We start from the raw sequence: 72,089 nt of genomic DNA on the forward strand, positions 1-72,089 counted from the left end.
TCCGTCCCCTATGGTATGCATGCGTGTAAGCGGTCTAGCAGGCGATGCCCAGGAGCCGTCTGCGAGAGCCGCGTATATTGTTTCACTAGGTGGGCTCCCCGCAAATCCTGATAGGAGTTAGCACTCCGAAGGCCTTCAGTTTGGCGTTGGAGGTAGCCAGCGGGAGGTCCAGTGCTCGCTTTGCCGCCTTCCTGATGATGATGTCAATGCGCTCGTCTTCCTGTTTGGTGGTGCGAAGGTACGGCACAGCTTTCAGGATCCGGCTGGTCAAGAATGCATGGGCGAGCCGTAGCGCGTCCCTGCACCGCCGACCACCCCGCTTGTCGGAAACGCGGTGGATCATGCGCCCTAGATGTTCGGCTATACTCTAAGTTTCGATATAGTAGAGTCCGGCCTAAGCCTGTTATTGATGAACAGACCCAGGATCCGGAGCTCTGCCATTTCTCTGATAGGACCACACGACAGAGATCTGCAGACACGTGCTGTCCTTGTGATTTGCCCTGACATGAAGAAGCTCTGATTTTGCGGGAGCACATTCGAGACCACAGTCGGCAGCATACGCATCGACTATGGACTCGGCGTGCTGAAGGCGGTACTCAATCTCCCCAAGGCTCTCTTCGGTGGTCCAGATTGTAATATCGTCTGCATAGAGCGCGTGTGTTATGCCCTCCACATGAGCCAGTTAGCCAGGGTGGTGCATCATGTCGATGTTGAAATTGAGCGGCGATAACGCCGTCCTCTGTGGTGTGCCCCGTCTCCTCATAGTGTACGGGCCGTTTTCCTCGTCCTCGATCTGGAGGAGTGCCTGACGCGCAGAGAGAAAGTCTCTGACATAGCCGATGACCTTCGCCCCACAGTTGGTGGCGTTCATGTTAGACACTATGCTACTGTGTTTAACATTCTCGCAGCCCCCCTTAATATCGAGGGCGAGGATAGCCTTGTGATTTTGTTGCACGGATGTGGGTCGTATTATGTCCCTGTGTAGCTGGAGGAGCACATCCTGTGCAGACATGTGCAGGCGGAACCCGAACATAGTGTCTGGAAAGAGGCCCTTACCCTCTATGTATGGAGAGAGCAATCCCGTACCATCGTCTCCATGATAATTCCCACGCGCGAGGTCAGTCAGATGGGTATCATGTTATCCGTATTCACGGAAATGAAGTTCAATAAAACATTTTGCTGGGCGAGTTGGTTCATTTTGCTCGAGGGGATGCTTGCAGCGCGACAAAAAACACAAGGGACAGAGACGAACAGGACAAGCGCCACTCTCAACTGGTTTTATTCAAAAAAACGATCGCAACATTTATACATTTCCCCTTCTTCTTCAAGAACATAATCACCCGATCCCACATGCGAATGACACGCAAATATCACGCTTGAATCAAATCAGTTTATCTAAAAACCTGTAGTCGTTAGAAAACATCGTCACCGAAGGGCTGCTGACGCATTCCCACCCTTTCTTTTTGATATGGAACGCCTCAATTAGTTCACGCGTCAGCGCATCTTTGCTTCTGCCAATGACCTCTGTTCTGTTTAAAAATGGTGAGCATTTGCATGACTTGCAGTGAGCTACCATATTTGTTCCGCTCCCATTTTCGAGGCATTTTTCATGCTCGCGCAGGCGCTTGTTCAGGCATCGTCCGGACTGGCCAATATACACTTTGCCACATGAAAGTGGAATCTGATAGACAATTCCCACCTTGCAATCACCATATCGGTGTTTAGCCTCGTTTCGCAATCCTTTTTTGTTTTTTCCTCATTCACCTTAGGACAAAGGCTTTTGAGCTTGCAGGGCGCTGAAAAAACCACAGGAATTTTGTATTTATTCGCCACTTTTTTCATGTTGTGGGCCACGCGATGCAAATACGGAATCACCTGTGGCCTACCGTTATTCACCTTTTCTCTTCTAACTTTCTTGTTCTTTTGCAGCAATGTTTCTGCGACCATAGCCAACAGGGACAAAGGAAAGCCTGCCGAAAGCAGCCTAGAAACTTGGTCATCAAAACTTTCCTGGACAGCATGAATACAAGATTTGTTGATGGCTTCTTGAATGCACATGGCTGCAACGGCTCTTTTTACTGTCTTGGACTGGGCTAAGTCAAACGGCATTATTTCCTTGAGGGCACGAGGCTTATAGCCCCAGCAAGCATGCACATCATTCACAGAAATCTGTAGATCTAAAAACTGCAACTTGTTGTCTATGGCAACCTCATGAGTGAAGTTAAGCCCCCTTCCAAACTTTCTAAAAACAGATAAAATTTCCACCACTGTCTCGTGGTAGGTCACAGTTTCTAGTTTTTCTAAAAACACTAAAAAATCGTCAACGTACCTAAAAATTTTAATTACTTTTTTCTTGTCTAAAACTTGGTCTAAATCGCGGTCAATGGAAGAGAGAAAAATCTTGCACAACACAGGCGCCACACATGAACCAATACATATGCCACTCTTTTGCACATACGCTCTGCCTTCGAAATTAACCACCGTTGCACCCAGATAAAATTCAAGAAGTGACATGAAGTTTCCAACATTTATGCCAGCTGAATTTTGAAATGCTATCACACTATTTTCTTCAATGCAGTTCTGAACGGAGGTAAACAATTCTTCGTGGGGAACAGAATAATAAAGGTCTTCAACGTCTATGGAGAACATGCTGCCAATTGAACGGTTGTCTTGTAGAAAACTAGCTATGACATGCGAATTCCTGGTCTCAAAAGGATCTTTGACACAGAGAGGGTTCAAGTTTCTGAGGAGGTACTGGCTCAGCATTTGCTGCCAAGTGTGTCGTTCACTCACGATACTCCTGAAAGGTATTCCCGGTTTATGGTCTGAGTTGTGGAGACAGGTGAGGCTGTACTACGACCTTCTACGCGTTGCCTGCTACTCCAGGTTCCCGGAAAATATGGCTGAAGCCAAGCTACGTTCATCTAGGAAGCTTGCCGGCCAGGCGACGGAATTCTGGTGGAGGTGCATTTTGTTGCACCTAACCAAGTTACCCAAGAATCCTGTGGAGAAGGCAGGACTGAGGACACTTGACGGAGTACACCTCACGGACCAGGTGAAAAGTTTAATCGAAAAGGGACCCAAGTACAGTAAAGAACCAAGAACCAGCGCCCCTGAGCTCCTGTCGTTAAACAGGCGCTTAGCTTCCAGAGCAGAATCCGAGGACCAAGAACGATGCCTTCTCGACGGTGTGGACAGCCTCTCTAGAACTGTTTCAAAGAACGCGGTGCGGCGTAAGGACTCGGTGCGCGATGTTGTGGCCTATTTCAAAGACAATTCCCTTCGAATCCTGCAGAGTGACAAGGAAGGAGGTTTCGTAGTGCTCACAGCGGGGATGTACAACGAAAAAGCCATGTGTGCCGTCAAGAAGAACTTCATTGCCACGAAACGTAAGCCTGCTAAGGGAAAGACCGCAGCTGTTTCTCTGTGCACCAAATTTGAGCTGAATAAGCTTGCAAAAAGCATAGCAGATTGCAATGAGAATAGCCTAAAAATTTTTTTCACTGCTAAGACTCATAAACCGGGAATACCTTTCAGGAGTATCGTGAGTGAACGACGCACTTGGCAGCAAATGCTGAGCCAGTACCTCCTCAGAAACTTGAACCCTCTCTGTGTCAAAGATCCTTTTGAGACCAGGAATTCGCATGTCATAGCTAGTTTTCTACAAGACAACCGTTCAATTGGCAGCATGTTCTCCATAGACGTTGAAGACCTTTATTATTCTGTTCCCCAAGAGGAATTGTTTACCTCCGTTCAGAACTGCATTGAAGAAAATGGTGTGATAGCATTTCAAAATTCAGCTGGCATAAATGTTGGAAACTTCATGTCACTTCTTGAATTTTATCTGGGTGCAACAGTGGTTAATTTCGAAGGCAGAGCGTATGTGCAAAAGAGTGTCATATGTATTGGTTCATGTGTGGCGCCTGTGTTGTGCAAGATTTTTCTCTCTTCCATTGACCGCGATTTAGACCAAGTTTTAGACAAGAAAAAAGTAATTAAAGTTTTTAGGTACGTTGACGATTTTTTAGTGTTTTTAGAAAAACTAGAAACTGTGACCTACCACGAGACTGTGGTGGAAATTTTATCTGTTTATAGAAAGTTTGGAAGGGGGCTTAACTTCACTCATGAGGTTGCCATAGACAACAAGTTGCAGTTTTTAGATCTACAGATTTCTGTGAATGATGTGCATGCTTGCTGGGGCTATAAGCCTCGTGCCCTCAAGGAAATAATGCCGTTTGACTCAGCCCAGTCCAAGACAGTAAAAAGAGCCGTTGCAGCCATGTGCATTCAAGAAGCCATCAACAAATCTTGTATTCATGCTGTCCAGGAAAGTTTTGATGACCAAGTTTCTAGGCTGCTTTCGGCAGGCTTTCCTTTGTCCCTATTGGCTATGGTCGCAGAAACATTGCTGCAAAAGAACAAGAAAGTTAGAAGAGAAAAGGTGAATAACGGTAGGCCACAGGTGATTCCGTATTTGCATCGCGTGGCCCACAACATGAAAAAAGTGGCGAATAAATACAAAATTCCTGTGGTTTTTTCAGCGCCCTGCAAGCTCAAAAGCCGTTGTCCTAAGGTGAATGAGGAAAAAACAAAAAAGGATTGCGAAACGAGGCTAAACACCGATATGGTGATTGCAAGGTGGGAATTGTCTATCAGATTCCACTTTCATGTGGCAAAGTGTATATTGGCCAGTCCGGACGATGCCTGAACAAGCGCCTGCGCGAGCATGAAAAATGCCTCGAAAATGGGAGCGGAACAAATATGGTAGTTCACTGCAAGTCATGCAAATGCTCACCATTTTTAAACAGAACAGAGGTCATTGGCAGATGCAAAGATGCGCTGACGCGTGAACTAATTGATGCGTTCCATATCAAAAAGAAAGGGTGGGAATGCGTCAGCAGCCCTTCGGTGACGATGTTTTCTAACGAGTACAGGTTTTTAGATAAACTGATTTGATTCAATCGTGATATTTGCGTGCCATTCGCATGTGGGAACGGGTGATTATGCTCTTGAAGAAGAAGGGGAAATGTATAAATGTTGCGATCGTTTTTTTGAATAAAACCAGTTGAGAGTGGCGCTTGTCCTGTTCGTCTCTGTCCCTTGTGTTTTTTGTCGCGCTGCAAGCATCCCCTCGAGCCGTATTCACGGCTTTACCTCTTTTGGAGATGAAAGTTTCAAGCGAACTTTTCCATTCGGAAGGGAGTGGACGCCCATCCCCGACCTCATTTATGTATTGTAGCAAACGGAGGAAGGCCGAGCCCCTGAGGTTCACCAACCGTTTCACTGTTGCATGATCCCGACCCGGTGCCGTACCTGGGCGCATTTTCTCCAGTGCCGCCTTAAGGTCATGCAACGCAAAAAGGGGTGTCGAAATGTTCATTTGCCTTGCCGGAGTGCGCGCACTCGGGCCCAGCCGGGTCATCTGTGCGGCAGAGATGCCTGTCGCACAAAGTGTTCGCAAGTTGCGCCGTCCTTCCTTGGTACCCATGCAGAGTCCGCCGGAGTTGTTTTGGCGTATCCACTTTCGTTTGGGCAGGGTCAATGAGGCTGCGAAAGAGATGCCAAGTCTGAGCTCATCTGGTGCACTGCAGCGTTCTTCAAATTGGAGTCTGCGAGCTGTGCGCCATATGCCGAAGCCTGGTCCGTAGGTTGTGCAATGCGAGCTGTAAGCTTGCGACTCGTCTCTTGCTTCTTCCACTCTCTTGCTAAGCTCCGGCGTGCCTCCCGCAGATGCAAGAGGTGACTGCCCACTGCAGGGATCTCGTCGGTGGTGTGCAGTATTTGCGTGTGTTGTTTCTGTAGGTTGGTGACCTGTGTTGCCCGCTGCCCATAGACATCGGAGAGATGTCATGAGTTCGAAACTGCTGCCAACTGGGCAATTTGGCCTCTCTCCTATGTTTGAGGGATGCCTTTCACAAAAGCGTGACGCGGAGAAGGCAGTGGTCACAGCCCGGAAATCCCCCGGGCTCTCCCAGGTAGCCTCTCTAGCGTTCCTAACAAGAGATAAGACACGTCTCGCGGGTCACCGAGTTGCCCACACGTATGGGACAAGCCGGATCCGTGAGCAACGTAAGACGAAGGGTGGAGATGAGCTCCGCCAGCTTACGTCCCCTGACTTTATCGAAGTGACAGCGCTAGTGAAGGCTGAGGGCGTTTAAATCCCCAACGATCACCAGGGGTTTCTTGTCTGCCAGTTTGAGTGCGCGATAGCAAATTTCGCTGGTAGTAACGCGCAGCTTATGCGGGGGCAGTATACGCTGAGTACATGTATTGGCGGGTCGCGGTGCCTGAGAAGCAGAACCCTGATCATCGTGTATTCCTGCTCAGTTTCTAGGTGAAAATCGACCTGGATCGTGGTGTACGTATTATGCACCATGAAACAGATTGAGGGCCCGCCCGAAACGAGCTATACCCTGGTAATTCAGCATCATTATCGGGCCCCTGCAGAGCGAGAAGCGCCGGCATGTCACCGAGGGACTGCAGATAGGGCTGGCAATGTGACCGCTTCGTCCAGGCTCTGAAGCTCCTGCAGTTGCACTGAATGATCTCGAATTGCCCTAATTTTTTAGCTTCCTTTGAAGGTCGGCTAGCCATATTGACGTTTTTCGTTTTGTTTTGCTTTTATTTTGTCTTTAGGGTGCTGGGCACCCACTGGGGCGCAGCCCCAGTCATGGGCTGGACTAACGCCGCGCCAGCAGGCCGGAACCGCTTTCTTCCGCTGCCTGGCGGGAAGCTGTTTTAGGCTTTAGCTGCGAAGGCTCGCAGCAGACAGTATTCTTGATAGGGAGCTGACCCAGGGCTGCACTGCCTTAAGGACAGAGTCAGTCATCTCGGACGGAATGTCGGAAAGCATTTCCGCAAATGCGGATCTGAACATATCCTGAAATGATCCGGAGTACCCAGGTTCGAACCAGACCGCGGCGGCTGTCTTTCGATGGAGACGAAACGCTAAGGCGTCCGTGTGCTGTGCGATGTCAGTGCACGTGAAAGATCCCCAGGTGGTCGAAATTATTGCGGTGCTCTCCACTACGGCCCCTCTTTCTTCCTTTATTCTTTCACTCCCTCCTTTAAGCCTTCCCTTACGGCGCGGTTCAGATGTTCGCCGATATGTGAGACAGATACTGCGCCATTTCCTTTCCAATACAGCCAGTTCAATTCAACATATCCTGATAGGATTCGTGGACAGCAGTTACGATTTGGTTTGGGAAGGCTGCCACTCGCTCTTCCAACTGGTCGGCTCTAAGCTCCAGGGCCTTGAAGCGGCCGGCGTCAACGGAGGCCCAATCAACCGCCATGTCCGCGGTCAGCGAGACGCTAGTGAGGCAAGACGATACGGAGGAATCGTCATCGCTATCACTGGATCAGTGTTCTGCATGACCTCTGACGGCCTGGCCTGCTTGGCTTCTAGTTGCTGAATTTTATGAGCAAGAATTTTCTTTTGGCGCCTGAGCTCTTCTGACTGCCGTTGTAGGGCGGATTCGGTGGGGGAGGGAAGGGCTACCCAGAGGCTACCCCACTCCTACTGCTCACCTGAGTTTGACCTTGTGCCAGGGATGGGAAATCCCCGGCTTTGAAGACCGGCGGCTTCGACGGGTTCCCGGACTTTACAGACTTGGGCGGCCCGGAATGAGCCTCCTTGGGTGCGGGCTTAGGTGCAGGAGCCTGCTTGGATCCAGCCTTGGGTGTATGCGCCTGCTTGGTTCCCGGCGTCTGCTTCAGCTTTTGTGTGAGTAGAGGTCCCGGCTTGATGTCCATGCGGTACTTGCCCGCGCATTCAGCAGCGCCAGTGGAATGACTGCCTCCGCAGACGAGGCAGCGCCGGGAGCACTGTTCAGCTGCGCCGCCGTCAGGAGCAGCAGCAGCCTGAGCCCCGCAGCGTTCACAGCATCCAGGCTGCGGCCGCGGACCGGCGTCAGCCCGATGCCCCACCGTGCCACAGCGGGGGCAGGCAGGGATCTCCTTCTTGTACAAGCGGACGGAGAGTCGCTCGTAGCTAAAGAGCACTGCCCGCGGCTCCCTTGTTCCCACAAAGGTGATCACGGTAATGGGGGTTTTCCCCACTTGTCGAACAGGCACCACGTTGGGGTCCTCGTTGAGTTTGCGCTTCACAGTTTCAGACGTATCGTCCGGGAGACGGTAATGACGCCCTTGCAGAAGTCTCCGGAGAATCGCAGCGTTGGCGGTAACGCGTTACAAGTAACAGCGTTACCGGTAATGCGTTACCTTTTCCGGTAACTTAGTAACGTACTGGTTACCATTTTGAAACTTCAACGAGTAAAGTACTTACGTTAACATTTTTCTGTAACGTGAGGTGTCATGTTTCTAGTTACGCATTATTACAATTGTTCCCCCTCCGCCCCCTTTTCCAGAAAAAAAAGCGCAGAGCACCTAAAGTGATGTTACAAAAGAACCGACAACTGAGCGAGTTGGTGCATCATGGACGTGGTAGAAAACAGCACAGCGACGACAGAAACGTACGAAGAAAGAAGACGAACAAGCGCTGACCAACAACAGAGGTTTATTGGAAAAAACACGGATATTAAACACTCCAAGAAAACAACCAGGATACATGCTTCTACGAAAACACTTCTAATCATGGCAATTGAGATACTTAATCTCACAATCATGAAGAAGCACCGAAGTTGTGCTTACGCATGTTTCACCACCCACGTGGATGTGATATGCCTGACATCGTTCCTTACGCCTGCAAATAACTTTTGTCTCATCGAAAGAGGAGTGCACATTTTCTTATCGGGGGAATCCGGAATATTATTCAGTGGGCAATCTCTGAAATGTAATGCAATTTTGGACGATGGGGGGCCTTTAAACGAGGTATTATGCTGACGTAGACGGGTGTTCACAGTTTCCAGTTTGGCCGATGTATTTCTTGCCACGAGAGAACTCAATGTTATAGACTACCCTTTCAGCACATGGCGGGAACTTCTTTTGATGGTTTATCTTGCAGGCTCTACTACCGGTTGTTTTGTTTTTTTAGCCTTTGCTTACGTATCTACAAAGGCAAATATTTTTCCAAGTTTTTTCGGGGCTTAGAACAGCACTTGAATGCCATATCTGGCGCCTACATTTTTTAATTTATGTGAGAAACGATGAACGTATGGTATAACCGCATGCCTCTTCATGTCAGACGGCTCTGATGGATGGCAATTCTTGAAAGATTTTAATTTCCACTAGATTTTATGGCATGCAAGCAAGATTAACTGTTCCGGGAAAGCTGCCGTTTTAATCTACTAACCTGCTGACTAAAAATATTTACCATTCTATGCACAAAAGATTTTGAAAGTGCTGATAATAAATATGCAACGGCTATACCACATTTAACTAACTTAGAATGTGCTGAGCGATAAGTAAGCAAGGGTTTCTCTGAGCGCTGTTGAAAAGACCAGCAGACGTGATCACGGCTCAGGGCCAATCTGAAGTCTAAAAACTGTAGCTCGTTGTACTCCGGGAGTTCGAAGGTAAACTTTGAACCTTGTCTGCAACTATCAAAGACCATTAGTATTTCTTCTACGTGGCCCTTGAAATTTGTAGGCTCAACAAAAATTAAATAATCATCAACGTACCTAAACACCTGTTTTACTCAATCTCCGAACTTAATTTTATCGCCCTGTCAACATGACACAGAAAAATATTACTGAGCACTTGTGCTACTTTCCAACCTATGCACACTCCAACTTTTTGAGCAAACACTTTACCTTCCACTCAACAAAAGTCGATTGGAGGTAAAACGTCAAAAGTTCCAAAACGACTCCACAGATACCACACAATTCGAAATAAAGCTCTCTTCATTTTCAATAGTTATGCTTTTGTTAACACACTGCAGGAGCTTATCTTCAGGTAGGGAATAAAACAAATCCTCCACATTGATTCTGAACATGCCACTTGAACCCGGGTTACAGTGTTGCAACTACTCAACAGTGGCGACAGAATTTGAAACAAGAAACGGATCACCAATCACAAGACTGCTAAGGTGTATTTGAAAAAAGCTTGATATCGAATGTTCCTAGGTGTTACGCTCCATAACTATATATCGGGAAGGAATTTCGGGTTTATGCGTTCTCGCAGAGAAGAAAATATCTAGAAATTTTTCTGCGAACTACTAACAGAGCGCTGAAGCCCTACCAAATTCATTTCCACCAGTAACCGCATTGCTTCAGTCTTTGGTCTAATGACGTTAATACGAACTTGCTTGAAGTTTTTTGAGACAGAGTTCCCGGCTCTTTCCTTCAACAGATTTTCTGGGACAACAACAAAATGCCCTTCTTTACACGATACCAGCAACCGTAAATCGTCTGATGAGAGAAAGTTCACCAGGGGAGCAAAACTCAACTCCTTCACGAACCCTCCAACTGTCCCCTTCAAAGCCTCAACACATTCCACCACGCACCTCGGTTGTTCCTCCTTCCGGGTTTGGCGAGAAACACTCCTTCCAAGGCACAACATTTCTTCTTTTCTTAGAGATGGCTGGACACAAAATTTCGGGCCTTGCTTGAGAACCTTTTGCAACCCTTCCGGCATCTGCTTGTCACCCAGAACCAGTAAATTGCCCTTAGAACACGGAGGCTTCGTATTCGCAAGTAGCCAAGGGCGTGAAGAATTCCAGAGGAATTCCGTGTGTTGCTTCGCTAGGTCACACCACTCACGAAAATGCCGCACTCGATGCTTGTCCCATGCACGTGCCGCCTAAAGACAGTCCTGTAGAACCGGTGCTGGTGCCACCACTCCGATGCTATTATGCAGCACATTCGGCGACTGTGTTCTTTCGATGGAAGCAGGGCTCCGCACAACATCAGCGCCTCAACTGGGCAAATGGCACGTCTTGTATGCCAAGAAGCCATGCGAGCTTTTAAAGCAGTAACTGCGATTAGAGAAACCGAAGCAGCCTGGTTGTCAAGAGGAGCGGTGTTAGGACAAAAACAGAGCTCAGAGTACCACAAATGAACTGCAGAAGAACCGACAACTAAGCGAGTTGGTGCATCGTGGACGTGGTAAAAAACAGCGCAGCGGCGACGGACACGTACGAAGAAAGGAGACGGAAGTTCCTCAGAAACCAATTTTCAAACGCAAAAGGCGCACGCGTGTTGTCAGTGCACATTAAAGGTCCTCAGGTGTTCTACCCAGGGTCGAAATCATTATGGAGCCCTCTATTACGGCACCTTTTTCTCCTTTCACAGCCTTCTCCCTCCCTTCCCTCACGGCGTGGATGAGGTACCCATCGATATGAAGACAGTTTCTGCGCCATTTCCTTTCCACAGAACCACTAATATTATTAGTTTATGTAAACACTGCAGACGAACTTGTTCACACTGCGGCTGTCGGCAGGCCCGAGCACTTCGCCTTCTTTCTTAACGTACAAATATTAACGTTTCTGTTCCTCGCATTGCCTGTTTCACATTGCCCGTTTCCACCATTCCAGCAAAGTAAACACAACATAGTGAAGCGTACAGGAATAACAAACGCAAGCGCTGTTTAAACGGTTATAAGGCATCGTCCAGAAGCGTGCAGCCTTCGTCCTGAATGCAGTTCCATGCCCTTTCTAAGGTCTCGTTTGTATCGCCAGGCCGTGCGAGAAGAGTAGAAGCCGCCCTTTGCGATCAGTGGATGTTCGCCGCTGGTGCCCAGGGCCTTCCTTATCGCCTGCACAATCGGCGGGTGTTTGCTAGGCCGAGTGCTGTATACGTTCAGAACAAAGAGGCTGGCCGCCGCGCCGTCTCCGTTGTGCGTCGGCATGATTTCCAACAAGAGGGACTGTACGCTCATTGCCTTAAATTCGTTCTCGACGGCCGTTAAACCCGAGGATAGAAAAGGACATCTACGAGGCGGAAGTCAGAGCAGCGATTCCACACTCCGCGGCACCCCTAGCGGACGGCATAACAAATAAGACGCTGAGGAACCTAGACGACGACTCGGTTCGTCACCATAGTATTTTAACTATAGTATTGGCAGAAAGCGGAGCTCCCTAAGCTATGGAAACACGCCAAAGTCACCATGATCCCAAAACCAGGCAAAGCCCTGCACCTAAACAACCTGAGACCGATTTCCCTCACGTCCTGTGTAGGAAAACTGTTTGAACACGTGATACTGAACAGGCTACAGATACACATGAACGAGCACAAGCTCTACTCGGACACGATGGTAAGTTTTCGGCCGCACCTCTCGACGCAGGACGTCCTGTTCCAGCTGTCGGAAGATGGGAGAAATTCGACCTGCAGCACGGGTACCAGAGTGATTCGGGACCTAATCTCTCCAAAGCGTTTTTATGGACAAGGCATTCGGTAACATAGAACAGGAAGCAAATAGAGGCGCTGCAAACGCTGGGCGCAAGTGAAAGAAACTACACAGATACATCTCCGCCTTCCTAACGAGAACGACGGCGGAATTTCACGTCGGGACGCTAAACTCGCACGTCGTCGAGCTGGGAGGCAGAGGTACACCGCAGGCGTCGGGACTCCCGTCTTTCCTCTTTAATAACACGCACATAAATACAGCGAAGGTACCAAGATAGCCACTCTGTCTCACTCCCTATACGCGGACATCACTCTGTGGGCGACGCGAGGTAGCGATGGGGAGATTGAGGAGATCCTACAGGAAAGCGCGGACGCCGTCGCGGAAGGGGTCGAAGCCGTAGGCTTGGCTTGCTTCCTGGCGAAGTCTGAGCTACTCGTAATAAGACATCTGATACGGAAAAACGAGCCGCCGATCGAACTATACGTAAACGATATGAAGATACCGGTGGTGATGGACGTAAGAGTCCTGGTCTTAAGGCGCGCTCACACTAGCGGGAAGCTTCCCGCACCGGCACAGCGTCAACGTCGACGCTGCCTCGCAGCTCCTCAGAATGACGCTCACACTGCGCGCGTTTTCTCGCTGCCGTTGTCTTGGAATGTGGAGAGAGGAGGCACTGAGGGAGGACCCGAACGAGCAGAAAGAGAAGTGGATAGTCACGTGACACTAGAGAAGACTGGAAAGCGCACCCTTTTCTCGCGTCGTCGTCTTGATCGTCTGCTAGCTCCCCTCCCGTCGCCCTTTTTGTCTCGAGGATGGCTGGTTCGAGCGATACGCTGTTGGCTACGGTAAACGTACTTATACTTGTTTGTTCGCTGCTTCTGCACCGTCGCTTGTGCACCGTCTCAAGTCGCATGTTCATGCTGGCAAAGAAGCCGCCGAGTGCCCGGCCGGCCGGACGCGCGCAGCCTCCGCCTCCGCCGACGGCGTCACTGAACTGGGACCGACGTCACGGTTCACGGTCGGCGCCCATTGGCTGTTCTCGTCAGCGGCACGGGAAAAATCGGACCCATCGCTCTGCGGGACGGCACAGCAGGCTGTCTGCGGGAAAAAAACTGGCTTGCGCGGGAAGCGGCACGCGGAAAACGTCCTGCGTTGCGCGCTTTCCCGCTAATGTGAGCGCGCCTTTACACATCTAAAACTATAGCAAAAACAACGCGGCCATCAATAGGGCGGTCGCTTGCACGGGCCAGACTGATCACAAGGATAGGCATTAAACACAAGGGGATGAAAGAAGCGTAAATGACGACGTTGGCGCAGGCCTTTGCCTTCAGCCGTATAGTGCACGTGGCACCCTACCTGAAATTCAACAGATCCGAGACGAACAGCATAAACGAGCTCATTAGGCAGGCGTACAAGACTGCGCTGCACATGCCCGCATCCACGCCCACGGACACTCTTGGGCTTGGGCCTACATGACACAGTAGAAGAGCTAGCCTTACCGGTCGTTTTCGTCATGGTTGCCACTGAACTGTTTTTTCATGCTTCATCTTCACTTTATGATTGTTTGCCAGATTACACGCGCGATTGATCCCTATATGCTCTCCTGTTTTTTTTAAAATAAATGTTCAGTTGTCAGTACAGCCCTGTGTTGTCGCCTCCCTCAGTCCCGTCTTGTTTTGCGGTTTTGCTCCTCACGATGTGCTCAATGCTGGCCTGTTTTGTTCTGCCCATTAGTTCATTTGCTATGTCCCATGTCCTTTCTCCCGTCGTGCTTGCAAACTGCGAACTGGTGTAATTAGTATCGCCTTTTAGCCTGTCATATTTTTGCCGTGAAAATATTTTGTAATATACGAAACTCTCGTCTTTTTTCATCATCACCTGGTTGTTTTCTGCATCTCTGACAAGCCTGCTCTTTTAAGTAGCAGAGATTCATTATTTCATGAGTCAATAATTTATGGTGCTGATTTCTTTGCCGCAGGGTGACACAAATAGACGCACGATGATAAATACCTTGAAATATGTCACTAGCTGCTTTTATGCATTTAAATGGTCAAGAGCTAACAGGGATCCCCTATTAGTATTCTTTATTATTTCATCAGCTTTTTTATTATCTAAAAGAGTGTTTTGCGCAGCTGTTCTCACCATCGTTCATATTTCTTCTGAGACTATCACGGCTGCTATAAAACAATGGTCAGCTAATCTGAGATTGATCACGCCTGACCTATATGATTTTTTTGCCCACCTAAACGTGATGTTGTCAATGTATGATCTCGTCATTCTCTGTCCTAGGTACTCTTACATTTATAAGTCCATATTCCGCTAATAAATTCAGGTAATCAGCTGCTGCTGTTAAAGATTCTTGTAGAGTGTCAATACTGAAGTCCCGAACCAAAACAAGTCCTTTTTTCATTCATATGCTTTTGAAGAAAAGGGTTCACTTCATAGATTGAACCCTTGCCGGATGGCCTGTATATGCCACAGAGTGTGTCTGTAAATTCTCTTTTGTTAATAGATTGCGCTAATAACTTCTGCGTGGTGAAAGTTCACATCAATCCTAGAACACATCGACGTGTCCTTCACGAAGATGAACACTCCTCCGCTGCTTCTGTTTTCTCGGCAAAGCAAGAACTTTCGATAACCATCCAAGTCATAGCAAGTCTGTCGTGTGGCGTTCAAATTTACTTCGCTCAAGGCGATCACTTCAGTAGCCTCCTTGCTCGACAAGTAAGCCGATAGCTGATCGCAGGGCTTTATTATGCCTAATAATGTTTATGTGTAGTATGCTTATTTCTTGACTTAAACCGTCTTCAGTGATCGCACTCTGCACGTTTTTATACCATTCAGCGAATTATTCAAAAGAAGTCGATAGATTAACCTGGCCAAGTCATTCTCTGTTTCAACTTTAATCAGTGTAGCATCTTCAATTTTCCTAACGATGATTTTACCATTCCGCACCCAGACAAACTTGTAGTCCTTCCGGCCTGCGATGTTTCGGCATTGCAAAAACAACTTTTTTTTATTTCGCGTCAAGGTTTCATTTATGAAGATCTTTTCACTCCAGAGGGTGTTTTTCTTTGACAGACACACGTCTCGCGTGGCTTTGTCGGTGAACCTTACAATGATTGGTGGAATTTTATCATTTCCTGCTTTGATTCTGTGACTGTTTTTCTGGCGCCTCTATTTCTAGCTTACTGCCCAAGCCAGATAGAACTTGGTGCAGATCTTCTTCTGGGCGCTGTTGTATTCCACGTATTTCGATGTTTTTACGCCTCGAGTATCGTTCGGTGTTATCTACATTTTCTTTTAGCTACACGATTTCCTCGTTCTTCGCAGACAGGTTTTAGCCAGTTATTCTGTTGCTTCTTTTAACTTTCCAATTTGCATTTCCTGGTTTTCAACCCGAGCAAGGGCAACCTGGGTTGCAAGCGAGTGGTAGGAAGACTCCCAGGGATATATGCATGCAGATAATGACCAATTCCGCATACATGAACGTTAACCTATCCACACTAACCTGGGCAGGTGAGCAGCCTGCCACAAAACGCTTCAGGCAAACAGACAAACAAAAACACAAACAGAAAAACACAAAAAGTCTAAATGCCGGGAATTGACAGTATAAATACTGACGCAATCAAAATTAAAATGTACTGCCGCATTTCTACCCACAATACTTCACCCATCCATTTGTAGAAATTTAGACACCGCACTTAATTTCAATTCCTGGGGAAAGCCCTGAGGCCATGTAAAACTGAGATAGTTACTGCGTGTTTCCTTTGCTCAAAACGAATTTCGCATACAATTTCTACACCAGTAGGCGTCAGCAAAGTACAGACGCTGTATTGTCTTACTTTCGCCTGTGATTTCCACACTGTAACCGGAGTCCCATGCATCGTATCACAAACGGGCACGTGGCGCCATCTCCATTGCAGAAAAAAAAGCCAGTCCGCACCGCTAGAAACGCGGGAAACTTCGGAACACCTGCGGCCGAGTGCTCTTTACGCCGTGTCTCCTAAAGTGAAGGTGTCGGATTTGATTGTGCCAATTTGAATTTTAGCCGTTCTATCGGAGAGAAAGTCCTTGATGTAGTTAAACGTTCTTTTGCCTACATTCAATGGTGAAAGAGAATCTAGGATTGCTTTGTGTTTGACGTTATCAAATGCTTTGGTTAAATCTAGAGCTAGGATTGCCCTTGTGCTTCTTTCTTGCTCCTGAGATAGGACCTCGTTTGCTAGTCTGAGCATCGTATCCTGTGTTGATAAATATGGTCTAAACCCGGCCATGGTGTTTGGATATAAATTCTCTTTGTGCATGTGGGACTGCAGTCTGTCGAGTATGACGTGCTCAATCATTTTTCCTAAGCAAGAAGTAAGCGAAATAGGTCTGAGATTTTCGAGCGCGAGCTTTTTGCCCGGTTTTGAAATGAATTTAACGATGGCGTGTTTCCAAGATGCTGGGAGATTTCCTTCCCTCCAACATCCGTTCGCAAAGTCCGTGAGGGCTGTGATGGATGCGTCGTCTAGGTTTCTGAGTGTCTTATTGTTAATGCAGTCCTCTCCCGGAGCGGACGTCGTGCGTATCTTAAGGAGGGCTGCTCTTATTTCCGCCAACGTTATCTCAGCGTCCAAGATGGGTTAGGTTGTTTTTTATAATCGGGTAGGGACTGCGTCTCTCGGGTTGTGCAGAAGTATTTCTGCTGGAGCGTGCTTATATCTTGATCCGTGCCTGGGTCTGTATTTAGAATTTTGGTGATCTCTTTTTGAGTCGTAGCTTTGTTCGATTCTGGATCAAGGAGATATGCCGCAGAAGATTCCACGTCTCTCTCGTGCCTAGATTGCCATTTATATTTTCGCAGATATGGTTCCACTGCTGTCTCGCGAGTTCTGCGGAGTGGTGTTGAATTTCTTCCGTGAGTGTGACTATCCTATTTCTAAGCTTTTTGTTGTATTTTTGCTTAAGCCATCTTTTTTCTAGGCTTTGCCTTGCCTTCCACATGTGTGTGAGGCGGCTGTCAATCTTACTTACGCCTAGGTCATGCACTACGTCTTTAGTGGCCTTTCCCACGTCTGATAGGAGGGTTTGTGTCCACTGTGCTAGGTCTGCGATCGGTTCCTGATTTTGGTCACGCATCGTCCTAAATTTGTCCCAGTCAGTGATTCTGTTTTTTCTTGGTTGGGGTTTGAGATTGCCAATGACGATTTTTGACATTATGATATAATGGTCACTTCCCAGATTTTGTCTGGTGTTGCTCCAGCTTAAGTCTAGGAGATTTTTGCCCATCGTGAGGTCCGGGCACGTGTCCCTGTTCACGCTGTTGCCTATCCTGGTACGCTGCATGGGGTCCGTATATTGGGTTAGCCCTCTTTGCTGGATAAAATCCATTAGGGCCGTGCCTTTTCTGGATATTGTTGCGTGTCCCCATTGCACGTGATGAGCGCTGAAGTCGCCCACAATTAGTATTGGGTTTTGGCCTGCAATTTGTAGGGCTTTGAGTATAGCGGCTTTCGCTGGTCCAGCCGGTGCCCTGGGGTGGCTGTATGCGTTAAGTATGAACAGAGAATAGGAGTTTCTTTTGCTACGTAGAATTTCGATGAATATACAATCGAGCTCTACGTCTTCAATCTCGTGGTTAACCACGGTAAGGTTTCTATGTACCATTGTAGTAGTTAATGGCTGTTCTGCGATGTGACATGGCAGAACTGCCCGGTACCCTGGCAGTTTTAGTCGAGACATTCTGGGTTCTTGGATAATAATAATAATAATAATAATAATAATAATAATAATAATAATAATAATAAAATTAATAATAATAATAATAATAATATAATAATAATAATAATAATAATAATAATAATAATAATAAAAATTGGTTTTGGGGAAAGGAAATGGCGCAGAATCTGTCTCATATATCGTTGGACACCTGAACCGCGCCGTAAAGGAAGGAATAAAGGAGGGAGTGAAAGAAGAAATGAAGAAGAGGTGCCGTAGTGGAGGGCTCCGGAATAATTTCGACCCCCTGGGGATCTTTAACGTGCACTGACATCGCACAGCACACGGGCGCCTTAGCATTTTTCCTCCATAAAAACGCAGCCGCCGCGGTCGGGTTTGAACCCGGGAACTCCGGATCAGTAGTCGAGCACCCTAACCACTGAGCCACCGCAGCGGGTTGGATCGCAATTACGTCAAGTTTTTCGGATTGCGATTGAATGTGTAACTGCAGATGCGCTTTTTGGTTTCGCATAGACCTGCAGTTCCACTGCCAAATTGTTATGGTTTTAGGATTGGCCATTTTGCTGCGATTGATCGATTGGCGCCCCTTGAGCTAACGGGGGAAGGCGACGTAAAATTTCCTGTAAAACGGTGTCGAGTACTCCAAACTTGTGATTTACATCCTGTGTGCGTTGTTCGAGGCTTTGTGTTAAATTGTCAACTCTTTGGGTTAGATTATCGAATTTCTGGCTGTGTTCTCCAACTTTTTGTTCGAGTTTTGGGGCTCTATCTTCCAGTGAGGTATTTCTTACGTCAGCTACTGCCCGTTTTTTGCGAGGTGTTTCTTCCTTGCTTACTACGCTTACTGGTGTTTCGACTGATGCGGCCACAGTAGTTTCCATTTCTATGACCTCCGCATTGGGAGTGGTTTTGGAAGAGGGTCCTTAGATTTTGCAGGGGCTTTTAGTTTACTATTTTCCTGTTCCGAGTGTTTAATGTGGTCCGTGAGCATTTGAATGGGGTGGAGTGCCTGATCAAGTTTTTGACTGTAATGACTGCAGCTCCGTCCCCTTTCCGTGAGAGGCCACTCCCACCCAGCTCACCTGTTTCGGTCCGGGACTCTGAGTCCGGCTGCTGGTGCCGTTGCCACCTCCGCTGCGACTGCTGCTGCGTCCGCTGCGGCTGCTACTGCGTCCGCTGTCCAAGGACTGGAAGGAGCTCGAGCGGTCCTTCCTTCAGGTGGATGGTGGGTCGTCGCAGGTCCGGGATTTGGATCTTGACTGGTGCTCCGATGCTTTCGTTTGGGGTCGTTGAAATCGTTTCTTGCAACTCTTATCGCCTGTGCGGTGCCCTCCTCCGCAGACAATGCAAACTGGGTTGCAGATGTCTTCCTTTAGGTGCTGGTTGCCGCATTACGGGCACCGTTGTTGCGGTGGCTCCGGACATACGTCTCTTCTGTTTCCGACTCTTCTGCAGTTCGTGCACGCCTCTACTTTCGGAATGAAGGGGTAGACTGGGTGCAGGACTCCGAAGTAGACGATGCTATCTGGTAGTTCGTCCGCGTCGAAGTGGAGCAGAAGGGACTTCGATGTTCTTCCCATGGTTCGTGCTTGTACGATGTCAGGGTGTCTTTTGCGGAATTCTGTCATCATTTCTTGGGGAGTTTCGCCATCGTAAGCCCGATAGATGATGCCTTGCAGGGCCCTGTCCGGAGGGGCGATGTACGACGTCATGACGACGTCTTTGCCTTCTAACTTGATTTGCTTGACTGCGACGTAGTGTAGTGCGTTTGCCTGCACCAGCGTCGATATGGTGAAAACAGTTTTTGCAGAATTTGTGCGAGATTGGTCTTTATCAGCCTCGGTCGCGGTGATGCCGCTCGCTGTCGCGATCGCGTGCCTGATAGACTTCTTGGTGTAGCGCGTGAAGTCGACGCCACCCGTTGGTCTGTAGATGATTTTATAGTCCTCCTCCGGGAGTCGGGGAAGCGGTTTCTTAGGATGCAGTGGAGGGAGAGGTTGCGCCTGCGGCTTCTCGGTCTGCTTATTTGGCTTCTGAGCTGTTGATGACTCAGCTCTGGGGTTCTTATTGCGGTAGGAAACAGTAGTTTTCCAATCGGTCGTATTGAATTCGACTGTGGAGGCGTTAGTCCCAACTACGGCGTACTCCATGACTGCCGCCGAGGCGTTCGCGCCGCGCAAGGCCTGGCGTTCGGGTAAGTTAGGGCGCCGGGGCGACGCTGGCTTGAGACCGTCGGAGCTCGGTCGCCCGAGCTCCGATTTGCTTAAAAGAGGTCTTGAAAGGTGCCTTATACACTCACGCTCCTTGTCCGTGTGTCGGCGTCGGCGTATCCTGGTGTTTTCCTTTGCAGCAGGTGCTCGAACACGGAGCCCAAACGAAGCACATGCGTCGCCGTTGGCCCCCTAGCGGGCAATCCCTGAGATAAAAAAAAAAGCGCCTGAGATCAAAATATACGCGGAAGGGGCAGCCATCCCAGAAGTGGAAACACTAAGAATCTTGGGAATGCTAATACAGTCAAACCGAAAAAACGACACACTAATTAAGAAGCTGAGAAACACCGTCAACCAAATCTCCTTCCTCATCAGACGCATCGCGAATAGGCGAGGAGTTAAAGAAGCTGAGACCAGGAAACTAATCCAGGCCTTCGTTCTTAGCAGAGTCATCTACTCCACACCATACGTCACCCTCACTGTCAGAGAAAGGGACGAAGTGGATTCTCTAATTTGACAATCCTACAAAATTGCGCTGAGTCTCCCTCGTCATACCCCAAATGAAAAACTAATACAGTTAGGAATTCATAACACCTTAGCGGAAATGATGGAAACACACCTCACCGCACAATACGAAAGGCTATCAGGCACTGAAACGGGACGTTTCATCCTAAAAAAGGCAGGAATACAATATGAAGGAATCCGTGCACACACCTTGCCAATTCCAAGACTCGTGCACGAACACTTAATAGTCCATCCTCTGCCCAAAAACATGCATCCACACTATGGTACAGACAGAAGAAAGGCTAGGGCACAAAAACTTCACGAAAAATTTTCAGTTCAGAAAGACACGGCGCATGTGGACGTGGCAGAACATGCGGACAGAGACGCCTTTTCCCTGGCAGTTGTCGATCATCGATGTTCTCCCGTCGTATCGGCGACAATCGATAAAACAAAGTTTCCGGAGGAGGCCGAAGAAGCTGCCATAGCTTTAGCGATTACCTCCACCACTGCCAAATACATCATCAGCGACTCTAAAACCGCAATTCGAAATTTTTGCAGAGGAAGGGCCCACTCAGCAGCCATCAATATATTACAAAAAATCTCCAATACCCGCCAGATCACATTGATCTGGGTCCCCGCCCATTCGGGCCATCCTGAAACGAGGCGGCGCACCAATTTCCCCGAGGATTCGTAGTTAACCGGGAGGTGCGTTACCCCGAGCTCAGGTCGGCCAAGGAGCGAATGACGACCTACAAAGAAATTACTACCCACTTCAAGAAAGAAAGACAAATCTTCCCAGACCCCCATAGATCTCTAAGTAAAACACAACAAGTCAGTTGGCGGCAGCTCCAAACAGACACTTTCTTTAATCCGTACATGTACTCCATATGAATTCCAGAGCAGTTCGGCCCCATCTGTTTTCTCTGTGGACACCAAAAGGCAAACGCACCACACATCCTATACTCATGTAATCAAGACAAGCCGTCGAACAGTCTGCAGCTCTCTACCCAATCGCAGTGGGAGGCCGCGCTGCTAAGCTCGGACCCGGAGGTTCAACTCCGAGTCACGGAGCGGGCCGAAGAGGTCGCCGAGCGACATCGTCGGTCGGCCACCTGGCGTCCGGCCTAGAAGAGGTGCCCACCGCGGGGAGGGGAACGTCACCCTAACCCGCGCCAAAGACCTTTTCTTTAATAAAGTTTACCTCCTCCTCCTCCTTACGCCGTGTCATCTATATTAGAGAACTAAATAAATAGCTTACTGTACACAAGACGTGAATTATCCGTGAAGTTCCCTGCGTTATTCTTTTGTCTGTGACGAAATCGTACGTGCGTGTAATTCCAGTCGTGCTTGTGTTCATTGGTTCAGTCAAGCGTCTAACGCGGTATTACGGTGCTCGCCTCAAGTTTTTTCATGAGCCTTGCTTGTGTCTCCTTTAGAGCCAGTCTTGCTAATGCAAAGTCTATGGAAAGTATTAGTGTGAAGTCAGCATTTTTATGGGGTCATGACGGAAAAGAAAAGACAGTTTCGCAACAGCGCAACCTCTCCTATGCAGAACTAAAACTTCTTTTGTGCAAAAACAGTACTAAATTTCGCTCGCTATGAGAAGAAAAAAAATTTGCAGCGCTCGCCCATCGAAGCGGTAACTGTCAGAGGTAGATGGTGTGTAAAGTGCGCAACAGAAATCTAATTCATGTTGGTCTCACATTATTAAAATGCAATTATGGCTGCTACGTGGTTAAAAATGCGTGTGAATAGTCACGGTGCTATTCACACTGCGCCGCCAACTCGAAATTACCTTCAAAAGAAGGGTTACGGGACACGGCCTTCATGATTTTGAGGATGTCTGCGTGCGAAGCATTAGTAGACATGTACCTGCAGCAGTGAGACCGGTTCCGCTCCCGAATTTTGCTTCGCACACGTCTGTGCCTCTTCGAGGCTTTGAGTATGGTGCACAACAAGACCGTGGGCAGAATTGAGCAGGAATTTTTTCGTGGCGACGAAATAATCCTCGGTGTGACTTTCCGTGTTTAGGGTGGGTCTTTAACACCTGAGAAAGGCAAAGCGCAGGGGTTTTCTTCGCGACGTTGCCCTGGATGGGTCCTTTCTTTCTGTCGATAAGGGCCTGACGTTGAGTACCGTGATACGAGGCGGCCAGAGGTTCCATGCAGGCTTCAATTCAAGCTCATAGTTTTCCAGCGCAACGGCACACAGGCTTTCACTCGTATTTTCTCTGGGTGAGCAGAAGACGAAGAGGAGTTCTGGTGACGTAATTCGGGCACGCCGATGCCTGGCTACTTACAGAATTGCGAAACTGCTATTGTATTGCAAAGCATTCCCGCTGTTTTTCCGTTGGTGCACATGGCACCGAAGGGTGCAGCGAAGCCAGCATAAAGGCTAGCAGCCATGCGACGAGACCTGAGTGTCAAAGCTGCGGTATTCGACAGCTGTATGGAAACAGCAAAACGCTTTAAGGTTTTTCGCATAAATCATCAAAATAGCCGCAGTTTCTTTATTCAGGTCTCACGACCTCTCAACTTAGAAGAACTCTGAGCGCGTCATGCAGTGCGCCATTGTCATGGCCTCCCCCATCAAGGTATACTCGATACTTTCTTTGCAATTTCAAACCCCCTACATTTCAGCTTCGTTTCTATGCATCGCTGACGGCTCAACGTAATCGTCCCTGTGCTTCAGTGGCTGCATCATAAATGCTACAAGTATGGACGGATAGCATTTGCACAAGAGGTGAAAAATTCTGCAAAAGAATAACTCAACAAAAATTAATCCTACCTAAGCCGCGAAACAGCTGCCGTAGAGCTGACAAGACGCTGCACAAAGGCGCCGTCTTGTTTTGTAAACAACGGTCAGCTTTGCCCGCTACCAGCCAGTCGTCATGCTTGCGAATCACTCGCCGATATAAGAATTTAATCGAATATCCCAGCCTTCCGAATATTCTAACGGCATACATTACTGAGCATTCGAATCTAATACGAATATTTATTCTGCTATGTTGAATTCGTGTTCGAAATATTCGAATATAAGCTAAGGAGTTTCAATGAATAATTAATAAATCTTCTCCACTTATTCGCTGGCGACAGTGCAAAGCACCGACGCCACCAATCGTTGCGTGTGTTATCGAGAGCAAGCCGAATAAGGCGGGTCTTGGCAACAAAGGAATACCACGCTGTGCTGAAACGAAAAGGGCTGCAACAAAAATAACGTCGTCTAGCAATAAAATGTGCTAAGGAATCGAGGTCGTCCGACTCACCAGCATGGTTACGAGCAAATGTTCGCCCGCGCTAGGGAAAGGGAGATGATTCAAGTCCATTGGGGACGAGCGCTCGGGATACGTTCTCGCAAGGCCTCGTCCCGCTGGCGGAGAGCGGAGCCGCGCTGGAACGTCCGAACGCGACGAGTTCTCCAGGTAGAATAGCGAGAAACTTGTTTCCTTAGCGGCTGCAACATCCACGCCTTCCGTGGCGGTAGTCTTTTCTAAGGCGCAGACACCCTACCTTGATTGTTAGGCAAATTGACGCGCCAACTAGGAGAGTCCCCATATAGCACACACCTGCATGACACCCTTGATTGATTTCACGCATGCCAGTTTGAAAGGATTGACTGGGATTTATTTTCTTGCTCGAGGGGATCAATGGCGGGTTGGAGGAACGATTGCAGGAGTCTTTTTATCATCTGGAGCAGTATTTAAGATATGGTGTTCGCGCGACTGCTTGCATGCACTAAGGCACAGGCGGCGGCGGTGACGCATGTTTAAAGTGGAGGCTGAGAGGTCTAAGGCCGAAGACAATTTGAGACAGACGGGCCTGGCCGTACCACTCTGATTTCTTCAAGCATATTCGGCCATGACTGTCATAGAGCGCGTGCTTTGGAAAGAGGGCTATCACTTCCGGTTCACTTTTATAATCACATACGATTATCGGCTTCTGAAAATGACGGTTTCAGATATTTTGGGACTCCCTGTTTCGATGGCGACTAATAAATAAACCAATGCTATTGAGGGAATATTGTTCTGTGAAGAGAACGATCAACATTCTTTACATCGAATGGCATCGAATTTAACAATAGCTCTTGCAGGAATCACGTGTTCCACGACTCTCTCCAATACTAAAATACACGCCTTACCTTTAGCCTGCAGTCAGTGCGTAAAAAGAGCGATCCATGCAAAGTAATCTTGGACATTGCCTAGTCGAAGCTGACACCCGTGTGGCTAAATATGTCAGTTATACCTGCAACGCATGGACAGGAATAATAGACATTTTCAACCTGGCGGCGACTGGATATGCCACTGGTTGCCGCTGCACGAAAAACACCTGGTCAGAATGGTTAGGCGTTGATAATCGCATGAGTTCCGAAGCCCATTCCCATTGTTTTGGGATTGAAGTTTGCTTAAACTTTCTAGTCACGGAATGCGTTCGACTGTCGAGGAAAATCTTAGAATCTGTGTGTAAATTTAGGATGCCCTCACTCAAAAACGCATTTAAGCACAGATACTATCTTTTCTTACCGTTCGAAGCTCTTTCCGATACTACACTCAGGCTACACTGTTCTACTGCACACCATTTCACCGCGTCAGATAACACACAGCAACAAATAGTACCGCGTTAGCGCGGCATGGAATTTCGTGACAGCCATCTTTATTAAGAGCGTTAGCTCTTACTCATCGCGTTTAGAGATTTCGTGGGGTCTGCTGCCACTGTTGATTACAGCGCCATCTTTGGCAGCAACTACTCATCACGTTTCGATATTTCGTGATGTCTCCTACCACCCTGAGATCAAAGCACCATCTGTGGCTGCAACTAGAAAACAGCGCATCTCGCATTGAGACTTGTATCGTCATCTACAAAAGCACTGTAGAAACAACCACCTGCCGCGTGCCAATGATGACGTCACGGTCCAATATGGTGGATAGAGGTGGAACTATGTGAGTATGACGTCAGGAGACGAAATGGCGGCTTGGTTTCGGTTTCTCGAATCAAAGTTGGCGACCAATAAAATTGGCTGCGCCCTCTCATTTCTTTCCCATCCAGTCACCAAAAAATATCCTACCGGGTAGGAAAACTGTCCCGTTACGACACCGCTATGCATGTATGCATTCGTTCCTCAACATATACTCCGACAACAACGGGCACCCATCCGGGGACAGTTGTATACCGAATGTGCTAGGAAAATAAAACCGTATGGGTTGTGGTATAGAATTCGAACCAAAATTACATAATAGGCAAACATTTAATACATGCAATTAACTAATTTAAGCGTTACAATATCGCACTGCAAGCCGAATTCTAGGCCCACCTTGACCCTCCAAGCGAAGCAAATTCCGTTTGGGACGTACCTTGAGGAGGTACAACTCGACAACGGGTAGACGTGCATCGTAATTCCTCCAATAGATGACGCTATGCGGCGTGTGTGAACGCGTAGCCGAGCATGGTGGAAATCCACCCCGTTTCAAAGGGTTTTATTACATTCGGTTTCTCGAGACGAGCGGCGCGTTCTTCTTCGCTTTCTTCAGCTAGTAAACTAAATAGATAACGTTCGTTACTTCAACCTCTTCCAGACGGCGGCGGCCTTTTTTCTTGCCTTGGAAAAGCGATTCTTCGTTGAGGACTTGTAATGGCTGTGCCATTCTGTCCAGTAGGAATTCCAAATGTAGCCAGATGTAGGTTTCACAGATTTCATGAAAACAGCGCTAGGCGCTTAGAAAAAAAGTTGCAAAGTCGCGTGCACAATCGTAGACGACCTGCCGAAAATTGGGACCTCACGTGGGTGGTTTAGTTACACGAATCAGACAAAATATTAATCAACACTAGGCAAAACATATTCGGGAGTTACCTGCCGCGGAGGATCAAGTGCTTTGGCGTTCGGCTGCTGGTCGCAGTGTTCCGGGTTCGATCCTTGCCCGCGCCGGTCGTATTTTGATGGAAACGAAATCTAAACCGCCCATCTGCTGTGCGCTCTGAGTGAACGTTAAAGAACCCCTGTCGACTTTGATTAATCCGGAACCCTCCACTACGGCGTCTCTCATAGCTCATGTGTCTCTCCGGGACATCGCGGTGGGTCCTGCGTGTAAAAAAGAAATTCAAATACAGGACCCGAGCGGTTATTTTTTTCTTTTTTAGAGATTGTCGCGTTTTGCAGAAGAAAGCCCAGTGACATTTGTGTGCGCAATACGTGAAGGTTTAGTTGTCATCCACGACCTCGTGGTGTGCTGCCAATGTGCCACGATCATCACTAATATTCTCATGTGGCAATAATAACAAGAAGCAGTCTGCAGCCAGATAAACAAACCTTGAGTTGAGTAGTCGATCACAGGATACGTGATTTGGTAACAAGTTCTTTTGTGTCAAGTTATTTTCTTCTGTTTTGTAATAAGGGAGTCCTTACGCATTGCATCAACCCAAGCGCAGCCATACGGGGACAAAGGAAATATATTGTAAGCTAGCTTGGGCAGAAACTTCGCAGTTGAGGAAAAATTCATCCCGGTCCGGGGTTCGCACCCAGGACCACCGTCTCACTGGGGCAGTCGCTCTATTTTTCTTTCATTACGTTGAAATTAACCGTCATGGGCGCATACTAACGATGCTCACAACTTACATATAGCGGCGGTCGAAAACGACACGAGTAGTGTTTGAAATACATGTGATTTTGTTTTTTGCGCGTTGGTATTTAAGCAGTGAATCTTTAGCAATTTGCCAGATTTTACCCGATTAGGCTTTCTTCCTAAGGAAGGTCGAAACCGGAGGGCGGTTTTGAAGAAGGGGGTAGTGTGACCGCTTTCCTTGAGGGAAAAATTAAAAATCACTTGAGTTCTTTTATCAATGCTCAAGTTCTAGAAACTCATACCTCATCACAAAGCAGTGCAAACATCATTAAACCGTCCAGGTAGTATGATCTTATAAGAGTTCACAGCAGCAAAGTTGCAGTGGGAAACAAAGTGTGTGCAGAGCAGAAAAACGACTGTTTTTGAGTGTTTCATTGTCGGAAAGATGGCTGTACTCAGTGTTCTTTTTGTTCCTCTGCAAAATGCAACTTTTCCGCGCGCACTGAAAGAACGCTGATCATACGAGTAGCTTGATTTTTGAAAAGAGGGAGAAAACTAAACATTTCGACAGAATTTCCTCTCTTGCTGGGTTTGGTAGCTTATAATAAACTCTGACACGTCTCCAACCAAAACGTTTCCTTGGAGACGTGTCAGAATTTATTATGTGAGCAAAGGCCGCACAGATTTTGAGGACTCTATGCATATGCTGGTTTAATTTGGTTTGGTTTATGGGGGTTTAACGTCCCAAAGCGACTCAGGCTATGAGTGACGCCGTAGTGAAGGGCTCCGGAAATTTCGACCACCTGAGGTTCTTTAACGGGCACTGACATCGCACAGTACACGGGCCTCTATGCATCTGCACACCATGCTAAATCCCCTGAGATAATCTAAACAGGTCCAAAACACGAGTGTAATCGAATGTCGATGGCCCTGTGAGCTGCATCAGCGGACTGTAACGAATTTTCTTTGGTTGTATACGAACATACCAAAAACAAGAAATGTGATGAAAACACAATGAGGCAGAGCTCCTTTGTTACGAAGCTGGCTGCATAGACCGCAGTCGGTACTCTGTCTCGTGAGTGCCTTTGTTTGAAAGCACGTACCGCTTCATAAGTTTAAGAGACGCGACTGTGACCATGGCAGCCAACGGTTTATAGCAATAGCTCCATCTGGCCCCTTCTGAAATGATTGGTTACTAGCATATGAACTGCGCGGTGACTGCCACACTTCTAGGTGGACACCTCAACCACACAGTGAGGAAAGGGAGGAAGGGGGAGTGAAAAGAGAAAAGAGAGAGAGTTGCCGTAGTGCAGGGCTCCGGAATAGTTTCGAGTACCTGGAATTCTTTAACGTGCACTGACATCAAGCACCACACGGGCGCCTTTGGCGTTTCGCCTCCATCCAAACGCGGCTGCACTGGCTGGGTTCGAACCCGGGAACTCCGGATCAGTAGACGAGCGCCCTAACCACTGAGCCACGGCAGCGGCTCTGAAGGAATGCGTGCTCGCGCGTGCCGCTTAACATAATGCCGAAGGTAGGCCAGGTTAGAGTGAGAAGGGGGGGGGGGGGGGAGGAACGCAGCTAATTTTAGCAAGAGAGAGGGAGTTCCATAGGCGAAAGTAGAGTTGTGAGGAAGTTTGAAGTACATCCAGGGGTATAAAGGGAGCGGAGTGCGCGGCCACGCTCCCGTGACCTGCACCACCTTCGCTGTCTTATGGTTGGCGCACACTCACCCGCCATCAGATGACCTCCCCGTGCTCGAAGCCCGTGCCTCAGGTGGGGCGTGCTGTCGTAATACGAATCCAAACGCTTCAATACGCCTGTAGGGTGATCGAAGTACGCGGCAGGCCAGAGCCTGCAAACATGTTCGGCAGGTTGCACACAGGGAGCACGCTCTCGGGCAGCTGCCCAATAACATCCGCAAAACTGCGCCACCTTATAGGCATAAATTAACGTTTACACTATCATAAGTAAGGCGGGAAAACCAGCAATAGCAGCCATGGCCAGGATTCCGAAACATCTGATGGTCGTGCTACCTGGCGGTGGTCAGGAGCGCTGTCGTCAAGCAGGCTAGTCCTGTTAACTTTATAGTATTGCGGCAAAGATAGCTTTAGAGACACCAATTTGCAGGCAGTGCGTAGAAGGCCACCTTGAGAATACAAAGGCTGAAGCGTTGCTTTGTGTTCTGCAGCGAAGTTCATGGCTTGTCTGGAACAGCAAAACGCGGGCTTATACGTACTAGTTTTTTGTTATTTTTGAAGCGAAAGCTTTACTGGCCGCGAACTTGTGATTTCGCCGCCATAGCTGGGCGGACGCCGCGCGCTCGCCGCGCTATTGGCATGACATCACACCACGCACCTCGCCGCCGTTTGGTAGGACGTGACACTGCGTTCCTCGTGGTTGCGCTGGCCTCCGCTCGGTTTTTCAGCTGCGTCGCATGTCTGATAAGATGTCACAGGATTGAAAAGGAGGGCTCGCGTTCGCCGCAGCCACAGTTGAGGCGGCAGTATGGATGGCGACAAATCTGCTGAGCAGAAGGCCTGGAATCGAAATCGGAACGAGATGAAGAGGAAACGAATCACCCAGGAAGCAAGAAAAACAGAGCGCGGAACGACTGTCTAAACGCCGTGAATATGCCACCGCGAGACGGGCACGTTATGTGTCGTCTTTAACGCAACAACATAGCTAGACAGCCAGACTAACCTGGACTTGCAATCCAGCCAAGCTATGCCTTAGCTTTCGCTACGTATATCCTGGCATAGCCGAGTTTAGCGACTGCCAATTTTTTCTCTTGTCTTCGAACTTTCCTCAGGACTCTGATCTTCTACTTCCTCTTTGTGGGTAGCCGAGAATGTCATCAAATGGTGACCAACTCAACCGCTTTTCAACAACGTCCGTCCTTTATCCCCCGGCATTTTTTTATGCCTGAAATGTTTTTGTCTTCTTCTAGACATCATAAGGAAGCATCGTCATTTCAATTTTCGTCTTTGTATGAGCTAGGATGACGAAACCGCCATCGTAGCGCCATCAATGACGAAACTTGAAAGGCAACTTATCGATACTAAGAGATTAGGAAGGCCGGAAACAAAATTGTGTCAGTACTGATTTCGCTCATCTTTTGGATGGCGAATCTGAATGGGTGGAGATGTGGGGATCACAGGAGGAAGGTGCATCGTTGTTATTTTCTATGAAGCGTTTTTGGATCGTCTTGTAATCTTATATTTCACTATCAAATTCATTTGTCTTCCTAAAGCCGAGCCCTTTTCCGAGCAATGGAATCAGTTCTGAGTGCGCTCTTCGTCTGTCTAATCTTTCCTTCGTGTGTGCTTTTGTCTCATGGTAACTAGTTTAACGCCATGCCCTGCGCAATGAATACCAACCAACTGTTTACCTGTGTTAGGTAGGTTTCGTAGAATACCGAATCTTCAAGTTGTGTCCGAGGCTCTTTCTAGGTTGAAGACGATCGCGAGACATTGCTTATGTATAAACACCTGCAGCAATATTTTCAAGGTGCACAAGGTGGTTGATGTGCAACACCTTGTGTTAAACAACAAGTAGCGTATGTTAATTTTACTGCTTCGACCGATTTTTCGCATAGAATTATGACAAAGGAAGTTATGAAATTCCTTCTATCTTTCCCCGATATGCTGCGCCCACAGAGTAACAGAGCTTTTGAGATCTACAGGTCTATAATTTCCGGCAGTGGTTGGTGGTTTCTCAGGTTTTCAAAACTGAAGAATAATGGCCCGTGTTCATGGCCGAGGCACCTCAAGCGTCTCTCAGATATTACTGAAGAACTTTGAACGGCTACAGAGTATACCGTAAGGCGTGCATTTCGTAATAGATTCAGCAGGACATGGGTCTGCCTGTTTACTTGCAGAAATTAAAGCAGTTGTGACGTCCATGAAGTGAACGTTGGATTGCGCCAGTGAACACTAAGTGCGCGTGACGTGAACGGGCGACGAAAGACGAAAAAGGAAGAGGATGGAACAAATATTCCCAGGTGGCGAGCGGTCGAACAGAGAAGACGCGGTACAGTAGTCTATGGCAACATGCCGTTATCTTGGAAATAGCTCCTTACCAGGATTACATAAACAGAAGAGAATACACACATAGGACTGTTGGTAACATATGATAAAAAACAAAAGCCGCAATGACACACAACAGCAGAGAGAGAGAGCACCACGGTGCGAACAGCATTTTCATGTTCCCTGAGCGCAATCCTGTTCCGTTCCGACATTGTTCCTCTGTGCATAAACATGTTTACTTGCATCCGTGCATTCTTAAGGCTCATCGTCAGGGAAATACGGGACTGAAAACTCACTGCAAAAGGAATGACGACAGGAGCCACAGCGTGCCTGAACGTATTTCTGGCTAACGCATAGGTGTAAGACGTGCGCTGTGTTTTGTATCCGTAAAGCGGTACTTATTTCGCTACAAATGAAGTGGGGTGTTTCACGCCCTGAGTCGACGCGTGGGCTATGATGTACGCCGTAGTGGAGGGTTCCGGACGAAATGAGACAACTTTGAGTTCTTTGGGTTTTTTGAGTAAGTGGAAACAAAACGCGGCGTTGTTGTCCAGACCAAACGACCCGGAAATTCCAATGGCGTCATCAGCACAGCTGCCATAGCAACCATAAGAGAGCCGACAGAGGACACAATGTATACATAGGCACCCAATGCCCTTTAAGTCAAAGGCCTTTAGGGTGAAGACCTACAGGGTAAACTTCTTTGACACAATGTCCAGCGCCTTAAATGCCTTTCACTTGAAGGCCTTCAACCCAAAGGCCTGCACCCTAAAGGTATTTGGGACATTAGCACTTAGTACTACCTAGTAAACAAATTGGTTCACTAGTATCCCATAATGAGAAGCACGCACCCGCATTCACAGCACGTAAATACTCGTAAGTGACCGCCGTAATTTTCGACCAAGAAAAACAAGAACCATGGCAGAGATTGTCTCAAAGGCAACACACTGTCATCTGAGATCTGACAGTGATTTGTTGGCGATACCAACGTTTTCAAATCTTTTTAGTTCATAAATTCCTCGCCACGCCCATTCCTGCCACCTTGGCGCTGCGGTCGAAGGTTGAGCTATGCAACGGGCACCGTCTGCTACCACACCGAAGGTAGTATAAATCGTTGCTTTTCTTTTCTGCAGGCTTTTTGGCTGTCATATGTTCGACTTATTCATTCGTTAAGCTGTTCTAGCGCTGCTTTTGCAGCAAACAATCGTTGTGCATGTTCGTATACGTCGTTGCTTTCCTCGAGGTAGCGACGTTCGATAGCTGCGTTTGTTGTCGCAGCCGTCCTGTCTGCGTGCGCGGGTACAGAGCAGAAACATACAGTAGTGTGCCTACTAGTGGCGGATATTTACGTCTGACTGCCGCAAGAATCCGCGATTATCTCTCCGGCGTGGCATGTAGGACGCGCTGATATCAGTAACGCACGCTGTTAGTAAACACACGCAACATTACGACTCCTTCCGTTCACTATTTAAAATCATAATATTCGCCGTATTAACGCGTTCACACTGTGCAATCCCTAACGCAAACTTTCAAATAAGCTTCGCCTTTTTTCTCTCTCTCGGTACGCTGGTACGATGCGTATTTGTTCTTACGTGTTTATTGTAATGAAAAACGCGCATGTGTGAAACGGGAATGAATGAATGAATGAATCCTTTACTGCAAACACGGAGTGAAAACCAATAATGCGAGAGATCATCGCAGTTCTGCTGGTAGCCCACAGCGCTGGTTCCAGGTGTTAATAGAGGGTTCATGACGTTGTAAATATGTCACCCAGTCTCCTTGCTGCCTTAACAGACAATCTGTTCAAAGCTGCTCATACATGCTATTTTTTTCCGACGGAGACGCAAGGGTTCCTGCCACGTGCAGACGCTCACCGACGAGGAGTGCTTCAGCACAGGGAGCATCCTGACCCCTTCGATCATCTTTATTGCACTATGTATTATGTAGATTCATTGCCTTCAAAGGGTGTATACACCCTGGCGGGTGACATAGCGCTGTTTTAATGGCTGGTTTGGATTGTTTTTTATGTTTAGGGGGTGTTATGGCGTTTAACATCCCAAAGTAATTTCAACTATGAGGGACGCCGTAGCGGAGGGCTGCCTATCATTTCGACCACCTGGGGCTCTTTCACGTACACTGACATCGCAAAGCACACGGGCCTCAAGAATTTCGCCTCCATCGAAATGCGACCGCCACGGCTGGGATCGAACCCGCGTCTTTCGGGTCAGCAGCCGAGCACTATAATCACTCAGTAACCGCGGCGGCTGTTTTGATGGCGCAGAAGCGTCCGTTCTAAGCACAGTCCCCAGACAGGGCACACAGTTCTGCGAATAAGACATATTTCACTTGACCCCAAAGTTGTCACCAATATACATATCGTAATGACTATAGACAGTCGTGAGAGAACGCGACCCCAGTCAGACGACGACAAAGAGAGGTAGAAGCTGGAGCAACGCATCAGAAGAGCGCACAGAGCTTACGGCTCAGTCTTTCAGCAATGAAGCCCTGGGACTGAACCCCACATCACATTTGGTAGAGGTCGCTCCTGATCCCCATCCTCATCCTGGAACTCTGCAGCTGTACGTTACTATGACCGGCCACGATGCAAGACGGTGCTAGCCAGACATCGCCCACCATTCTGTGCTCTAGTGCGCAACGGCAGCGCGACCCAGCTATCTTTGGTGGCACCGATGACCACGACGTTGACGACTGGCTGGCCGCCAGCGAGCGCGTCAGCACTTACAACGCGCGGGACGATTCCGTCAAGTTTAGAAAGGTGCTCTTTTACCTCGGGGGCATTGCCAATCTTTGGTTTCGCAACCTCAAAGCTGGCATCCCGACGTGGACCTCCTCCAAAATGAGATTTGCGGACACCTTCGGCCGCTCCGCATTGCGAAAGCTCCTCGCCGAACAACGTTTCCGTGCCCGCGCTCAATAAACTGGCGAATCTATATAATTTTCACGGGGGCCTCATGCTGCCTTGCACCAAAAATTTAATTTAAAAATGCACTCAGCAGAACACGGTCGTCACTCTTTTCGCAGTTTTCTTTTAGAGCAGCCTTTTTAGGAGCGTAGACAAGTCCGAGGCTAAAGGTGAACATCACATTCTACATATATTTTCAAGTAGCTTTCCTTCGCGGGGAATAGCTGTTGCAAATTTTTGAACATCAATGTCGCTTGGTCGGGCAACAAAGGGCGGCTGTTTGTGTACATCCTGTAAAATCGAGAACGAGGTGAGTTGGTATGCTGGCTGAGCGTAAGCGCATTTTAACACACACATGATTAAAGAATCCGGTCGTGCGCAAGAGAATGGTTGCAGCACATCATGTGCCCGTGTTAACCTAAAGCGATCGGCCAGCTGTGGCCGACCGTACTCCTCATGGCAGCGTCTCAACTTCCCCTCTGGCCGATGTGGCAACGTGTTTAAAAGGCTCGAACACAGACGACAGCTGGAGCGGACGGAGCGCCAAATAGCCGGAGCGCTTCCGGGACAGAACCTTCGACCGCAGCGCCTCCTCAGCGCCTAGGAACGAGTCGTGCATGACTACGCAGCTTCAGTTTGGAAACTACGCAGATTTATAAACATTAAGCCACCCCACGTCGGATGTTCGGTTTATCGGTGGACTTTCTGTTTTTTACCAAGACGCCCCCAGCACGTCCATCGGACCTTCCAGTACAAAGAAGCGGACGCGCGTGGTTGATCCGTGTGCCGTCCGGAGACGGGTATAAGGACAGCAGCTTAGGGCAGCAGCTAAAATTTTATAAATATGTGTTAAAGTGCAATTTGGTAATCATTATTTTAACGTGCAAAGAAAAATTAAACAACTTGTGCGCAACTTTAACAAAAGCGGTGCGACAGCCCTGCAGTTGCTGGACCCGGTTATCGTGACAACACAATATATAATAAATTAAAATTAACGGCGTCAGTTAAGCTACCGAACACTTTGCAAGACGCAAGGATCAAGGACAACAAAAATAGAGTACTGTATCACACACTGGTACACGTAAATCACAAAACAACCTTCTGTCTGATACTGTTTCCTCACGCTTATGTATCCAGCTATGAATGGTGCCCTGTAAACATCAAAGGGGAGTTAATAATGAGCGAACGCCTGTCCTGAACTTTTCGTACCATGTATGCAGTCTATGGCTGGCGCAATTCAAGGAATGAAATGTGAAATTCTTTTATTTTAGGAACGTCACTACCGTACAAACAGTGAAAGTGGATGCGGTACGCACCACTTTCATTGTATTTCTACTTTTACTGCTAAGCACCAGATTGCATTAAAGACACGTACACCTGAAGCGCGCCGTAAGGGTAGAGATAAAGGGTGTACTGAGAGAAGAAATGAAGAAAGAGGCGCCGTAGTGGAGGTCTCCGGAATAATTTCGACCACCTGGGGATCTCTAAAATGCGCTGTCATCGCACAGCGCACGTGCGCCTTTTCGTTTCGCCTCCATCAAAACGCTGCCGCCGCGGTCGGGTTCGAGCCCGGGAACTCCGGATCAGTAGCCGAGCGCCCTAGCCACTGAGCCACCGCGGCTGGTCAAAGGTAGTGTAAAAGTGTGGAGCTGGGCAAGCCACAGGTGTTACAATGAGGAGGGCAGCTGGGTTGAAAGCATGAGAGACGGTGGGGCGAAATAAAGCAGCCCGTCTGTAATTGTCGCTATGTGGCGCTGGCCAGGGGCGACGAGGTACTGTGGGGTGGCGACCAATGTCATGCGGCTGCTGACTTTGTAGAAAGTGATGATTTGATGATATGTAGAACGGACTGATGTGGCCTCTTGCGCACGATTGGGTGCCCCCTTCCACAGTTTAAGAATATATTCTTACACCGTGCCCAAGAAGCCCCACCGGTCGCAGCTTCTGCCATCGCATGGCAGTGTCACATCGCTTAAACGCTTCACTACTGCGCCACGAGGGGCATGAGGACTCCCGGAGATCTACATCAATGTAAAGTCGAGAATGACCAATTCCGTATCTATGGGCATTAACCCATTAACGCTTTCGCGTTGTGCTCTTAAGACGAAGTTCAAGTGTCCCCGCCAATTTTCTTTTCTCTCTATTCTGTTTTTCTGACCGAATATCACGTTCATTGCGGCGAGGAAAGTCCCCTATAAGCGCTGCGGACGTCCCGATTCCAATGTCCGTTATCGGGCATGTTTTGGTCCTCCTGCAAATGCCCAGATTCGTACCAACTTAATCGGATGTTTGTCAGACATGCTGGCAATGTGCGAAGTTTTTTCGAAATTTGAATTTCTCAGCGTTTCCCTCCACGTGATCTCATGACTGCTTTTCGTCACAGTGAACTCCTTCGACCAAGTCTTTCACACAAAAGGACACAACTCGAGCTCTTACGTGAAAGCGTAGTTAAGCCAAGCCTACTAAAAAAGCTAGCTGACTTTTTCACGCGAACCTCTTCCTACTAAGACTGCCTTGCCATCCAAAGTGCGTCTGTTTCGCATGCGGTATGCAGCATGTACAACATTCTTAGACAAAATTTTTGAATATTGGAAAACTGTTAAGGAACTGGTATAAAAATTTTCAAGGTATTGGTAAATTCTTCCGATATGTAGCAAAATCTTTCTTTTATAGTGCTTCCATCGCTCACATGGAGCAGTTAAAGGGACTCTGAAATGATTTCGACGGGAACATTCTAGTTCAAGAGATCTGTAGATGTGGTCTATGTGAGTATTCCAGTCAAATTGAAAGCTCTGTGTAGACCCTATAAATGGGAAATAATTTTTAAAAATCGCCGCTTGCAGTATCTCGCAACTGATTAGTGATTAGGGCGACACCTCACTGATGGCGCGTCCCCTAACCCTATGACGTCAGTGAGCAGAATGGCCAAACCAGCCATATATAAAATTGATTCCTTAATCATAGGGTCCACACTGAGCTTTCAAATTTGACTCGAATACCCACAAAGACCACCTCTACATATCTGTCGCACTAGAATATGCCCATCAAAATCAATCCACGGTCTCTTCGGACAGCCATATAAAACCAATGAGGAACGCTTTTGACGAAAGAAAAAACGTTAATAACAAAACAGTACAAGTCTGCCGACGGGAGATCCGCGGGTGTATTGATTGTCATAGTGAAATCTTACAATATATGAAAAAAATTGTGCTCTTAAACATTTTTCTGTTCAAAAATGCTTTTGTCCAGGATTGTTCGGCATGTAATGCTGCAGTAATATCTACACTAACCACCTCTCGAGTTGTCTGGTAATACATGTACACAAATACGTTCATTACTGATGCATACCGAAAAAGCCCGAAGAGCGGTAAGGAGCAATAAACTTTTTTTTGCAGCGCAGAAGGGCCAGTTTGTTGCAGATAGTATGGCATGAGTGTTATAGACCACAAATCTAGCATATTAGATTCCTTCAGAAGTTTCTGTGTTCAGGGTGGTCAGACGGGCCAGTACATCAGCAGCCTTCGGCTGGCTACAAGCCTCTAAACTCAGATGATGGCAGCTTTATTCAGAGCTGTGAGGTTTGGGATAGTTAAGCCGTGAATAATAAACCGGTTGCTTTAGTAGATAATAAACTCGTAAGCCTCCAGCAGCGATTTGGAACAGACAGCGCGGCTTTTACGTCATCGAGGCCTCGGCGATACTTTCAGGCAACAGGGCGCTCTTTATGACAATCACGTGACTGAATTATGTGACAGCTTTTGTATGCACACCTTCGACCATGGCCCTCTCTGTCGGTAAAGTGGTCAAGACAAAGCTTTTTTGACTACTGTGTTTATAGAGCCGCTAGCTGATGCCATCATCGATGCAACCGATTGGTTTTGGTACTAAAGATGTCGCCGAAGGATCGGCTATATATATATATCAACGATGGTTTCTTCCGGGGAGGAGTCGGATTCCAAAGCGCAAGCAAGAATGATGGCCAAGGAACTTTTGCAACAGATGGTTAGTGAAGATCGTCAACTGTACAATATTTTTGATCGTTTTACAAAGCAGCTGTTGAAAGCCCGCTCCTTGTGTTGAGCATCGCTGTCGAGGGCCGTTGTAACCGGAGAGTGGCTACCGACGTCCGGAGGTTAGCAGGTGGTTACCGTGGAAGAAGCTCACGGCGCCCGCCAGTAGGCATGCATCGCGTGCATGTCCAGCCACTCAACCAGAGAAAGCAGTGTGCACGCTCTTTCATCTCGTGTTCTGCACTGTGGCTTGAACCGCAGCTGGTATACGACAAAAATTCGGGGGAGGAAAACGAAGACGTTGTTCGACCTACTATCGCCTCAGCTCTGTTTCTTTACCTAATTTTGCCTATTTTACCTAGCTTTATTTGAATATTCGAGGGCGGCAGCATCTTCAAGGCGGTCCTGTCCCTGTGGGAAGAGTACGGCTGCTCCGGCGCCGGCAAGCCTGAAGGGACCACGCCAATCAAAGGAGGCTGGCTCGGAAGTGGCGGCCATGGCTTCCCAGGCCGTGGAGCGACTAGAACATGGAGACGACCACCCGTCCAGAGAGACCTCATCACTTAGTGGGGATGAGTCAACGATCGTGGACGGTGACGAGTCAGTGGCCGATATGGCTGACGTAGACCACGAGGGCTTCAAGTTGGTGAGTTATCGCAAGCAACGAACGGTCGGGATCCCTGTAGTGGTTGAGCCCACAGAGAAAGGGGTTGATTTAAGACACAGTAATCCTATCTTACTTTTCGCGGCCATTCAATCACTGCTGTCGTCAGCTCCGATTCGCAGTCGGTTCACCATGCACGGGGCTCTTCAGCTGGGTGTCTCGACGGAAGAGCAGGTTGACAAGCTCCTGCAGTGCTCTGATTGGCGACATCAATGTTAACGTGCGGTTGCCCTAATCGTACATGAAGAACACCTGTGTTATTAAAGGTGTACCAAAGTGGTATTCAGAACGCGACCTACTTGATTATTTGAAACCACAAGGTGTTCTGCACGTGAAACGACTCGTGCGTCATGTGCAGTCTCCATAAAAAGAATGTGCTGCGAAACCTACCAACTCTATCGTGCTGACATTCGCTCCCAACTCAGAGGGCCCCGAAAAAATTGATCTTGGATTCACAAAACACGCAGCTGCCAATTTCACTGAAGCTCCTCCACGGTGTTTTAGATGCCAATGGTTTGGGCACGTGGACAAAGTTTGCACAAAGGATCGACGCTGTAAGCGGTGCGGAGGCGGCCAAGACTGAAACCTGCAAGGCCGATTTCGCTTGCGCCAATTGCGGTGGTGATCATCCAGCGAGTTTCGAAGGCTGCCCCTTCAGTGTGAGCGCTCTGCACCGTCGAATATCCTTTATTGCTGGTCCCAAAATCCAACCTACTGAGACGCCTCTCCCAGGATTAGACGAGTTCCCAGTGTTGGAGTGTGATGTTGTTGCGTTACCGAACAATATCCCTAAGAGACCTGAGTCCAGCAAGACACCAAGGTTCATTGCGTGCGAGTCGGTTGTTCGACCTGCAGCAAAAAGTGCCCATGTTCCTGAGCGACCGGATCACAGCCAGGCTCGACGGCAAGGGGGCCTCTCATAATGCAGAAGTGACAAAAAAAAAAACCAGCTACTACGGCCAACAGTGTGTCCCCGTCGGCATCATTTGTCGATGTTGTGAGTGCCTTGCGCAAACTAAGGAGCTCAAAAATCAAAGTGTGTCTAACCTTCATGTTTTGTTTGGGGACCTGCGTTCACATGTTCCAGCGATGCCGCCTGGTAACCTGAAGAACTCCCTACAGCTGGCGCTTTCTTTTGAGTCCCTAATTACCACCTTCGCAGCGAAATTCCTTGCGATCTAATATGAATCGGGTTAAACCTCGTGGATCTAATCTTCACCGAAAAGTGCCCTTTATATTGCAATGAAACTGCGCTAGGATTTTAAGTCGGTTAGCTGAACTATTCTTGAAAGAGACTTGTGTTCCAGTATTGACCCTGTCAGAAGCTGGCCTGCCAATCGGGAGATGTTTGACTGGATATGTCGCCCATAAAAGCTACAGCATAAATTCATTTCCTGCAGGAATGACGCGCTTTACATAAGAAGGGAAATTCCACGTGTTTCTCTCAGCGTTGCCGATCTTTGCACGGATTGAATTGAGGTAGCGGCTGTGAGAATACAGCTCGGCTTTTGAACCCTTTCTATTGCATCTGTGTGCGTGTCCCCGCGGAAGAACGTAGCACTGGATTTGTTTCTACAGCAGCTCTGCGACCGCTGTCCAACTCGAATCACCTGCAGTAATTTCAACGCCCATCATAACGTCTGCGGTGACAGGAACACGGATTCCCGTGGACGCAAACTCGTAGACATTATTATCAGCTGTACCCTTCTCTATAGTGGACACAACTTGTCTCCTTTCGGAATTGATGAGGAGGGCGACGGCTAGGTACTGGGCCCTGCCAGACACCCGCCACATCCGCCTTAAACGGCTAGATCCGACGATGACCTTTTCAGTTCTTCGCGGAATACCTCGCCCTATTGCATGCGTTATCCGTAGACTACGTTTAAACGTGGCATTCACGCGCAAATACTTGCACTTAATAGGATAAGCGGACTCCCCGGAATGTACCATATGTGGCGTGCTAGAAACTATAGAACATGTTTTAGTGGCGTGTCCAGCGTATGCACGTGAAAGACTCATACTCGCATCTGCTGTGAAGCCTATGGACACATCGCTCCTCTCTGAGGATTTGATCCTCGGCGCTTGGCCAGAGTTTTAGAACTGTAAAGGCAACGCGAGCGCTCTCACGCTTTTTGAGCGACACGGACCTTGTCTCGCGTTTGTGATGTCAGAAAGTGTGCCTTTATTTTAAAGTAGTTTTTCATCTGCCTCCTCCCATCATCATCGTCCCCCATCGTGACCTTCTTTTATCTCCTCTTCCCGTCCCCCAGAGCAGAGGAGCAGGCCAGATATTCATTTTTCAGGCCAACCTCTCTGCTTTTCCTATCAATAAACCCTCTCGCTCTTGGACCTGTGTGTTGCCAATGACGGAAGCCCCACTTTCTTCCGGCCTCCAGCCGCAGCGACAGCTATAGACCTGACACTGCATTCACCTGACGTCCGCGTGAGGTGGTCAACAGCGCCTGACCGCAAGGGAAGTGCCCACTGTCCGATATTTGCGTTTGCTGTCGACTTTCCTAAGCGTGGTCCTAAAGTTAGCAATGTGGTCAACTGGGATAAGTACAGAGAGCACCTAGAACGTGTTTCTGGTGATGTTAGTGACAAAATGATTTCTAGTAAGCTGGCAGCAACTACGGCGCTCAAGTTACCTGATCCTTTTACGGCCCCGGATTTAAAACTCAGGAACCTTTGAGCAGCGAGAACGGCGGAGCGCCAATCCATGCGGAAGAAGGGCGACAGGTAGATGAAGACAACCTTCAATAGGCTGAATTCTGCCATTCGACGGCGCACGAACAAGCTGTACAGGTCGCAGTGGGCCTAATTCTGCGCTAGTTTGTGTTCTCACCGATGACGAGAATATAGCGAACTATTGGCAGCCTTGCTGGAGAATCTCGCCCTTCGAAGCCTCTTGAAGCTCTTGCAATACGCAAAGAAAAACCTATTGCGTGCTTGGCAGAGGAATTTGCAGACGCACTTGTACGTGCTAATTTGGGAATGGATATATATACACCACCTGCTTCCTCCAGGGTTATCATGGACGTCCCGTTCACCCTTCGTGAGCTTCAGACTGCGCTCAGTGGCCTGCGCGACGGTGCGCACCAGGTCCCGACGGCATCACCAATCAAATGCTGAATAATCTGCACTTGCAAGTCAGAAAGGAGCTCCTCAACTTCATCAGCCGAGTTTGGGAGACTGGTGATGTTCCTCCGTCATGGAAGGTGGAACATGTAGTTCCAGTACTGAAGCCTGGCAAAGACATGACGGACCTTGCCTCGTATCGCCCTGTGCCATTGACCTCCTGTGTAGCTAAGTTGATGGAGAAGCTGGTAAATGAACGCTTATCGCGGTGCCTTGAGGGACAGCAAGGCACTGCCAACATGTATGACAGGATTCCGTCGAGGTCTTAGTGCCCAAGATAACATCTTAGACTTGGTGAGTCACATTGAACACCAGAGAGCTTTCGGCCTTTCCACCTTATCCATTTTTCTTGACGTTCCGAAAGATTACGACAACGTACTTCAGAGCTCAATTCTAAACAGCTTGCAAGGCATGGGCATAAAGGGCATATGTTAAGATTTATTCACAAGTTTATAAGTGATCGTGCGGTTCGTGTACGGCTAGGGAGTACCTTAAGCACCGAAAGGGTTCTATCACGAGGCGTGCCTCAAGAAAGTGTTCTTTCCTACGCGCTTTTTAATGTCACAATAGCTGGCCTTCCCGATTCATTGAAAAAAAATGCAGGCAAGTGCGGATGTCAATATATGTTGACGACATCTGTATTTAAATTACTGGCTACCAACACAAGCGATTAGCCTTGATAGCTGGATAGGCTCCACTTTTGGCACAAGCTTACATTCAAGGTGCGGGATTGTCTCTATCAGTGGAAAAATCCGGCTTTTTTCTGTTTAAAGGTGTAGGAAGATGTCAACGCGGTTTAAGATAGACCTCGGTGGCTGTTGCATCTGTCAGTTCCACCACACGCGTTCCCTAGGCGTCATTGTTGACTCCCGTCTACAGTGGCGAAAAGCTGTGGACGCGATTGTTTCATCTATATCTTCGCGTCTTAATGTGATCCCTAGAATTACACGTGAGCAATCCGGAAACCATCCCTTTTCAATACTCAAACTTCACGAAGCGCTGGTGGTCAGTCGCATAATGTATCAATTACCTTTAATTTTCCCCTCGGCATCACAGCTTGAACGTCTCGAAGTTGTCCACAGAAGGGGCCTAAGAAGAGCTATTGGAGTTCCTCAGGCGGCTGCGAATAAGGCAGAACTTCATGAGTCTCTCCCGAAACCTCTTAGCCTTGTCGCTTCTCAGAGGCTACTAATGCATCTTGGCCGCTGTTGTGCTCGCGCTCCCTTCCTGCTGTTGAGTTCGGCGAATTTGGACATGTGGAGGATTCCCTGAAAACCACCGCGAAGGTGAATGAGCCCTCTTGAAGAAACGTGGCTGCAGGAATGTCGGAAGCAGCGACGACAATGGCGTCCCAACGTGTTCGAACATGCCATCGGGTCGACGAACGGAGTGTTGTCCTCTTCAACCACGCTGGGGTTGAACAATTGCCCGAGAGCTGCGCCTTGGACAGAGGTTCAACGTTCCGGTCATCAGACGACGAAGTACAAGATCAGTGTTGTTCTCTTCAGTCACGCTGGGGCTGAACAATTGCCCGAGAGCTGCCCCTTCGACAGAAGTTCCACGTTCCGGTCATCAGACGACGAAGTACAAGATCTTTTAACCCCTGCTGGGAGACAGCCCGCATTCCTGTGTCACGCAGGCGCCTTCCTGTTCCACATGGGCGCATTCCGGACCCACGTGCGCGCCCACCTGGAGGCCGTGTGGACGACGTGACTAGGTCCTGTTCCCTTTCCATCTACCGAGCTGCGAGAGAACATCAGTACCGCACTGCCGTGGGTGGTACCATCAGTGCCATCGTTTGAATGGACATCATTATTCGAACTGTATTCCCCAGCTAGGGATCTGGGGAATAAGAAGAGTATTTAACGAGCTGCTGGTTTGGTACCAAAAAGAGAGCCCCCTCTTGAGAGATACCCTTTGCTGGGAAAAACTCCCGACTGCTAAGAAGCTCCCTTTACTGAGAGGCACTCTCAGCTGCCCTTACTTGTACATTTACAAATAGTCTTTGTATAAAGTTTTCCAAGTTTTCTTCCTCCGATCGTCCTTGTCTCTTCTCCGGCCCAGCCAATCTACCTGAATGAATCCCAACAACAGGATGGCAGCTGTGGGACGTCCACGTGAAGTTACCGGCTCCAAAGGACCTCGGCAGATACGGGACTGACGGGCGTCAGCTATACCTTGGCAGGGTGAGTGCCCAATGTTTTCCATTCATTTCGCCAGACCGTACTAGCACAGGCAGATGCTAGGTGCGAATTCCTGATGTTTGGGAAATTGATTTAGGGAAACTGTTTTGTCCACATCAAGCTAGGGCTCTTGTTTTAGTGGGCTTGCTAACGCATGGTGGAACTCACGATGGAGAAGTTAAATGTGCAGGAGCTGCTCGAAATTTGCCAGGAGCTGGGGATTTCGCTACGTTCTGCGAAAAGCTAAACGTTGTTTCCGCTCTTCATCCGTTTCTTCCGCACGCTGACGCTTCTTAGCTGCAGCACATCATTGCAGCTTCACCATATACACATCATCCGACATACCGTGAAGGATCCGCTGGGACGACTGCGACGCGTGGAGGATTCGCTGGGACGATCGCGACGAGCCGAGTTGAGGGGGCCGCTTTTCCACAGCTGGCATGACGTCACGTACAGCGAGCGCCCCTCGCGGCAGCGGCGCGCAGCTGCAGCATGGAGGATTCGCTGGGACGATCGCGACGAGCCGAGTTGGGGCCCCGCTTTTCCACAGCTGGTATGACGTCACACATAGGTCACGCTAAAGGTCAATGGTGGATTCTCCGGGACGACGGCCAAGAGCGGAAACCTCGAGCAGTATTGCTTTCGCAATATAAGAAGAGCTTCGGTTGGCTCAAGAAAGACGGGAGTTGTTCGAGCAGAAAGGAAAAGAAGAGCTTCGGTTGGCTCAAGAAAGACGGGTGTCGTTCGAGCAGAAAGAAAAAGAGCTTCGGTTGGCTCAAGAGTGACGGGAGGTCTGTGAGGCAGAGGAAAAAGCGAGAGAGCATGCTCGAAAAATGAAAGAGCTTGAAATTGCGTCGAACGGAGGAAAAATGGCGCGTACGTCTTAGCCCTGTAGCTTCGGTAGAGGAGCAAGAGAGGCAGAGATTGCAGGATCTCGTCTCACCATACCGCGTGGGAGGCGATATTGCACTCTTTTTAGTAAATTTCGAACGTGCATGCGGGAAGGTGCACATGGACAAGAGCGCTTGGTCGGAGAAGTTACGTCCTCTCCTTCCGTGCGAGGCGGCCGAAGTGGTGGCTCGCCTCACACGGGAAGAGTGTGATGACTACGAGAAGGTAAAGAGCGCACTGCTTAGAAAGTACCGGCTCTCTGCTGAAGCCTTTAGGCAGCGATTCAGGCAGGCAAAGAAATTCGGAGAGTCGCATACTGACTTCGCGTACCGGCCTAAAGTCAACCTAAACGAGGGGCTTAAGACCGCTGAGGTGCACGGATGTGATGACAAGGTACTGGAGTGCATCGCACTAGAGCAGTACTATAGCGCGATTCCAAAATATCTGAGAATATGGCTGCAAGATAGGCTAACAGATATAGACCTAGACAAAGCGCCACAGCTCGCAGACGAGTACTACGTTCGCCGAAACCTCCAAAGCAAGGCATGGTACGATAAAAGGTTAAGAAAGGGAGAAACCTATTTAAAGAAAATCCCCGACCGAAGGGTGCCACCAGCACGCCGGGATCACCGAGCAGAGGATGCGGGACCAAAGGCAGGAGGTAGCGAAAAAAAGGCTGAGTCACCCAAATCTGCCGACTCGCCGAAACAGCAGGCACCTGGAGCTCGCGTGTTTGAAGCGCGAACGCCCATTAGCTGCTATAATTACAACAAGGAGGGTCACATCTCATTGAACTGCAAACAGCAAAAGATGGCGTTCGCGTGCATGCGAGAGTCGGAGGAAAACCTTAAATTGCTGGAGCCATACATGCGGGACGTGGTGATAAATGGCAAGAAATTCAGAGCACTGCGAGATTAAGCGGCTAGCATGGATATTGCTCACCCGTCCTGTGTTTCCTCCACGGACTACACCGGCGAATGCGCCTGGATTAAGCAGGTCGCCGAAGAACAGAGTGCATGCTTGCCTATAGCGAAGGTGACTCTAGAGGGGACTTTTGACAGGCTAGACACAGAAGCGGCAGTTAGCGCAAACTTGCCGACACACTTGCCCTACCTGTTTTCGAACAAATCCAAGCAGCTGGAAGATAAAGGTCTCCTTTTCACCTCAGGCTTGGCTTGCATGGCGCTAACACGTTCTCGAGCGCGAGAGCTCGCAAAGAAACTCAACTGCGCTCCGATAAATGAGCAGGCACCGAACCATTTTCCCGACCAGCCGGGGGATCCTAGCAGGTAAACTAATCCGTCTAAACAACATGAGCATGGCCATGAAGGTGTTCCCGAACCAGCAGTAGCTCATGAAATCCAAGGAACTGCCGATTCCGTTGAAAATGGGGCAACAGGAACCAACGCGAAAGGTTCGACATTAACGCCTGCTTCGACTTGTTGGGAGGAGTTTACTAAGGTTGATAGGAAATCACTCATTGCAGAGCAGAAAAGCGAACCATCGGTAAGAGCTCTAAGCAATAATATGAGAGAGGGAGTCGCCAGAAAGAACATCAGCTTTCATGAAAAATCAGGCCTTCAGTACCGGAAATACTGCGACTCAAAGGGACGCGCATATGAGCAACTGCTGGTGCCTGAGAAGTACCGGCGGCAGCTTCTAGAGCTCGCACACGGAAATGCATGGGCGGGCCACCTGGGCATAAAGAAAACAAAAGCTAGATTAGCCCTCGAATATTACTGGCCTGGCTGCTCGAAAGATGGGGAAGAGCTTGTTAGATCTTGCGACACCTGCCAGTGGGTCGGCAAGGTGACGGATAAATGGAAAGCGCCCATGACACTAGTTCCCATAATTAGAGCCCATTCAGCGTCTTGTAATAGATACTGTCGGCCCGCTGCCAGCGCCCAACTCTGGTTGTCGCTACATTCTGACCTCACTGTGCGTGGTAACCAAATTTCCCGAGGCCATTCCCTTGAAGGAGCTAAGTTCCGCATGTGTTGCAGACGCCCTTTTGTCAATTTTCTCTCGCGCGGGGTTCCCTGCAGAGATACAAAGCGATAACGAGAGCGTGTTTACAAGCCGCTTGAATGGTGTGGAATTAAAATAATCCGCAGTTCCATTCACCACCCTCAGTCAAATCCAGTCGAGCGCATGCACTCAACACTAAAGCGGATACTTACATCTCTGTGTTTTGAGCATAAGGGAGATTGGGAAGGCTGCATTCCAGCTGCACTCTTTGCAATGAGATCCGTCCCCCACGAAAGCACAGGATTTAGCCCCGCTGAACTAGTCTACGGGCGTGACTTGAGGACCCCGTTGCGCATGCTGAGGGAGTCATGGGAGGGTTATGGACAGGATCCCTGTGTAGTGGAATACGTTCTAAAGCTACTGGAAAGACTTGCGAAAACCAGAGGCCTCGTGGAAGCTAATGTCAGAGCAGCGCAGTCGCTGTCTAAAGTGTACTACGACAAATCTGCACGCAAGAGCACCTTTCAGTCTGCCGACCAGGTGATATTGCTGCGTCCGTCAAACAGGAACAAGCTTGAGGTGCAATGGAAAGGGCCAGCTAAGGTGGTGTCCAAGCTTTCGGACACCAACTATGAGGTTAAATTTAAGAATAAAAACAATCAGATAATCCACATTAATTTGATGAAGCCTTATGTACAGCGTCAGGCCATGGTTAACATGGCGCTGAACATGCCAGAGAAAGATATCTCAGACATGCCTTATGTCCCTCATGAGGACGAGCAAGCAGCGAATGAGCTGCTAAATTCAATCGACAGAGAGCCACGTTTGACGGAAAGTCAACGAGGAGACATGAAAAACGTCGTCCGCGACTTTGAGGCGGTGTTTTCAAACAAGCCAGGAAAAACAACCCTCATCGAACACGACATTCAGCTGTCCAGCGAGCAGCCGATCAGGAGCAAACCGTACCGTGTCTCTCCAAGAAAAAAGGAAATCATTGAGATGGAGATCGGCCGTATGTGCGAACTTGGCGTCATAGTGCCCTGCGAAAGTGACTATACGTCACCAATCATTATTGTAGATGTTTCAGGCAAGGATCCGAGACCTTGCATGGACTACCAGAGATTGAATTCAATCACAGTGGACCAGAACTACCCCATTCCGAACATCGAGGAGAGGGTTGAAACAGTCGCTAAATCAGAATATATATCCACACTGGATTTAGGTCGTGGTTACTGGCAGGTGCCACTCACTGAGCGTGCCAGCAAGTACGCAGCATTCGTGTCCTCCGCGGGCACGTTTCGCCCTGTAATGTTGAGCTTCGGCTTGAAAAATGCTCCGTACTGTTTTTCAAAGCTAATGGACCAAGTGTTTCGGGGACTTGCAGATTTCGCTCTCCCTTGCCTTGACGATGTGGCCGTTTTCTCTGCGTTGGACGAGGCCAACGCCGACCTGCAGATCTTAAAGTGGCTGCCGTGGTGCAGTACCGTCGCCCAATCACAAAATCGGAACTCAGGGCTTTCCTTGGCCTATCAGGCTATTATCAACATTATGTAAAGGACTACTCTGATTTAGCCAGCCCCCTGACCGACGCGCTGGGAAAAAGTGAGCCTAACAATCTTTTTTGGGACCAAAAGAAAGAGAAGGCATTTCAGAGTCTGAAAACGGCCTTAAGCGAGCGCCCAATACTGGCAGCGCCAGATTTCTCGAAACCCTTTATCATTCAATGTGATGCCAGCGACCGCGGGTTAGGCGCTATTCTTTGCCAGGAAAGCGATGGTAGGCACACACGGCCTGTGCTTTTCTTGAGCCGCAAGCTCAGCCCGCGGGAAGAGGCGTATAGCACGTCTGAAAAAGAATGCGCATGCCTCGTTTGGGCGATAGACAAACTGGCATGCTACGTCTCGGGGTCCCGTTTCACAGTAGAAACGAACCATTGCCCTTTGACTTGGCTGCACAATATGTCGCCTAAAAATGGTCGCCTACTGAGGTGTAGCCTGGCACTCCAGCACCACGGCTTCGAGGTTCGCTACAAGAAAGGCAAACTCCACACAAATTCCGACGGGCTAAGCCGAGCCTTTTAGCTGGTAAAGATTTTACCAAAGGGAGATGTCCCCCAAACTGTAGTTTTAGAGATTTATTTCATATTCTCTTCCTAATATAGAGCGCATATCTCCCACTTTCTTTGCAGTAATGTTGTTCATAATCAGGTAACATACCTAGGAGTACGTTTTCCTTCTTTCGGCCAAGGATAAATTAGAGCGAGTGGTGTAACATGCCTTGACTCTGAGGTATTGGGGCGGGCAAAATTGAACGCCACGTCGACCAAAACCAGTCAGCTATTCCCGTATCGCGCGCCCTCTACGCACCAACTTGATTTCATTTAGCGAATTTTTTCCCTTCCAAGTGCACCCCGAACGGGAGCACACGCCTTGAACAGGTGCCATGTCTAAACCCCTCGTCGGGAGACACCTTGGGTTCATTCAGGCAAAACATTTGATCTCTTCAAGTTTTAGTTGAAGTTTTTTGCAAAGTGCAGTTTTGGCCCTGAGTTTTGGTCTGGCGGTATGAGTGTGGTTTGAGGGCACGTGCTTTTGTCAGGTGCGGTTTGGCGTCTGTCATCACTTTTGGCTAGCATTGCAGAGAATTTCCCAAAACGGCCATCTGACGAGGGGAAGCAATGCCGAGCTTCGGCACTGAAGGTCATCCGAAGACTTCCAGAGAGCATCTGGTTCCTGGCACGCCCAGTCAGCCGAGCTACGTACGAGCAGTTCATCTTCCGGGCGCAATATCTGGCGGCGGGGGTGCTGTTGTGCTCGCACTCCCTTCCTCCAGTTGAGTTCGGCAAATTTGGACATGGGGAGGATTCCCTGAACTGCTGTTGTGCTCGCGCTCCCTCCCTGCTGTTCAGTTCGGCGTATTTGGACATGGGGAGGATTCCCTGAAAACCGCCGCGAAGGTGAATGAGCCCTCTGGAAGAAGCATGGCTGCAGGAATGTCGGAAACAGCGACGACAATGGCGTCCCCACGTGATCGAACATGCCATCGGGTCGACGAACGGAGTCTTGTCCTCTTCAACCACGCTGGGGTTGAACAATTGCCCGAGAGCTGCGCCTTCGACAGAGGTTCCACGTTCCGGTCATCAGACGACGAAGTACAAGATCTTTTAACCCCTGCTGGGAGACAGACCGCATTCCTGTGTCACGCAGGCGCCTTCCGGTTCCACATGGGCGCAGTCCGGACCCACGTGCGCGCCCACCTGGAGGCCGAGTGGACGACAACGTGACCGGGTCCTGTTCCCTTTCCGTCGACCGAGCTGCGAGAGAACATCAGTACCGCACTGCCGTGAGTGGTACCATCAGTGCCATCGTTTGATTGGACATCTTTCTTCGAAATGTATTCCCCAGCTAGAAATCTGGGGAATACGAAAAGTATTTAACGAGCTGCTGGCTTGGTACGAAAAAGAGAGAGCCCCTCTTGAGAGGTACTCTTTGCTGGGAGAGACTCCCGACTGCTAAGAAGCTCCTTTTACTGAGAGGCACTTTCAGTTGCCCTTACATGTACATTATGTAAATAGTCTTTGTATAAAGTTTTCCAAGTTTTTCCTCCGATCGTCCTCGTCTCTTCTACGGTCCAGCCACACTACCTGAATCCCAGCACCGCCTAGGAGAGACGGTAGCTGGGCGATCCCATCTCCAGCGGCTCTGTAAGAGATATGAGTCTAATGCCTACTTGGCACTTAATACTCTTAGTACTTTAGGCCTTAATGTCCGAAGGTAAAGGAAACGCTTGAAACCCCCTTGGTCTTTCCCGACCCTCGACTGTAAGGTCACAATGCCCCATGTGAGCGCAAAGCGCAGCTCTCCTTTGGCGTTCGCTCGTACTTGAACATTTGGAAACAGAGTATGCCCGCCATATTCAAATTTTCACGGATGGTTCTGTGGACAAGGTGAAACAAGATAGCGCAGCGGTTTTTTATAATCCTTCTTTGGACTGTAAGTGGTCTGTACGCTTTACTGCTTTCGTATCCTCCACAACGGCCGAAAGTGTTGCTATTGAGGCGGCTTTACGTTAATTAGGGTCTTGCCCGGCTCAACCTGTTGTCATCCTAACTGATTCAAAATCTGTCCTTCAGAGGTTAGAGCGCGGATTCCCTACTGATGCCTTGTCTATAAGCTCTCTGCACTTGGTGCAGAATCTGCACATCTGAGGCTTTACTCAGTATTTCGAATGGGTGCCCTCTCACATAGGAGTCAACTGCAATGAGGTGGCAGACAATCTTTCCCATAAAGCTCTGTCAAGGAATCCATCAAAAAAGTACCTCAAGATGAAAAAAGTCTTTGCAGGAAAACGGTGCTCGATCATTTCAGTACCCTGTGCAGTGCGCCCCACATGCCATGCGACTTAGAAGATCCCAGGGGACTCTACTGCATCGAATTCGCACGACCTCTGCTCGCACTCCTGCCTGGATGCACAAGACGGGCATAGCATCGTCTTCGCTATGTTCTTTATGTGGTGTGTGCAGTGATTTTGAACATTATATTATGCACTGCCCAGAGTACAACCCGGACAGGTATGTGATGTTCGCTTTCTTCAAGAAGACAGGAACCCTTCACAGTACACTTCAGGGCATTGTCTATCCGACTGGAAACCAGACATGCAGAAAGGAGGCTGCACGCCTTCTTTTAACATTTGTGCAGGACACTGATCTTGTTTCTAAATAGTGACAGCAGGAACGGGCTATGGCCTATTGTGGTTGAATGTGTGCGTAGATGGTGTCTTCTGGAGTGGACTACGTTATACTGTGAGTGAATGTGTGTATGGATTGTGGCACTACAATGGCCTATGTTCTATTGTGACTGAATATGTGCATAGATGGTGACTTTTGGAGTGGACAGTGAAGTTGACTGTGTGAAGTGATTGCGTGCATAGGTGGCGACTGCGGGAGAAGGATGTGTGCTATTATAACAGACTGTGCGCATAGCGGGGTAGATGCGACAGGTGTTAGGACATTATTAACATAGAAGGGACGCTACGGTGGAGCAATTGCCAGCAGAATAAGCAAGGCTAATCCCATCGGTAGCATTCAACACCTCAACTAAACTCAACTCGTGGGACACTTGAGCTCCACCTCGATGGTATGACGCGATAGCGTTAATGTGTCCCTTCAGCTGCCTGGCGTTTTCTTTCCATATCACTTTACATAGACGGACATGTTCTTTATTTATATTTTACATATTTTTTGTTTGCGTATTTCTATTTTATATCTGTTTTTTCTTTGCCACAATACACGCATGGTCTCCCTGTAACCAAATCAAACGAACTTGCCTCAGTGACCTTGTGGTAGTGTATCTGACTCGCAACCCAAGGGTCATGAGACTTATTCCCAAGCAATTTCCCAGACTTTCTATCTAGAGTAATTATTTACGCTGCGTGTGACGCAACATGTAACGCCACGATCCTCTCCACCAGTCGGGATTTTCCGCACACACGGGCGACGACGCTCACGCAGGGTTCTCCGCTGAATGGAGCCCTTAACGCTTTTGCGTTAAAAAATTCGCATTGACTTAGCTCGGCTATGCCAGAATATACGTAGCTAAAGGTACGTTTCCCTGGCTCAGCTTGTTGTGGTCACTGTATGTTTAGCGATGAGAGACATTGGTCTCAATCTCGGAGGCTATGCACCGTTTAATACGCTCGGCAGTCTGCCATCTACGTTGGGCAAGCCTTTCCTATCTCTGTTCGGACCTCTCCGCTGTTCTATTCGCCTTCTTGCTCTCATTCTCTCTTTGTTGAGTAGCCAAGTGCCAGGCGACAACCCCAGGATCGGAACAGTTAATCTTTTCTTGTCTATACCGTCGTTTCGCAGCAGCTCGACTCTCCTTCTCTGCATCCATGTCAGACGTTGTCATGCAGCCGCAGCCGCTCATTACATCTCCGCCTTTTATACGCAATGCTGCGCATGCGACGCGCGGTTCGGGTGATAGAGCGGCGTGCGGAGATGTAGCGCGCGGAGCACCTGTGGGGTCTCTCAGATTACCATGGTATCGGCGCATGCGCAAAATTGCACATCCGCGTGACGTCACATGAATACCGTCGACGGTGGAGCGGGCGCACGGCCGCGGCGATAGCGAAGCGCACGCCGCACCTGCTGCTCCTCGCCGGTTGCCACGGTAATGGCGCATGCGCACAACATGCCTCTCCCGGCCACCGCGAAATGCTCGACTGGTAGATAGATAGAGAGGAGGAGAGAAATGCAGGGGGGATGTTAACCAGAAAGGGGTTCCGGTTGGCTACTCTGCACTGGGGAAGAGGAATTGGGGGACTAAAAGGAGGAAGAGAGAAGGGGAAAATGCATAACACACACACAGGCACAACGCTGTCACAATATGTCACTCAATCCAGTCGGTCTCAAGTAGGCAAAGAGTGCCTTGTATGCCTTGAGGGCAGTCGACTGCTGTGGCCACGTACCGAGGATCTTTTGCTCTGTTAATGGGCGAGGATCGAGGCGGTCCAGGGCACAACACAGTGTATGTCTTGCACTCGCAAATGCAGGGCACTCACAGAGATGAGCGATGGTCTCCTCACAACCACAGCTTTCACAGGCAGGACTGTCAGCCATTCCCATCCGGAAAGCATAGTGCTTGGTAAAAGCAGCACCGATCCATAAACGGCATAACAATGTTGCTTCGCGACGTGCTAAGTTACGTGGAAGACGAAGGCGCAGTCCAGGGTCCAGTGCCTTGAGGCGGAGGTTGCAAAACTCTCCCGCGTTCCACGCTGAAAGTGTGATCTCCAGCGCCAAAGGGCGAAGCCCACACGCAGCGTCAGGTCTTGATATTGGGATCCTCACTGGAAGTCGTTGTGAGCCGAACGCGTAGCCGCATCGGCCTGGTGATTACCATTAATACCACAGTGTCCAGGCACCCATTGAAAAATGATGTCATGACCTTTGGATACGGTGCCGTGGTACAGTAGACGGATCTCAGCAACAAGTTGTTCCTGCGACCCGCGGCGTAGCGCAGCTTGCAGGGCTTGAAGGGCTGCTATAGAGTCGGTGAAAACCGTCCAGTCATTTGGAGGTTCTTGACTGATGAACTCTACCGCAACCAGTAAGGCTGCGAGTTCCGCGCCAGTTGAAGATGTTGGATAGGTCGTCTCCACTTTCATGAAGGTGGATCTGGCCGGTATCACCACCGACCCCGCAGAACTGGTCGAGTGAACTGATCCATCTGTGTAAACATGTATGCGATGACTGTGGTAAGAATGCAGGTGATTCAATGTCAGTTGTTTGAGAGCGGGTAGTGATACACCAGCTTTCTTTGTAATGCCAGGAATATAGAGGTCAACCCGAGGTTCATGCAGACTCCATAAGAGTGAGCACGGTCTTGACGCAGAGGTGAACTCCGATGGAAGATATGCGCGATGGGCTTCAATGACTTTGGCGAATGCAGTACGCGGCTTAATTATTGAGAGTGTTGCGAGGTGATGACAGGGAACCCGTGTGAGGTGCCGAATAAGTGTTCTGATGGCCTCAACAGCAATATATGTAGTAACAGGAGGTTCCCGGCTAACAAGAACAGTTGCTGCTGTTGATGCACATTTAGGCAGTCCAAGGCAGATGCGGAGAGCTTGCGCTTGCACACTTTGAAGAGTCTTGATATTTGTCTTTCTAATGGAACTGAATATCGGAAGACTGTACCGCATGTAGCCCAGAAATGGGGAACGGTACAGTTGCAGAATCGAGCACACTGATGCGCCCCAGGACTTTCCCCCGAGGAAGGAGAGGACGTGGACAATCGCAATTAGTCTCTTTCTCATGTCGTAGATATGTGGACTCCACGAGAGGTACCTGTCGATGACAAGACCTAGGAACTTGTGGCTTCTCTCATAGGGAACGGCTTCGCCATTGATGAGAATGGTGTAACGTGACATTATTTTGCGTGTGAACGCCACAAGAGAGCACTTTTCAGTCGAAATGTCCAGGCCCTGCAAGCGAAGACTAGATGTCAATATCGGTGCCGCCTTTAGAAGTCTTGCACGAACTTCAGGACGGGTCACCCCTGATGCCCAAATACAGATATCATCTGCATATACAGAGATCTGAGCAGATTGTGGCAATACGTCGACCAGGCCGATGAGAGCAAGGTTGAAGAGAACTGGGCTCAACACTCCACCCTGAGGGACTCCGCGCGAATTTCGTTGTAAGGACGTTCGTCCGTCCGCAGTCAAGACAAAAAACGACCTCTCTGATAAATAGCTGCGTATCCAGCTGAACGTGCGGCCTCCGATCTCAGCAGCTTCCATTGCCTCCAAAATGGCCTGATGCGTTACGTTCTCGTACGCGCCCTTGATATCTAAAAACAATGCCACGGTCAATCTTTTCAAACTTTTGCTTTGTTGCACCGACGTTACAAGGTCAACCACGTTGTCGATAGAAGAGCGGCCCCATCGGAAACCAGACATTAAGGTTGGATAAATCTGATATCGCTCCAAGTACCATTTCACGCGTGTGAGCAGCATTCTCTCCATGACTTTGCCGACGCAGCTGGCGAGTACAATTGGACGGTATGATGAATGGTCGAGCGGTGATTTCCCCGGTTTAAGAACTGGAACCAGACGACTGGTCTTCCAATCATGAGGAACTATGCCAGCAGTTCATGACTTGTTATAATTGTCCAAAAGAGCCCGTCGAGCTCAGCATCAAGTTCTTCTATGAAGAATAGTACATCCATTCGAGAATCCCGTGAGGGTGGAACATTGTTGCAGTGCAGCGTTGCGCCTGGATTCGGAGGGCCTGTTATTCTTGCGCAGAAATCTTCGGCTACCTCAACCACACTGCGCCTTTGGTGGAGAGCTACGGATTTGAACGAGTAGCGCTGTTGAGGGCACATGCGAAGACCCCGAATTACACTCCAAACGCGCAAAAAAGGCTTCCGTGGGTCAAGTGTTTGGCAAAATGTCTTCCAGCGTTGTGTTTGCAGTGCCTGAATTCTGCGCTGAATTTTCTTCTGTATGCGCCTAGCATCTCTTAGATCTAGGCGCGACTTTGTGCGTCGGTATCGGCGCTCTGCCCTGCGCCGTTGTGATCACAGTCGCTGAAATTCGAAGTCAAAATAGGTGTAGTTAGCGACAGAGTTAAAGGGGCAGGTGGCGTGTTCCATGGCCTCCTTACTTTTTTGTTCAAGACCGGTAGAGAAGCCCTTTATGCAAGCAGCCTCCATAAGTAATTTAAAAACTGTCCAATCAATGCGCTGCCTACACGTGACTGGGGAAAATGTGGAATGGCCGGTAATAATCAGATAAGTTGGGATATGGTCGCTGCCATGGGTTTCTGCATCCGAAAACCACCGGACGCTGTTGGTAAGGCACTGTGAAACGAAAGTAAAGTCCAAGCCGCTGCTATAAGTCACCCCTCGAATATAGGTCGGGCTTCCGTCATTAAGGCACTGGAGGTCAATGTCAGAGGCGAAGGACACAAGCTGTCTTCCCCTAACGTCCATCCTAACGCCTCCCCACATGGTGTGATGAGCATTGAAGTCACCCATAATGACCAACGGAGCAGGTGTAGCTGCCATCAAACCACTCAACCTTCTGGCGTCGAAACGACTTGATGGCGCCAAGTACACCGCCAGTACCGTAAACATCAGGTCTCGGCTCTTCACTGTCAGGCAAACGTACTGATTGTCTTCGTTCAGAGGAAATAAATGTTGCACATATGTAAGTTCACGTCGAATGTAGACGATGACTTTGCTAGATCTGTTGCGCGTGGGTGATGCAAATGCCTCGTAAACGGATATTCCGCAAATATGCCGGGGTCTTCGGCTCACAAATCACAAGAATGGGGAAGTGATTCTCGTTGACGTAGTGCCGTAAATCGGAAATCCGGGACTGGAGTCCACGAGCATTCCATTGGAAAATGAAAGCTTGCTTGACTTTCTTTTGAAAAGGCAGGTCCGAAGGAGCCATGATGCCTTCTACTGTACAGCCGCAAGAGCTGCATGTAGCGCGTCCGGCACTTGAAGTGCGCTATTTGCTGCTGGCGTGCGTAGGCTGGGAAGCAGAGCACGCATGGCATTCATTAGTGGCGTTAGCATTGCAATCACTTGCATATCTGGGCCATGGCCTTGATCGTGCCTGTTGCTGGATCAGTCGTAGGCGCTGCACACTGTCCTGAGTGCGCCAACATCCCTGACACAGTAGGCGTAGAAGGATTTGGCAGTGGTGGCCAAGTTGCATCTGAGGCAGCAGGTCCAGACTCACCAAGCGCCGGGCTCCCTTGATTTGGTACGGTTTTTGGTGGAGGCGGACAAGCTGCTGTTGCGTTTGGGGCATTCTTCTCAAATGTGACTGCTTTCTTTGACGACCTTCGGTGGCGTCGTTCGCGCCGCTGCAGAATAAGGGGGCGTACACTGTTGTTGCCGAGTTTGGCGATTGCGGTTAAACTCTCTAGTGCACTTCCCTCCACCACATCAATGCAATGACTTTTTTGAACGGGTTTATTCTGACATCTTTAATGCCTTCCGGTACAAGGCTCTCCAGATAAATAGAGATGGCTTGCCTGTTCAGGAGGTTCAAGTTGTCCGTTGGGTTCAACGGCACAAACAAGGCTGTATGCGCCGAGGAACTTAGCGCCGTGATGATCGTTGGCGTTCTTGATGAGGACACCGTTGACGTGCTCGATGAGGACGATTCGGCTTGTCTACGCAGTCTGCGCTTGGCCTTCTTGCCAACTACCGGTATGAAACCGTCGTCGGCCGAGGACGAGGAGTCTTCACTTGGCACCGAGTACACAACAGTGCCCTGGCTGCTCGAGTCACTCTGGCGGTGCAGGCGCTTCCTCTGGTCGGCTGCTGCCGACCCACCGCGTTCCAATAGAGTCACAGTAGCCTCCACTTCCATCGCCGTGGCAAAAAGGGAGCGGCGCCCCCTGATTATAGCACAAATTACCAAAAAACTGCAGAGACGTGAATACAGTGTTCTGATACAGCTCTACAGGTAGCCCCAGTGTAACTGTCGCTACAAAAATCCTCAGGCGTTTCTGCACACTGAGCGATGTAGCTGGTGCATTCACTAAACGTGCAGCCCGAGCAGAGGCTCAGAGCCACCGATACCAGGATCCAGTGTGCCCGTCACGCTCCTTTGTAGCTTGTACCACTGCTCGACGACCTCCCGAACACACATGCTTAGTCCTCGTATTTTAGTATCTCTCCTTGGTCCAACACCTCGAACACATCTGCTGCTTCTCAGTTCATAAGCTTGCGCCATGACTTTGGGGACTCGGGGCACGCTGCGAGTGCGCGGCCGCGTTGGACGTGCAGCGCATCGGCAGCGCCTACTCCAGGCAGGAGCCGCGGAAATATTGCTGTGACTCCCGAACTAATGTGCTCATTACATTCGTGAACTCATACGTCATCTGGAGACATCATTCTTATCCAGGTGGGCCCAATTTTCGCCAATTTACGAGTGTTTCTTCATCTGCTATGTGGACGCGGAGCTGAGCCTAACGGCTCCGGCTCCCCGGACGCTGGAAGTAGAGGACGCTCGGCACTCCTGTGGCAACAGAGCCACGGAAATTCTTCACGGATACGATCCTACGCTCTATAGTGGGAAATATCTCTGCAAGTCACCTTGCGGCCCCAGCGGAAGCACTTTCACCCTCGCAAGAGGCCACGTTCCAAGTTATGCAGCGACGCTGTGGCCAACAAAGCAGGGGTGGGACCACTGCTACAGGCTACACACGTAACTCCCTGAGAGGGGAGAATCCTGCTTTCTCCACCAAGACTCCCACGAACAAACAGAAGACACCGGCATGCTCGTGGGTGCCCAAGCCGCCTGTGCGCATGCAACCCAGGGACTGTGTCGTAGTGGTGAAGCCTACAACGACGGTCTCTCAAAACAGCTTTCCATGCCGATTAGATGCGCGCTGCCCTCACTAATCACGCTCGGCCAAATCAACTGAACGCCCTAACTATCTCCCCTAGTTGGGAACAGAACCTGGTGGTGTGTGGCACGCAAGAAGAAGAGGCGGTCCGACGCCTGCTCACAGACTTTCAGCTCCCCTCCGGTCAGGGCCTCATTACCATGCGTGGACGTGGACATGGAAAACTGACTGGTGATGTATGTCATGGGGTTATCACTGTGCACAACCGTGAAACTAGCCAATCACTTCTACCCAAAATCCAGTGGCGCGATGGTGAACTCGTAGCAATCCGCAAGCTGGAAACCATCAACGTAGGCATGCTCAATTTTGGGAGCTCCACTGCCCCACGTTTCGTGCACTACAACTGCGAGGTTGCCCCAGTTCGTGAGTACAAACGTACAATCCCAGCCTGCTACCGGAGTGGTGAACAGGGCCATCGAGTCGACATCTGTCCTGCTCCAGTACGTGATGCTATGGCCTATGCGGCCAAAATGTCAGCGCCACTGAAGAGCGAATGGCACCACACGACTGCAAACCAACCTGCCTTGTTTGCGGGGGTAGCCACCTCACCAGCTCTTGTGAATGTCCGAAAACTTCATTCAACCGGCGGGCCCCACCACCAAGACGCTCGAACAAGGCGGCGAGCACGCCACCCGGCGGGGTCAATCAAGACACGCAACGAGGGGATCGCGACAACACTTCCACGCAAGACTACGAGAGACGCCAGCAGCTGGCGTCATCACAACCCAAGAAGGCTGCGTCATCCAGCGGCGGCACCGGGAACCCAGCGTCCGAACCACGTCAGTAAAAAGGCGTCGTCGATCGCGTTTCCCAGTGGGAGCCAAAACAATCACAGGTGGGCAGTTGGGAAGGTGAGTGCCTACCAGTCCTCCCCGTCCTCTCCCCCATCTCCCATTTCAACTAACTCCCCTTCGCCCCTCGAAGCTGAACATAAGCGAGAGCTTGCTCTTCTCCGGCCACAGAATGAGAATCTCAAAGCCAGACTTAACGCTATGACCACTCAAAATTCTTCCCCTACACCCTCCCTTACGGAGGACGACGATAACATAAATGAACGGGTACCCCCCCCCCCCCCCCCCGAATGAAGCGCACGCTCATTCCCTGGAGGCCCGAGTGGCCGCTATCGAAAACTTTGCTGCACAGCTTAACTCATAAATGCTGCCACTGCCGCCCAGATGAAAAGCATAACTGCCCCCATAACGCGCTCGGTATGAGTCTTTACCCAGAAATGGATTCTCGAACAGCCACGTTTTTCCAAACACGTATGACCCCGTAAGGTTCCCACACGCTCCACAAAATAGTCTCGTCGTATTGACGGTTCCGAGAACGAGGAATGCGCCATCCGCACGGCTTTTGGCTGCAGTTGATCAAACCTCTCTAACACAGCAGCATCCTTCACCCCCTCAAACTCTGATCATGGCCCCCAATCCTAGAACGCGAGCATCGACACAAACACATCCCTTCACAGTAACCCAGTGGGATTGCAGGGATTTCAAGCAACGACAGAAGCGAGCCCAGTTTTGCCTTTACCTTGAAATATTTAAGTTCCTCGTAGCCCTGGTCGCCTTTCAGGAGCCCGGAGCCAAAACCAAACTAACTATCAGACTTTCCGGAGGGACACACAAACCTACATCCTAGTTCACAAAGACAACGCCACAGAAGATCACCCTCCCATCGGCTCCCGAATACTCCTATGTCACGGTCATGGTCTTACGTTTGCGGAGCAAAGATTCTCGATTCAAGTGCTTAGCATATACTGCCCCCCTCCAAAAAAAACTTAAAGCCGTAACTTTTTCTAAGCTCTTTACAAAGCAATGGGCGTGTCTAGACGCGACCCCCTACTCATTGTAGGAGATTTCAACGCTACAGGTTGGCAATGGGGCCCCCTTGGGGAGGAACCCCGAGGCAGAAAATTGGCGGAACTAGTTTCGACTCTCGTTGTAACTCTCCATACCGATCCGGCCAACCCCACTCGCATGGGCAACCAAGATTGACCCTTACCCGCAATATCCGGCACGCCGACTGGCTTAACACCCAAGACACCCTTGGCAGTGACGGCTGTATCAATAATACGACCATTTACACAAGGCCTCTTAAACGCCGCACAACGCAAGCACATATCCTCGATTTGGCTAAGTTCTGCTCGACACTTACCTCTGTCGACATTGTTCGCTCGGGATATCAAGAATGGGTGGCCTCTCTACTGACGACTCTCCCCAAAAATGAACAATGCATCCAGCTCACCGACTCCACCCCCGAAGTAGTCAGTCATCTTCTCCATCTTTGGGAGGCCCGCCGCAGTTTCCCCAAATGATGGAAAAAGCAGAAACACAAGAAACTCAGACACCGCATTCATGAACTCACCCACAAGGCTGCCGACTATGCCGCTCAGTTAGCCGACACTAACTGAGTGGATCGATGCAACACTGCTGCGCGCCAGATGTCCGGTTGCAACAACTGACATCTGTTTCGTGCACTTATTGAGCCTACTCGAACACGTGCAGAAACGGCGTGGCACCTCCAACGTGCAATGCATGACTTTTCCGGTACTACAACACAACTGGCCCGAATATTGTGTAGCAGATATCTCTGCACCACGGTGGACCCTCGCCTTTCTCAATGCTCGTACATAGGGCAAACAAATCTGGAGCTGGATGCCCCCTTCAAGCTCCATGATTTGAAGGAGCCCCTCACCAAAAAAACGCGGTACTCCACCGGGCCGGGACAGGGTTAACGTCAAATATCTGGTGAACCTTCCGGCTGCAGCCTATCGCATCCTCCTTGAGTTCATCACCCATATCTGGCTTGGAGAGATTCCTCTCCCCCTGGATTGGAAAACAGCCTTAGCGACGTTTATTCCTAAGGCAGGCAAGACAATTGATGTGGAGCACTTGCGCCCTATCTTTATCACATCTTGTGGTGGCAAAGTGATGGAGACCATCGGTCGAGACAGGTTGTCCACTTACCTCGAAACACATCACACTTTTGCTTACACTATGTTTGGTTTCCGACCAAAGAAATCCGCACAAGACATCCTTCTACAACTCCATCATGACATATTAGAGCCCAAAGAACTCCCTCACAATGACAAGGTAGTCCTGGCCTTGGTTTTGAAAGGAGCCTTTGATAACATGAACCATGAAGTAATACTCAGTCACCTCCAAGATACCAACTGTGGTCAGAATAAATACCGCTACATTTGGCAATTTCTCACAGGTCGACAGGCCAACAATCGAATTCAAGACAAGAAACACGAACCCTATACCATCGGATTCCGGGGTACACCACAGGGCGCGGTTTTATCTCCCCTCCTCTTCAACCTCGCAATGAAAGACTTTCCCGCAAAATTAAGCTCCATGAACGGCATCCGATATGCCCTATATGCGAATGATATCTCTATCTGGGCAACGGAATGCAATCTCGGACACGTGGATGCCTGCCCACAACAAGCAGCGGAGGTAGTGGACGCTTACGCTGCACACTGTGGTCTCCGGTGTGCTCCCATCAAATCAAAATTTGTCCACATTCGACCCTCTCCTCGGGACGGCACTTCAATTCACCCCACCCTCCCTTCGGGTCCGATTAGAGAGGCCAAGGAGATGCGCATCCTCGGCCTCTTTATTCACCAACAATGCGTACCAAACGCAACACTCGCAAAGCTCCGCATGTATGGTAACCAGGTGAGCGGTATGGTCCGCCGAGTCTCCAATAAGGGGGGGGGGGGGTTACGAAGCAAAGATACCTTGCGGCTGGCACATGCCTTTGTAACGAGTAGAATCCTCTACTCAACCTCCTACCTTCGCATGCGCAAACACGACGATGACCAACTCGAGGTCATGCACCGGAAAATCATCAAACGGGCTCTTGACCTTCCCATTATCACTTCCAACCTGCCTTTGTTGGACCTGGGGGTGGTCAACTCGAGACGCCCATATCGTCAACAAATACACATGCCTAACACAAACGCCACCCGGTCGTCGCATTAGTTACCGACTCCACATCCAACACATCGTCACCTTTGAGGAAAGGGTACGACTGCCAGAACCCTGGATATTGCCCGCTCAGGGTCCCACCCATTCCCCGCAACATGCCGCACTCTGACCACGATGGCCGTTGCCAGGCGCGTGCGCAAGCACTGCAGCGACATTATGGTCGACAACAACACGTGCACTGCGTGGACATTGCCGGTCCCCACCGTGGGGGGGGGGGGGGGGGGGGGGTTGCCGCAGCAGTGGGAGCGGGACTCACGTTCCTCGCCTACAGCACAACACATGAGGAGGAAATCGCTATTGCGCTCGCACTCTCCCTCCCACAAGTGAAACGCATCATTCCCGACTCGAAGGGGGCCTGTCGGAGCTATGAGCTGGATTGGATACCTTCTTTCGCCTGGCACATCAAGCGCCCCTCAAAACAGTTACCTCATCTGGGCTCCCGGCCACCAGGGACTCCAGGGCAATGAGTTAACCGATCAGGCGGCCCGCGCGCTCTCTCCCCGGGCACACACACTTCCTCTGGAAGCCTACTGCGAGCCTACCCAATATCTAATAACATTCAAAGCCATCATTACATATTATAAGGACAGTCATCGTCGCTTTCCGGAACCCTGTAAGGGTCTTCGGAGAGCAGAAAAACGGCTTCTTCACAAAATTCTTACAAATACAATGCTGTGCCCGGCAGTATTGACACACTTCAGTTAAGAATTTGATGGTGGATGCAGCCTGTGCCGAGCGACGTTCTCGGACGTTTTCCACATGGTCTCAGCCTGCTCTTCCAATCCCCACCTTTCCGAAACCTTCATCTCCCACCCTTCTAGGGAGGCCTGGGAGGCGGCGCTGCTCAGCTGCCATGACCTACAGTCCCAAAGGACCTTGGTCGGCAGGGCGCGAGCTGCGCTAGACGTCATTGGGGCTCTGGAATAGGAGCTCCACCTAAACTTGTTGAGGACCTGGTACATAAGGCCTGGGCCCAAATACCTCCTTGTACATAGTCAATAAATGTCTACCACCACCACCACCAAGGACTCCGAGAGAAGGGCTAGTTCGAGAGCATCAGTGAAATAGAGTGGTGTATAATTGTGCAGATGCTCTCGAACTTATGATGGAAGTCAGTTATGGAAGACACTTATGATGGAAGCCAACATTCACCTAAACCAAGGTGCATATATGGGAATGTTTATTATTATTATTTATTTGTTGTGCTGAACGATGAGAGAATAATACTTCAACTAATCTGTTCCCTAAAGGAAATTAATTATAAAGGAGCAGGAAAGGCAACCATGCCACCGGAGGCATCCGGGCCCACGACCTCCAAATTTCGCTTCCGGTGTTCTACCAACGGAGCTACGGCGACGGCTGTCCAATCTGCTGCTCTCGTGGGTATTCATGTTTTGCGTGTAAGCGAACCTTGAGAGTGTTCACCAGCGCCGCTCTCGTCCATAGCGGCGGACGTGGTATACTCGACGTGAAACCTCATCTAACAGCGAGAGTGGAAGCAGCGCGAGAACCATCTCATGCTACCTATAGTGTGTGTATGTGTACACACACACACACACACACACACACACACACACACACACACACACACACACACACACACACACACACACACACACACACACACACACACACACACACACACACACACACACACACACACACACACACACACACACACACACACACACACACACACACAAACACACGCATATATTTTCTTTTTGCCTCAGTATAAACCAAATGAAAATAACTCAACAGCTGTGCTCGAAATTCACATTACCTAGCATCGTAACTGTTCAATCAGCAGTCCATCACTTCTAATTGTGAGACAGCTGTGCAATACTGCAAGTTATTGTGAACATAACGATGGGAATGGTCAAGCCTTGCTTTCAAAGTTGATTCTACACTCGCACCCAGTAAAGTCTGGCACAGAAAACCTATGGGGTGCGATTTTGAAAATAAACAGCATGAAACTACGAGCGTCCCGAGGAGAAATCTCCGTATATACACGATTTTAGATTCGATAGATGGGTGCCCCCCGCCGCGGTGGCTCAGTGGTTAGGGCGCTCGATTACTGATCCGGAGTTTCCGGGTTCGAACCCGACCGCGGTAGCTGCGTTTTTATGGAGGAAAAACGCTAAGGCGCCCGTGTGCTGTGCGATGTCGGTGCACGTTAAAGATCCCCAGGTGGTCGAAATTATACCGGAGACCTCCACTAAGGCACGTCTTCTTCCTTTCTTCTTTCACTCCCTCCTTTATCCCTTCCCTTACGGCGCGGTTCAGGTATCCAACGATATATGAGACAGATACTGCGTCATTTCCATTCCACCAAAAACCAATTATTATTATTAGATGGGTGCCGCCATGTTCGTTTTACCTGAGAGCCGCCCACCACCGACGCCATCACGGCTGATAATTTGCAGCCCGTGGGCTGCAGATGAAGCACCGTGTGGTCCCTGGAAGTGCCATCCGCTCGTTTTATTTCTTCCGAGCCTAGAAATCGTGCCTAAGTGCTCGCAATGTGTTCATCCTCGAGTGTGCTATGACTTTACCGCTTGCAACAACCAACCGGGAGCAGGCGACGTAGCGAACGATCAGCGTCGGTGAGTGCCATGCTCGGAGTTCATGCGTGTAGTTTTTGTCGCCGCTTTCCTGTATAGATAAACGTGGCATAATATTGCATAAAGGAAAAACGAAAGCAAACTGCCTTGAAATTCAAGATGGGGGCAGCGATCAGATGCCTATGGTTTCGAGGAGCACAGTTTCTCATGAACGCTTTCGCTGCCTGCTTGGCCATGGTGAGTGCGACAATACAAACTGCAAAGCTTACGACAGAGTCACCTCGTAAGAATCCCATCTTACTTTACGCGCCCATTCAATCACTGCTGGGATCAGTTCCGATTCGTAGTCGGTTCACCATGCCCTGGGCTCTTCAGCTGGATGTCTCGACGGAAAAGCAGGTTGACAAGCTCCTGCAGAGCTCTCAGATTTTTGGCATCAAAGTTAACGTGCGGTTGCCCCATTCCTACATGAAGAACATCTGTGTTATTAAGGGTGTACCAAAGTGGTATTCAGAACTCGACCTACTTGATTATCTGAAACCACAAGGTTGTCTGCACGTGAAATGACCTGTGCGTCTTATGGAGTCTCCAGGAAAAGAATGGGCTGCGAAACCTACCAACTCTTTCGTGTTGACCTTCGCTCCCAACTCAGAGCTCCCCGAAAAATTGATCTGGGATTCACAAAACACGCAAATGCAGATTTCACTGAAGCTCCTCTACGGTGTTTTAGATGCCAACGGTTTGGGCACGTGGCCAAAGTTTGCACAAAGGATCGGCGCTGTAAGCGGTGGGGAGGCGACCACGACTTTAAAACCTGCAAGGCCAATTTTGCTTGCGCCGATTGCGGTGGTGATCATCCAGCGAGGTTCGGAGGCTGCCCATTCCATGTGAGCGCTCTGCACCGTCGAATATCCTTTATTGATGGCCCCAAATCCCAACCGACTGAGACGCCTTTCCCAGGACTAGACGAGTTCCCAGTGTTGGAATCTGATGTTGTTGCGTTACCCAACAATGTCCCTAAGAGACCTGAGTCCTGCAAGACGCCAAGGTCCAGTGCGCGCGAGTCGGTTTTTCGACCACCAGCAAAAAGTGTCCATGTTGCTGAGCGACCGGATCACAGCCACACTCGACGGCAAGAGGGAGTCTCATATGCACAAGTGACAAAAAAAACAGCTGCTGCGGTCAAGAGTGTGTCCCCGTCGGCATCTTTTGTCGATGTTGTGAGTGCGTTGCGCAAAATAAGGAGCTCGAAAATTAAGGTATGTCTGACCTTCTTCTCGCTTTGTTTGAGGCTCTGCGTTCACATGTTCCAGCGATGGCGCCTGGCAACCTGAAGAACTTCCTACAGCTGGTGCTTTCTATTAAGTCCCTAATTACCACCTTCGCAGCGAACTTCCTGCGATTTAATATGGATGTGGTTAAACCTCGTGGATCTAATATGCACCGAAAAGTGCCGTTTATATTGCAGTGGAACTGCGCTGGGATGTTAAGTCGGTTAGCTGAACTAAAACTATTCATGAAAGACACTTGTGTTCCAGTATTGGTCCTGTCAGAAGCTGGCCTGCCAAGCGGGAGATGTTTGACTGGATATGTCGCCCATAAAAACTGCAGCATAAAGTCATTTCCGGCAGGAAGTGCCGCGCTTTAAAGAAGACGGGAAATTCCACATATTTGTCTAAGCGTTGCCGATCTTTGCACTGATGACATTGAGGTGGCGGCTGTGAGAATACAGCTCGGCTCTCGAACCCTTTCTATTGCATCCGTGTACGTGTCCCCGCGGAAGAAGGTAGCATTGCATTTGCTTCTACAGCAGCTCTGCGGCAGCTTCCCAGCTCCTCGAATCATCTGCGGCGATTTAAATACCCATCATGCCGTTTGGGGTGACAGGAACACGGATTCCTGTGGACGCAAACTTGTAGACGTTATTGAAAGTTTGGACCTGTGTGTTGCCAATGACGGAAGCCACACTTTCTTCCGGATTTTACCCTCAGCGACAGCTATAGACCTGACACTGCATTCACCTGACGTCCGCGTGAGGTGGTCAACAGCGCCTGACCGTATGGGAAGTGATCACTATCCGATTTTTGTGTTTGCTGCCAACTTTCGTATGCATGGTCCTAAAATTAGCAATGTGGTCAATTGGGACAAGTACAGAGAGCACCTGGAACGTGTTTCTGGTGATGTTGTTGACAAAAAGATTCCTAGTAAACTAGCAGCAACTACGGCGGTCAAGTTACCTAATCATTTTCCGGCCCCGGATTTAAAACTCAGGAACCTTTGCGCAGCGAGAAGAAGGGTGGAGCACCAACTCATGCGGTAGAAGGGCGACAGGCAACTGAAGGCGACCTTCAATAGGCTGAATTCTGCCATTAGACGGCACACGAACAAGCTGTACAGGTCGCAATGGGCCTCATTCTGCGCTAGTTTGACTGTGTTCTCACCGATGACGAGAATATGGCGAGTTATTGGCAGCTTTGCTGGAGAATCCCGCCCATCAAAGCCTTTTGAAGCGCTTGCAATACGCAAGGAAAAACCTATTGCGTGCTTGGCAGAGGAATTTGCAGACGCACTCGTGCGTGCTAATTCTGGAATAGATATATATACACCACCTGCTTCCTCCAGGTCTATCATGGACGTCCCGTTCACGCTTCGTGAGCTTCAGACTGCGCTCAGTGTCCTGCGCCGCCGGTGTGCACCAAGACCCGACGGCATCACCAATAAAATGCTGAAAAATCTGCCCTTCCAACTCAGGAAGGAGCTCCTCAACTTCATCAATCGAGTTTGGGAGACTGGCAATGTTCCTCCGACATGGAAGGCGACACATGTAGTTCCAGTACTGAAGTCTGGCAAAGACATGACAGACCTTGCCTCGTATCGCCCTGTGTCATTGACCTCCAGTGTAGCTAAGCTGATGGAGAAACTGGTAAATGAACACTTATCGTGGTGGCTTGAGGACAACAAGGCACTGCCAACATGTATAACAGGATTCCGCCGAGGTCTTAGTGCCCAAGATAGCGTCTTAGACTTGGTGAGTCACATTGAACACCAGAGAGCTTTCGGCCTTTCCACCTTAGCCATTTTTCTTCGCGTTGCAAAAGATTACGACAACGTGCTTCAGAGCTCAATTCTAAACAGTTTGTAAGGCATGGGAATAAAGGGCCATATGTTAAGATTCATTTACAAATTTATGAGTGATCGCGCGGTTCGTGTACGGTTAAGGAGTACGTTAAGCACCTAAAGGGTTCTATCACGAAGAGTGCCTCAAGGAATGGTTCTTTCCCCCACGCTCTTTAATGTCACAAGCTTACCTTCAAGGTGTGGGATTGTCTCTGTCAGTAGAAAAATCCGGCTTTGTTCTTTTTCCAGATGTAGGAAGACGTCAAGCGCGGTTGAAGATAGACCTCGGTCACTCTTGCATACGTCAATTCAATCATACGCGTTTTTTGGGCGTCAATATTGACTCCCGTCTACAGTGGCGAAATTGTAGACGCGATTGTTTCATCTATATCTTCGCGTCTCAATGTGATCCGTAGAATTCCACGTGAGCAATGGGGAAACCATCCTTCTTCAATGGTCAAACTTCATGAATCGCTGGTGGTCAGTCGCATAATGTATCAATTACCTTTAATTTCCCTCTCGGCACCACAGCTTGAACGTATCGAAGTTTTCTACAGAAAAGGCCTAAGAAGAGCCATTGGAGTTCCTCAGGCGGCTGCGAATAAGACAGTACTTCATGAGTCTCTAACGAAACCTCTTAGCATTATCGCGTCTCAGAGACTACTAATGCATCTTGGCCGCCTAGGACGGACAATACCTGGGCGATCCCTTCACCAGCGGATCTGCAAGGGATGAGTCGAAGGCTTACTTGGCACTCAATACTCTTAGTTATTTAGGCCTTAATGTCTGAAGGCAAAGGAAACGGTTGAAACCCCCCTGGTCTTTTCCGGCCCTCCACTGTAAGGTCACAATTTCCCATGTGAGCGCGAAGCGCAGCTCTCCTTTGGCAGCAACGCGTTCGCTTCTACTTGAACACTTGGAAACAGAGTATGCCCGCCATCTTCAAATTTTCACGGATGGTTCTGTGGACAAGGTCAAACAAGCTAGCGCAGCGACTTTTTACATTCCTTCTTTGGACTGTAAGTGGTTCGTACGCTTTACTGCTATCGTATCCACCACAACGGCTGAAATTGTTGCTATTGAGGCGGCTTTACGGAAGTTAGGGTCTTGTCCGGCTCAACCTGTTGTCATCCTGATTCCAAATCTGCCCTTCCGAGGTTAAAACGCGGATTCCCTACTGATGGCTTGTCTACAAGCTCTCGGCGCTTGGTGCAGGAGTCAACGGTATTGAGGTGGCAGAAAATCTCGCCCATAAAGCTCTTTCGAGGATTCCATCAAAAAAAGTATCTCAAGATGGGAAAAGTCTCCACAGGAAAACGGTGCTCGATCATCTCAGTACCCTGTGGAGTGCGCCCCACAAGCCATGCGTGACCAAGACACTGAGAAGATATCAGGCGACTCTACTACATCGAACTCGCACTGCCTCTGCTCGCACTCCTGCCTGGATGCATAAGACAGGCATAGCATCGTCTCCGCTCAGTTCTTTATGTGGTGTGTGCGAGGATATCGAACATTATATTATGTACTTCCCAGAGCACAACTCGGAAAGGTATGTGATGCTCGCTTCCTTCAAGAAGACAGGAACCCGTTACAATATAGTTCAGGACATTGTCTACCCGAGTGGAAACCAGACATGAAGAAGGGAGGGAGGCTGCACGCCTTCTTTTAACATTTCTGCAGGACACGGATCTTGTTTCTAAATGGTGACAGCAGAAACGGACTATCGCCTACTGTGATTGAATGTGTGCGTAGATGGTGTCTTCCGGAGTGGACTACGTTATACTGTGAGTGAATATGTGTATGGATTGTAGCACTACAATGGCCTTTGTTCTACTGTGACTGAATCTTTGCATAGATGGTGTCTTCTGGAGCGGGCTGTGATGTGGACTGTGTGGATTGATTGTGTGCATAGATGGTGACGGCGGAAAAGAATGTGTGCTATTAAAAGAGACTGTGCGCACAGCGGGATAGATACGACACGCTTTAGGACATTATTAACATAGAAGGGACGCTACGGTGGAGCAATTGCCGGCAGATAAAGTAAGGCTAACCCCACCTGTAGCATTCAACACTTCAGCTCAACTCAACTTACCACGTTCGCGAATTAAGCATTCGAGAGACAACAATGAGGCTGAATCACCAAAACTAATCAGCGTCTCATCATTGCAATGTTTGCGGCGATACGCGCGATGAAAGTGACATTCGGTTCGTCTTGCCGCTAGCGTCAATAGAAATCAATTCACTCAGAGCAATGCGCATTCTCAACTGCTACGCTACCGCCAGTACTCACTTGTCCATAAATACCAAAAATGTGTAATTGCACAAACTCATAGGTTGGTAAGTTAATGAAACGCTATTACCCCTTACTGGCAGGCCTAATCGCCGCGCCTGTGTTGAGAATTCCAATCTCGTTTGGGGAGGGGCACTGCTCAAGTCGCAGCGTTTGTTTTACGTCTGGCACGGTTATGCATTGTTTAATTGAGTGGACCTATCTACAATGCATTCGACGGGCTTTCAGTGGAACGATTTCTTAGGATGCATTTCAGAGTTTACCCTTCCGTGCATGCTGTATGTTCTTATCTCGTCGCTGCATTTTCAGTCACTTCCCAGTTGGTTAAAAGTTCGTGTCCACGCTTCCATTCGTGCCACGCTCTGCAAATGCGATTGGTATTTTTGTAGTCACGGGAACATTCTTTTTTTTTTTCAATTGGCGGTGCCTATATGCTCCCAATGTTCGTGGACATGCGGCGTGGCGAAACGAAGTTGTGGCCAAATTTGCGAAGTCTACATCGTGTGCTGCTGAATTAAAACAGCTTTGCCACGATCATCCAAAAGCACAAGGCCATGCGTTGGGCTTCGTTCTGCGCTCTTGATTAAGCGTACACAATGGGTTTCTTTCTGTGCGCATTTCACTCACAAAGTGCGCTAAACATATGCGTAAGCTTGTTGTTGAGTATTTTCCGTTAACCAGCTACGTCCACTGCCGAAAAAAATCGGGGCCGACGGGAAAGTGGTGAATAAATAGACATTGCAGACAATCTGAGAAGTTCGCATAACATGCTCCGCTCAATCTCAGCCGCAAAAGTTTTCGGCATTTGCGATGCGTGGTGGAGCGAAGCAAAACTAAGAAAAACTGCATTGCTGCGCCATCTGCCGTCACAAAGCGCGGTGTGGAGGCTCACGGCATGCCTGCTCTGGCAGTACTGTGAATGAGCCTCGGCAGCACGCTCTGTGACGGCAGATGGCGCAGCAATGCAGTTTTTCTTAGTTTTGCTTCGCTCCACCACGCATCGCAGATCCCGCAAACTTTTGCGGCCGACAATACAAACGGGCGACGTAATTTTCGTATTTTTAGCGTTGTTTTGCTTACCTGTGAAGAGCTTCGCAGAAGAGCTCTTCGGCTGTGTATGTTTGTAATTGAATATCGTAGCTC

Source organism: Amblyomma americanum, chromosome 6 (assembly GCF_052857255.1).
Source record: "Amblyomma americanum isolate KBUSLIRL-KWMA chromosome 6, ASM5285725v1, whole genome shotgun sequence".
NCBI classification, from domain to species: domain Eukaryota; kingdom Metazoa; phylum Arthropoda; class Arachnida; order Ixodida; family Ixodidae; genus Amblyomma; species Amblyomma americanum.